We start from the raw sequence: 65,202 nt of genomic DNA, 5'->3' as shown, positions 1-65,202 counted from the left end.
GTCTACTACACCTGTTGTATTCAGCATTTCACTGTGAGGTCTACTACACCTGTTGTATTCAGCATTTCACTGTGAGGTCTACTACACCTGTTGTATTCAGCATTTCACTGTAAGGTCTACTACACCTGTTGTATTCAGCATTTCACTGTAAGGTCTACTACACCTGTTGTATTCAGCATTCCACTCTAAGGTCTACTACACCTGTTGTATTCAGCATTTCACTGTAAGGTCCACTACACCTGTTGTATTCAGCATTTCACTGTAAGGTCTACTACACCTGTTGTATTCAGCATTTCACTGTAAGGTCTACTACAACTGTTGTATTCAGCATTTCACTGTACGGTCTAGTACACCTGTTGTATTCAGCATTTCACTGTAAGGTCTACTACACCTGTTGTATTCAGCATTTCACTGTGAGGTCTACTACACCTGTTGTATTCAGCATTTCACTGTAAGGTCTACTACACCTGTTGTGTTCAGCATTTCACTGTAAGGTCTACTACACCTGTTGTATTCAGCATTTCACTGTAAGTTCTACTACACCTGTTGTATTCAGCATTTCACTGTAAGATCTACTACACCTGTTGTATTCAGCATTTCACTGTAAGGTCTACTACACCTGTTGTATTCAGCATTTCACTGTGAGGTCTACTACACCTGTTGTATTCAGCATTTCACTGTGAGGTCTACTACACCTGTTGTATTCAGCATTTCATTGTGAGGTCTACTACACCTGTTGTATTCAGCATTTCATTGTGAGGTCTACTACACCTGTTGTATTCAGCATTTCACTGTGAGGTCTACTACACCTGTTGTATTCAGCATTACACTGTAAGGTCTACTACACCTGTTGTATTCAGCATTTCACTGTGAGGTCTACTACACCTGTTGTATTCAGCATTTCACTGTAAGGTCTACTACACCTGTTGTATTCATCATTTCACTGTGAGGTCTACTACACCTGTTGTATTCAGCATTTCACTGTAAGGTCTACTACACCTGTTGTATTCAGCATTTCACTGTGAGGTCTACTACACCTGTTGTATTCAGCATTTCACTGTAAGGTCTACTACACCTGTTGTATTCAGCATTTCACTGTAAGGTCTACTACACCTGTTGTATTCAGCATTTCACTGTGAGGTCTACTACACCTGTTGTATTCAGCATTTCACTGTGAGGTCTACTACACCTGTTGTATTCAGCATTTCACTGTGAGGTCTACTACACCTGTTGTATTCAGCATTTCACTGTAAGGTCTACTACACCTGTTGTATTCAGCATTTCACTGTAAGGTCTACTACACCTGTTGTATTCAGCATTTCACTGTAAGGTCTACTACACCTGTTGTATTCAGCATTTCACTGTAAGGTCTACTACACCTGTTGTATTCAGCATTTCACTGTAAGGTCTACTACACCTGTTGTATTCAGCATTTCACTGTAAGGTCTACTACACCTGTTGTATTCAGCATTTCACTGTGAGGTCTACTACACCTGTTGTATTCAGCATTTCACTGTGAGGTCTACTACACCTGTTGTATTCAGCATTTCACTGTAAGGTCTACTACACCTGTTGTATTCAGCATTTCACTGTGAGGTCTACTACACCTGTTGTATTCAGCATTTCACTGTAAGGTCTACTACACCTGTTGTATTCAGCATTTCACTGTGAGGTCTACTACACCTGTTGTATTCAGCATTTCACTGTGAGGTCTACCTACACCTGTTGTATTCAGCATTTCACTGTGAGGTCTACCTACACCTGTTGTATTCAGCATTTCACTGTGAGGTCTACTACACCTGTTGTATTCAGCATTTCACTGTAAGGTCTACTATACCTGTTGTATTCAACATTTCACTGTAAGGTCTACTACACCTGTTGTATTCAGCATTTCACTGTAAGGTCTACTACACCTGTTGTATTCAGCATTTCACTGTAAGGTCTACTACACCTGTTGTATTCAGCATTTCACTGTAAGGTCTACTACACCTGTTGTATTCAGCATTTCACTGTAAGGTCTACTACACCTGTTGTATTCAGCATTTCACGGTAAGGTCTACTACACCTGTTGTATTCAGCATTTCACTGTGAGGTCTACTACACCTGTTGTATTCAGCATTTCACTGTAAGGTCTACTACACCTGTTGTATTCAGCATTTCACTGTAAGGTCTACTACACCTGTTGTATTCAGCATTTCACTGTAAGGTCTACTACACCTGTTGTATTCAGCATTTCACTGTAAGGTCTACTACACCTGTTGTATTCAGCATTTCACTGTAAGGTCTACTACACCTGTTGTATTCAGCATTTCACTGTGAGGTCTACTACACCTGTTGTATTCAGCATTTCACTGTGAGGTCTACTACACCTGTTGTATTCAGCATTTCACTGTAAGGTCTACTACACCTGTTGTATTCAGCATTTCACTGTAAGGTCTACTACACCTGTTGTATTCAGCATTTCACTGTAAGGTCTACTACACCTGTTGTATTCAGCATTTCACTGTAAGGTCTACTACACCTGTTGTATTCAGCATTTCACTGTAAGGTCTACTACACCTGTTGTATTCAGCATTTCACTGTAAGGTCTACTACACCTGTTGTATTCAGCATTTCACTGTAAGGTCTACTACACCTGTTGTATTCAGCATTTCACTGTGAGGTCTACTACACCTGTTGTATTCAGCATTTCACTGTAAGGTCTACTACACCTGTTGTATTCAGCATTTCACTGTAAGGTCTACTACACCTGTTGTATTCAGCATTTCACTGTAAGGTCTACTACACCTGTTGTATTCAGCATTTCACTGTGAGGTCTACTACACCTGTTGTATTCAGCATTTCACTGTGAGGTCTACTACACCTGTTGTATTCAGCATTTCACTGTGAGGTCTACTACACCTGTTGTATTCAGCATTTCACTGTGAGGTCTACTACACCTGTTGTATTCAGCATTTCACTGTGAGGTCTACTACACCTGTTGTATTCAGCATTTCACTGTGAGGTCTACTACACCTGTTGTATTCAGCATTTCACTGTGAGGTCTACTACACCTGTTGTATTCAGCATTTCACTGTGAGGTCTACTACACCTGTTGTATTCAGCATTTCACTGTAAGGTCTACTACACCTGTTGTATTCAGCATTTCACTGTGAGGTCTACTACACCTGTTGTATTCAGCATTTCACTGTAAGGTCTACTACACCTGTTGTATTCAGCATTTCACTGTAAGGTCTACTACACCTGTTGTATTCAGCATTTCACGGTAAGGTCTACTACACCTGTTGTATTCAGCATTTCACTGTGAGGTCTACTACACCTGTTGTATTCAGCATTTCACTGTAAGGTCTACTACACCTGTTGTATTCAGCATTTCACTGTAAGGTCTACTACACCTGTTGTATTCAGCATTTCACTGTAAGGTCTACTACACCTGTTGTATTCAGCATTTCACTGTAAGGTCTACTACACCTGTTTTATTCAGCATTTCACTGTAAGGTCTACTACACCTGTTGTATTCAGCATTTCACTGTGAGGTCTACTACACCTGTTGTATTCAGCATTTCACTGTGAGGTCTACTACACCTGTTGTATTCAGCATTTCACTGTAAGGTCTACTACACCTGTTGTATTCAGCATTTCACTGTAAGGTCTACTACACCTGTTGTATTCAGCATTTCACTGTAAGGTCTACTACACCTGTTGTATTCAGCATTTCACTGTGAGGTCTACTACACCTGTTGTATTCAGCATTTCACTGTGAGGTCTACTACACCTGTTGTATTCAGCATTTCACTGTGAGGTCTACTACACCTGTTGTATTCAGCATTTCACTGTGAGGTCTACTACACCTGTTGTATTCAGCATTTCACTGTAAGGTCTACTACACCTGTTGTATTCAGCATTTCACTGTGAGGTCTACTACACCTGTTGTATTCAGCATTTCACTGTGAGGTCTACTACACCTGTTGTATTCAGCATTTCACTGTGAGGTCTACTACACCTGTTGTATTCAGCATTTCACTGTAAGGTCTACTACACCTGTTGTATTCAGCATTTCACTGTGAGGTCTACTACACCTGTTGTATTCAGCATTTCACTGTGAGGTCTACTACACCTGTTGTATTCAGCATTTCACTGTAAGGTCTACTACACCTGTTGTATTCAGCATTTCACTGTAAGGTCTACTACACCTGTTGTATTCAGCATTTCACTGTGAGGTCTACTACACCTGTTGTATTCAGCATTTCACTGTAAGGTCTACTACACCTGTTGTATTCAGCATTTCACTGTGAGGTCTACTACACCTGTTGTATTCAGCATTTCACTGTGAGGTCTACTACACCTGTTGTATTCAGCATTTCACTGTAAGGTCTACTACACCTGTTGTATTCAGCATTTCACTGTAAGGTCTACTACACCTGTTGTATTCAGCATTTCACTGTGAGGTCTACTACACCTGTTGTATTCAGCATTTCACTGTAAGGTCTACTACACCTGTTGTATTCAGCATTTCACTGTGAGGTCTACTACACCTGTTGTATTCAGCATTTCACTGTGAGGTCTACTACACCTGTTGTATTCAGCATTTCACTGTGAGGTCTACTACACCTGTTGTATTCAGCATTTCACTGTGAGGTCTACTACACCTGTTGTATTCAGCATTTCACTGTAAGGTCTACTACAACTGTTGTATTCAGCATTTCACTGTAAGGTCTACTACACCTGTTGTATTCAGCATTTCACTGTGAGGTCTACTACACCTGTTGTATTCAGCATTTCACTGTGAGGTCTACTACACCTGTTGTATTCAGCATTTCACTGTAAGGTCTACTACACCTGTTGTATTCAGCATTTCACTGTAAGGTCTACTACACCTGTTGTATTCAGCATTTCACTGTGAGGTCTACTACACCTGTTGTATTCAGCATTTCACTGTGAGGTCTACTACACCTGTTGTATTCAGCATTTCACTGTAAGGTCTACTACACCTGTTGTATTCAGCATTTCACTGTAAGGTCTACTACACCTGTTGTATTCAGCATTTCACTGTAAGGTCTACTACACCTGTTGTATTCAGCATTTCACTGTGAGGTCTACTACACCTGTTGTATTCAGCATTTCACTGTAAGGTCTACTACACCTGTTGTATTCAGCATTTCACTGTGAGGTCTACTACACCTGTTGTATTCGATGTATGTGACTAATAAAATGTGATTTGATTTGATTCGATTTGATCAATGTCATATGGGGCGTTATAAGTTATTAATGATATCAATGTCATATCAACGACACAGAGACAGAGGGACAGAGAGACAGAGAGACAGAGGGACACAGAGGGACACAGAGACAGAGGGACAGAGAGAGACAGAGGGACACAGAGGGACACAGAGACAGAGGGACACAGAGACAGAGGGACACAGAGGGACACAGAGACAGAGGGACAGAGGGACACAGAGACAGAGGGACACAGAGACAGAGGGACACAGAGGGACACAGAGACAGAGGGACACAGAGACAGAGGGACACAGACACAGAGACACAGAGACAGAGGGACACAGAGATAGAGGGACACAGAGACAGAGGGACAGAGACAGAGGGACAGAGACAGAGGGACACAGAGGGACACAGAGACAGAGGGACACAGAGACAGAGGGACACAGAGACAGAGGGACACAGAGGGACACAGAGACAGAGGGACAGAGAGGGACACAGAGACAGAGGGACACAGAGACAGAGGGACACAGAGGGACACAGAGACAGAGGGACAGAGGGACACAGAGACAGAGGGACACAGAGACAGAGCGACACAGAGGGACACAGAGACAGAGGGACACAGAGACAGAGGGACACAGAGACAGAGGGACACAGAGACAGAGAGACACAGAGACACAGAGACAGAGGGACAGAGGGACACAGAGACAGAGGGACACAGAGACAGAGGGACAGAGGGACACAGAGGGACACAGAGGGACACAGAGACAGAGGGACAGAGGGACACAGAGACAGAGCGACACAGAGGGACACAGAGACAGAGGGACACAGAGACAGAGGGACACAGAGACAGAGGGACACAGACACAGAGACAGAGGGACAGAGGGACACAGAGGGACACAGAGGGACATGACATTGGTGCACCTCACCTCATTCAAACAGACAGATGTGAGGGACTCTATTTATTTATATGTCTATCAGACGGGGCCTTTGGAGCCTGAAGCAATCCACTCAATGTTTCACCTAATATCCACAGACCAAACTGTGTGTTCTTTCACCGTTGTTGATTCTATTGAGCACAATTTGTGAACCATTACACAATACAGGTGAAAATCAATGTACATTCTATTGGTTTTGGGATGGTCTAGGTGATCTACGGGCCATTGAACCCGATGAGTATTCACGTAGGTGCATACAGTTTAAATATTTATCACACACTCTCAGAGCTTAGTTCATTGCAGGTCATATTGCTTCATGTAAACTCTGTAGGGGTTTGTCTTTCTGCTGAATGATAAGCTATGTAATGTTCAATCTGCAGGTAGAGGAGTGGATGAAGAGCAGAGCTGTGTTGAACAATGTACCAGGTCTACATCCTGATATAACAGAGCTGTGTTGTTGAACAATGTACCAGGTCTACATCCTGATTCAACAGAGCTGTGTTGAACAATGTACCAGGTCTACATCCTGATATAACAGAGCTGTGTTGGACAATGTACCAGGTCTACATCCTGATATAACAGAGCTGTGTTGAACAATGTACCAGGTCTACATCCTGATACAACAGAGCTGTGTTGAACAATGTACCAGGTCTACATCCTGATACAACAGAGCTGTGTTGAACAATGTACCAGGTCTACATCCTGATATAACAGAGCTGTGTTGGACAATGTACCAGGTCTACATCCTGATATAACAGAGCTGTGTTGGACAATGTACCAGGTCTACATCCTGATACAACAGAGCTGTGTTGGACAATGTACCAGGTCTACACCCTGATATAACAGAGCTGTGTTGTTGGACAATGTACCAGGTCTACATCCTGATATAACAGAGCTGTGTTGTTGGACAATGTACCAGGTCTACATCCTGATATAACAGAGCTGTGTTGTTGGACAATGTACCAGGTCTACATCCTGATACAACAGAGCTGTGTTGAACAATGTACCAGGTCTACATCCTGATACAACAGAGCTGTGTTGGACAATGTACCAGGTCTACATCCTGATACAACAGAGCTGTGTTGGACAATGTACCAGGTCTACATCCTGATACAACAGAGCTGTGTTGGACAATGTACCAGGTCTACATCCTGATATAACAGAGCTGTGTTGGACAATGTACCAGGTCTACATCCTGATACAACAGAGCTGTGTTGTTGGACAATGTACCAGGTCTACATCCTGATACAACAGAGCTGTGTTGTTGGACAATGTACCAGGTCTACATCCTGATTCAACAGAGCTGTGTTGTTGGACAATGTACCAGGTCTACATCCTGATTCAACAGAGCTGTGTTGAACAATGTACCAGGTCTACATCCTGATACAACAGAGCTGTGTTGTTGGACAATGTACCAGGTCTACATCCTGATACAACAGAGCTGTGTTGTTGGACAATGTACCAGGTCTACATCCTGATTCAACAGAGCTGTGTTGAACAATGTACCAGGTCTACATCCTGATACAACAGAGCTGTGTTGTTGGACAATGTACCAGGTCTACATCCTGATACAACAGAGCTGTGTTGTTGGACAATGTACCAGGTCTACATCCTGATTCAACAGAGCTGTGTTGTTGGACAATGTACCAGGTCTACATCCTGATACAACAGAGCTGTGTTGTTGGACAATGTACCAGGTCTACATCCTGATACAACAGAGCTGTGTTGTTGGACAATGTACCAGGTCTACACCCTGATACAACAGAGCTGTGTTGTTGAACAATGTACCAGGTCTACATCCTGATTCAACAGAGCTGTGTTGGACAATGTACCAGGTCTACATCCTGATACAACAGAGCTGTGTTGAACAATGTACCAGGTCTACATCCTGATACAACAGAGCTGTGTTGAACAATGTACCAGGTCTACATCCTGATACAACAGAGCTGTGTTGGACAATGTACCAGGTCTACATCCTGATACAACAGAGCTGTGTTGGACAATGTACCAGGTCTACATCCTGATACAACAGAGCTGTGTTGGACAATGTACCAGGTCTACACCCTGATTCAACAGAGCTGTGTTGTTGGACAATGTACCAGGTCTACATCCTGATTCAACAGAGCTGTGTTGGACAATGTACCAGGTCTACATCCTGATTCAACAGAGCTGTGTTGGACAATGTACCAGGTCTACATCCTGATACAACAGAGCTGTGTTGGACAATGTACCAGGTCTACATCCTGATACAACAGAGCTGTGTTGAACAATGTACCAGGTCTACATCCTGATACAACAGAGCTGTGTTGAACAATGTACCAGGTCTACATCCTGATACAACAGAGCTGTGTTGGACAATGTACCAGGTCTACATCCTGATACAACAGAGCTGTGTTGGACAATGTACCAGGTCTACATCCTGATACAACAGAGCTGTGTTGAACAATGTACCAGGTCTACATCCTGATACAACAGAGCTGTGTTGAACAATGTACCAGGTCTACATCCTGATACAACAGAGCTGTGTTGGACAATGTACCAGGTCTACATCCTGATACAACAGAGCTGTGTTGGACAATGTACCAGGTCTACATCCTGATACAACAGAGCTGTGTTGGACAATGTACCAGGTCTACACCCTGATTCAACAGAGCTGTGTTGTTGGACAATGTACCAGGTCTACATCCTGATTCAACAGAGCTGTGTTGGACAATGTACCAGGTCTACATCCTGATTCAACAGAGCTGTGTTGGACAATGTACCAGGTCTACATCCTGATACAACAGAGCTGTGTTGGACAATGTACCAGGTCTACATCCTGATTCAACAGAGCTGTGTTGAACAATGTACCAGGTCTACATCCTGATGATTCAACAGAGCTGTGTTGTTGGACAATGTACCAGGTCTACATCCTGATTCAACAGAGCTGTGTTGAACAATGTACCAGGTCTACACCCTGATACAACAGAGCTGTGTTGGACAATGTACCAGGTCTACATCCTGATATAACAGAGCTGTGTTGGACAATGTACCAGGTCTACATCCTGATATAACAGAGCTGTGTTGGACAATGTACCAGGTCTACATCCTGATTCAACAGAGCTGTGTTGTTGGACAATGTACCAGGTCTACATCCTGATGATTCAACAGAGCTGTGTTGAACAATGTACCAGGTCTACACCCTGATACAACAGAGCTGTGTTGGACAATGTACCAGGTCTACATCCTGATTCAACAGAGCTGTGTTGTTGAACAATGTACCAGGTCTACATCCTGATACAACAGAGCTGTGTTGGACAATGTACCAGGTCTACATCCTGATTCAACAGAGCTGTGTTGAACAATGTACCAGGTCTACATCCTGATTCAACAGAGCTGTGTTGTTGAACAATGTACCAGGTCTACATCCTGATATAACAGAGCTGTGTTGGACAATGTACCAGGTCTACATCCTGATACAACAGAGCTGTGTTGAACAATGTACCAGGTCTACATCCTGATACAACAGAGCTGTGTTGTTGGACAATGTACCAGGTCTACATCCTGATGATTCAACAGAGCTGTGTTGGACAATGTACCAGGTCTACATCCTGATGATTCAACAGAGCTGTGTTGAACAATGTACCAGGTCTACATCCTGATACAACAGAGCTGTGTTGTTGGACAATGTACCAGGTCTACATCCTGATATAACAGAGCTGTGTTGAACAATGTACCAGGTCTACATCCTGATTCAACAGAGCTGTGTTGTTGGACAATGTACCAGGTCTACATCCTGATACAACAGAGCTGTGTTGTTGGACAATGTACCAGGTCTACATCCTGATGATTCAACAGAGCTGTGTTGAACAATGTACCAGGTCTACATCCTGATTCAACAGAGCTGTGTTGAACAATGTACCAGGTCTACATCCTGATACAACAGAGCTGTGTTGAACAATGTACCAGGTCTACATCCTGATACAACAGAGCTGTGTTGAACAATGTACCAGGTCTACATCCTGATACAACAGAGCTGTGTTGGACAATGTACCAGGTCTACATCCTGATTCAACAGAGCTGTGTTGTTGGACAATGTACCAGGTCTACACCCTGATACAACAGAGCTGTGTTGTTGGACAATGTACCAGGTCTACATCCTGATACAACAGAGCTGTGTTGTTGGACAATGTACCAGGTCTACATCCTGATTCAACAGAGCTGTGTTGTTGGACAATGTACCAGGTCTACATCCTGATACAACAGAGCTGTGTTGTTGGACAATGTACCAGGTCTACATCCTGATACAACAGAGCTGTGTTGTTGGACAATGTACCAGGTCTACATCCTGATACAACAGAGCTGTGTTGGACAATGTACCAGGTCTACACCCTGATTCAACAGAGCTGTGTTGTTGGACAATGTACCAGGTCTACATCCTGATTCAACAGAGCTGTGTTGGACAATGTACCAGGTCTACATCCTGATTCAACAGAGCTGTGTTGGACAATGTACCAGGTCTACATCCTGATACAACAGAGCTGTGTTGGACAATGTACCAGGTCTACATCCTGATACAACAGAGCTGTGTTGAACAATGTACCAGGTCTACATCCTGATACAACAGAGCTGTGTTGAACAATGTACCAGGTCTACATCCTGATACAACAGAGCTGTGTTGGACAATGTACCAGGTCTACATCCTGATACAACAGAGCTGTGTTGGACAATGTACCAGGTCTACATCCTGATACAACAGAGCTGTGTTGAACAATGTACCAGGTCTACATCCTGATACAACAGAGCTGTGTTGAACAATGTACCAGGTCTACATCCTGATACAACAGAGCTGTGTTGGACAATGTACCAGGTCTACATCCTGATACAACAGAGCTGTGTTGGACAATGTACCAGGTCTACATCCTGATACAACAGAGCTGTGTTGGACAATGTACCAGGTCTACACCCTGATTCAACAGAGCTGTGTTGTTGGACAATGTACCAGGTCTACATCCTGATTCAACAGAGCTGTGTTGGACAATGTACCAGGTCTACATCCTGATTCAACAGAGCTGTGTTGGACAATGTACCAGGTCTACATCCTGATACAACAGAGCTGTGTTGGACAATGTACCAGGTCTACATCCTGATTCAACAGAGCTGTGTTGAACAATGTACCAGGTCTACATCCTGATGATTCAACAGAGCTGTGTTGTTGGACAATGTACCAGGTCTACATCCTGATTCAACAGAGCTGTGTTGAACAATGTACCAGGTCTACACCCTGATACAACAGAGCTGTGTTGGACAATGTACCAGGTCTACATCCTGATATAACAGAGCTGTGTTGGACAATGTACCAGGTCTACATCCTGATATAACAGAGCTGTGTTGGACAATGTACCAGGTCTACATCCTGATTCAACAGAGCTGTGTTGTTGGACAATGTACCAGGTCTACATCCTGATGATTCAACAGAGCTGTGTTGAACAATGTACCAGGTCTACACCCTGATACAACAGAGCTGTGTTGGACAATGTACCAGGTCTACATCCTGATTCAACAGAGCTGTGTTGTTGAACAATGTACCAGGTCTACATCCTGATACAACAGAGCTGTGTTGGACAATGTACCAGGTCTACATCCTGATTCAACAGAGCTGTGTTGAACAATGTACCAGGTCTACATCCTGATTCAACAGAGCTGTGTTGTTGAACAATGTACCAGGTCTACATCCTGATATAACAGAGCTGTGTTGGACAATGTACCAGGTCTACATCCTGATACAACAGAGCTGTGTTGAACAATGTACCAGGTCTACATCCTGATACAACAGAGCTGTGTTGTTGGACAATGTACCAGGTCTACATCCTGATGATTCAACAGAGCTGTGTTGGACAATGTACCAGGTCTACATCCTGATGATTCAACAGAGCTGTGTTGAACAATGTACCAGGTCTACATCCTGATACAACAGAGCTGTGTTGTTGGACAATGTACCAGGTCTACATCCTGATATAACAGAGCTGTGTTGAACAATGTACCAGGTCTACATCCTGATTCAACAGAGCTGTGTTGTTGGACAATGTACCAGGTCTACATCCTGATACAACAGAGCTGTGTTGTTGGACAATGTACCAGGTCTACATCCTGATGATTCAACAGAGCTGTGTTGAACAATGTACCAGGTCTACATCCTGATTCAACAGAGCTGTGTTGAACAATGTACCAGGTCTACATCCTGATACAACAGAGCTGTGTTGAACAATGTACCAGGTCTACATCCTGATACAACAGAGCTGTGTTGAACAATGTACCAGGTCTACATCCTGATACAACAGAGCTGTGTTGGACAATGTACCAGGTCTACATCCTGATTCAACAGAGCTGTGTTGTTGGACAATGTACCAGGTCTACACCCTGATACAACAGAGCTGTGTTGTTGGACAATGTACCAGGTCTACATCCTGATACAACAGAGCTGTGTTGTTGAACAATGTACCAGGTCTACATCCTGATATAACAGAGCTGTGTTGGACAATGTACCAGGTCTACATCCTGATATAACAGAGCTGTGTTGAACAATGTACCAGGTCTACATCCTGATGATTCAACAGAGCTGTGTTGAACAATGTACCAGGTCTACACCCTGATACAACAGAGCTGTGTTGGACAATGTCCCAGGTCTACATCCTGATATAACAGAGCTGTGTTGAACAATGTACCAGGTCTATACCCTGATACAACAGAGCTGTGTTGGACAATGTACCAGGTCTACATCCTGATTCAACAGAGCTGTGTTGAACAATGTACCAGGTCTACATCCTGATACAACAGAGCTGTGTTGAACAATGTACCAGGTCTACATCCTGATTCAACAGAGCTGTGTTGTTGAACAATGTACCAGGTCTACATCCTGATTCAACAGAGCTGTGTTGTTGGACAATGTACCAGATCTACATCCTGATGATTCAACAGGAAATAGGCTTCCTGGAAATGGAATGCATGTCCTGTATTGACACTCATAACATGGATTTAGTCAATAACCAATAGGAATAGAGTAGAAACCATTGAGCACATTTACAAGGAAATTAATTTTTAACTTAAAAGAAAGACACACTCTTAGACAAGAAAAAGGTGCTATCTAGAACCTTTAAGGGGTCTTCAGCTGTCCCCATAGGAGAACCCTTCGGTTGCAGGTAGAACCCTTATGGGTTCCATGTAGAACCCTTTCTACAGAGGGTTCTACATGGAACAAAAAAGGGTTCTACCTGGAACCAAAAGGGTTCTACCTGGAACCAAAAAGGTTCTACCTTGAACCAAAAAGGGTTCTACCTGGAACCCAAAGGCGTTCTACCTGGAAGCAAAAAGGGTTCTACCTGGAACCCAAAAAGGGTTCTACCTGGAACCCAACAGGGTAATGGTACGGGGACAGCTGAAGAACTGTTTTGGAAGCCTTGTTTCTACCAGTATTTCTATTGGTAACTAAGGGGATCCAGGAAGCTATATTGAACTGAAGACGTGATAAAGACACTTGACACATCCCTCGTCTTTTCTCAGCAACCAAGTGATGACGCACAGAAGCTGTTAAAATGTCCAAGTGAATATCTGACGACAACACGTCTTTATCACTGAAGTGTCATTACACACTGACATTGACTTTTCTCCCCTCCAATGAGTCACCAGTTGGTCGGGCATGGTCCCTTATCGTGACGATAAGAGTGTTCAATAATCATCAAGATTAATGAAGATTTCTTATCACTAAATACTGTTTATTAATAATCAATTAAAAATACCCTGAGTTTAGAATACATTTCTAAATGCTTTCCATTCGACGGAGAAAACCCAACAAACAACCACAACCACAAGGACATTCTGAGATGTGGCTAGAGATGGTCAGACAGTCAGTACTGAGTTCCCTTCAGACAGTCAGTACTGAGTTACCTTCAGACAGTCAGTACTGAGTTACCTTCAGACAGTCAGGTCTGAGTTACCTTCAGACAGTCAGGTCTGAGTTACCTTCAGACAGTCAGGTCTGGGTTACCTTCAGACAGTCAGTACTGAGTTACCTTCAGACAGTCAGGTCTGGGTTCCCTTCAGACAGTCAGTACTGGGTTACCTTCAGACAGTCAGTACTGGGTTACCTTCAGACAGTCAGTACTGAGTTACCTTCAGACAGTCAGTACTGAGTTACCTTCAGACAGTCAGTACTGGGTTCCCTTCAGACAGTCAGTACTGAGTTACCTTCAGACAGTCAGTACTGAGTTACCTTCAGACAGTCAGGTCTGGGTTCCCTTCAGACAGTCAGGTCTGGGTTCCCTTCAGACAGTCAGGTCTGGGTTCCCTTCAGACAGTCAGGTCTGGGCTCCCTTCAGACAGTCAGTACTGAGTTACCTTCAGACAGTCAGGTCTGGGTTCCCTTCAGAAAGTCAGTACTGGGTTCCCTTCAGAGAGTCAGTACTGGGTTACCTTCAGACAGTCAGTACTGAGTTACCTTCAGACAGTCAGGTCTGGGTTCCCTTCAGACAGTCAGGTCTGGGTTCCCTTCAGACAGTCAGTACTGGGTTACCTTCAGACAGTCAGTACTGAGTTACCTTCAGACAGTCAGTACTGGGTTCCCTTCAGACAGTCAGTACTGAGTTACCTTCAGACAGTCAGTACTGAGTTACCTTCAGACAGTCAGGTCTGGGTTCCCTTCAGACAGTCAGGTCTGGGTTCCCTTCAGACAGTCAGGTCTGGGTTCCCTTCAGACAGTCAGTACTGGGTTACCTTCAGACAGTCAGTACTGGGTTACCTTCAGACAGTCAGTACTGGGTTCCCTTCAGACAGTCAGTACTGAGTTACCTTCAGACAGTCAGGTCTGGGTTCCCTTCAGACAGTCAGTACTGGGTTCCCTTCAGACAGTCAGGTCTGGGTTCCCTTCAGACAGTCAGGTCTGAGTTACCTTCAGACAGTCAGTACTGGGTTACCTTCAGACAGTCAGTACTGGGTTACCTTCAGACAGTCAGTACTGGGTTCCCTTCAGACAGTCAGTACTGAGTTACCTTCAGACAGTCAGGTCTGGGTTCCCTTCAGACAGTCAGGTCTGGGTTCCCTTCAGACAGTCAGGTCTGGGTTCCCTTCAGACAGTCAGTACTGGGTTCCCTTCAGACAGTCAGTACTGGGTTCCCTTCAGACAGTCAGTACTGAGTTACCTTCAGACAGTCAGTACTGAGTTACCTTCAGACAGTCAGGTCTGGGTTCCCTTCAGACAGTCAGGTCTGGTTCCCTTCAGACAGTCAGGTCTGGGTTCCCTTCAGACAGTCAGTACTGAGTTACCTTCAGACAGTCAGTACTGAGTTACCTTCAGACAGTCAGGTCTGGGTTCCCTTCAGACAGTCAGTATTGGATTCCCTTCAGACAGTCAGGTCTGGGTTCCCTTCAGACAGTCAGTACTGGGTCCCCTTCAGACAGTCAGGTCTGGGTTCCCTTCAGACAGTCAGGTCTGGGTTCCCTTCAGACAGTCAGGTCTGGGTTCCCTTCAGACAGTCAGGTCTGGGTTCCCTTCAGACAGTCTTGTGGGCGTGGTAGATCAAAACAAAACTGTTTAGACTCTGGAGAAATTTTCCTGAGAAGACAGATTTTCGGGAGGTCACATAATGGTCTGACAAACACACCTGCTACGCAAAAGTCAATTATGGTAAATTCTGACATAAACTGCATCCCATCTACAAAACCCAAAATCAGCGCCAAAACTAGCGCCTAAATCAGCGCCAGAATCAGCGGATGTGGTATATTGAGACGCAGCCCAGATATCGTTAGTTTAATTAAGAGTGTATTTCAAAAGGGTTCTACTAAACTAACACGTGGAATTGTTTTAAGATGATCATACCAAGAAACATTTAGCTTTTTGATTTAGTCGACAACAAAAAATGCATGAAAAGGAAGTTTGTTTTAAAGTGTCTGTCCTATATCTGAGAGGTATAAGAAAGATCAGGATTGTATTTTAATATTTGTACCAATATTTTAAAAAAAAATAAATGCCACTAAACTACTTCCACATACGTCCTTTCGTGTTTTTAACCGGTACGAGGGGACCTTCAAATGAAATTGTATATGTCGCATGAGTACCGTGAAATGCTCACGTTCACGTCCAGTGAGGTTTGTGGGCGTCCTAGAGTAAAACATGTCGTTTGTAGGCCTAACCGTTCCGACGCTCATTTTTTGCTCAATTAATTTTTATTTTTAAAAAACTCATAATGACAATAAAACAACATCACAAAATATACAGGTATTTATATACAAAAACAAATCTATTTTCCAGAAAGATGCTACAACAATGTTTACTGACGGGCTATTGGTCCTCTTCCCGGGCCGTCAGTCACCCAGTGGGACAACGTCCAGATTGACATGTAAACACTGATCTGATGACTTCATATCGGTGGATTCAGTGGGAACTCCATGTCATCCTCTATGTCCAGTTCTTGGTCTGTATCGTCTGAAATGTCTGACTCTATTTGTCCTTGTGATAGAGGCGACGTGGAACACTGCAACCGACTGTGAGTGTGCGTCATCTCTGTAGCCCTACATCTCTGGTCCCGGGCCGGACTGAGGCTCACACCGGACTCCGGTCCCTCCTCGCAGTTTCTCCCGGTGCTATCGTCCTCCAGATCTGTCTTACTGCCGGTAGGGTTCTCCTGGGGGGAAATAACAACAACGGTGACCAATCAGCCACAACGTACATTTCACATTGGCATTGTGCATGAATTTTACGCACAGGCTACTCAAGCACGAAATCTATATTAAATGTTTGTTTGTTTTTAGCTTGAAATTAGATATAAATAGCCTTTTCTCTATTCATAATTGACAACTTTAATCGAAAAGTACATTAAACCCTTCCTAATTTATTAATACCTGCTTCAGTCGCCTCCACTTGGCTCTTCGATTTTGGAACCACGTCTTCACCTGGAAAACAATGTCAACGAGAAATGTTTTAAAATGTTAGTCTACTAGATTCTGTGTCAGATCATTTACCTAAGACTATAGGCCTATGCGGAAATCAGTTGAACGAAATGTCTTTTAAAAAAAATAATGTAATTGATGATACGGGTGAAACGGATAAAACCCAACTGACATGAATAGATACTGGATGTGGGCCCCTAATAAAACATACTGCTGACCTGTCGTTCACTCAGTTGCAACATTTTAGCCAGTCGTTTTCGTTCGGGGGGTGAAAGGTATTTCTGTGTCTCAAACTTCTTTTCCAGCTCTATTGTCTGGTCGTTGGAGAATCGGACTTGTCCACCTTTTCTCTTGTGCAGTGGACGCTGAATGAACGGGCTCCATAGAAGTTGTTTACCTTTGAAGACAAAAAAAAATAAAAATAATGATTTAATATTGAAAAACATGTTTAGACAAATGGGGCAGAATTATATGCTTAATGTTAGACCTTTAAAGTAGCCCCTCCAAAAAAGTGAAAATAAATCAAAATTGTTTTCGTTAAACTTGATTCGTTTCTCCTCCAGCAGAGGCCTAAATGATTCTATGCAAATATTTACAGTTTTAATCATCTTTCTTGTCCGTGTTTTGCAGGCATCCGTTTAACCTCAGTTTTTAAGGAAGGCCGTGAGTTGAAACTTGAAGCAGAGTGGAGAGAGTAGAACTATGGCAAAATATCCGTCCTGTGTTTCCTGTTGCTTTGCCTCACCAGTTTCTCTCATTACTAACGACCTTTCCATCAACATACTGCAATTGATGCTATTTAAAATCGACATGTGTTTTAATCAGCTTATCTCATTAAACTATAAGCATAACCTCATAAGAATACAATAATAATCACCATTACAATAGTTAAATCCTTTAAAAAAAACGATATATATATATATATATATATATATATATATATATATATATATATATATATATATATATATATATAAATATATATATATACACATACACATACATATATATCTTCCAAAAGGCTAAAAATAAATAATCGCTTTTTTAAAAATTATATGATTCATTATACCCCAAAATATTTTGTTTTTGTGGCACAATGATCAAACCCATATTTTTCTTATAGGCATGTATTGAATTATTAAATAAATTAAATAAATTGGATGAAATAGTGAAATTCAAATAAATTCAAAAGTCACCCTAAAGATTTTAAATTGCGTCAGTTCATAGGCCTATTTCATGTTTTGCAGTTTGATTATTTTAGCAACCATAAAGTCACAATCCACCGCAGAGGAAATGAACAATATCAGACAAACGGATCCCGGCTATCAGAAGTCGAGTGTTTCCTGAATGTGTCTGTATTGAGGATGTCGATAAAATAATCAGCATCATGCACGACTCCCGGGGAAGAGGCTGCTCGAGGCCGCCAGGAAAACATTCAACAGCTTCTGAAAGCAGATTTACTCCTATCGAGAGCTCAAGACTTCCTGTATGAACGGAAAGGGTCAGGCTTGCTGAACAGAGAGGCAGTTCACCCCAGGGCGACACTTTAATGCTGAAATAACAAGTGATTTAGAGCATGTTGTAGTCGCAGGATGCATCGGATGTTAGAAACAATAACGGATTTTGCACAAAAAAAAAATTCAAGGTGGTGGATTTAAGTGGCCCTAACACTTTAACAATTAGCAAACTAAACAGATAACTTAATGTATTTAGGTAAATTATGCCTGAAGTAAATCAACTATGTTCAAGCATGATATACACATTTTTACCTCTAAAACATACTACCACTTTAGGATGGAAACCTGCAGCACGCAGGGAATGAGAATCTAGTTTAAAAATCAAGTACACGCACAAACTTTTAATCTCCTTTCGCCTACACATTGTACATAGGTTATTACAGACGTAGAGTAGTTGTCAACATTAAAGTATCTTTAACGAATTTCAGCAGAAAAATCATCCAAACAAATAAGAGATTGATATGAGTTGAACTCACCAAGCGGGTCGTGCCTGATCAGAGTATAGTCCCCCATAGACCGGTGGAATGGGTACAGTGAATTAGCGAAAGCCCCGGAGGCATACGTGGCGGTGAGCGCAGCGTGGTGAGAGAACGCAGGGTGGATCGGTGTCGGTTCATAGATGGGGGTCCGGTACGGAGAGACCAAACTGGTGAAGGATGAATTCGGTGACGGTAGATTTGGCGTGGAGACCACCGCTGAAGACTGGGTCAGGGTCTCATTTCTCCCCAGGATGTCTTCGATGTAGAAAGGAGTTGGGTGGACGGGCTGGATAGGGGTCGGCGCGTAAAGAGGAACACCCATGGCTGAAGGCGCACTGTGTTGGTACTGCATGATCACACTATGTTGGTACTAAATAATATCTCTATTCAACTATATTATCTTCTGCTGTCAAAGTAAGAAGTGTAGGAAACCTATAGGCGCCTCTCTCTCTCTCTCTCCACGAGTTGGCTGGTGAGTGTGACCTCAGTTAAAGCTACTTCATATCTCAACATTAGAGGGAGGAGATAACGGAGCAGGCCACTTCCTGCAGGTACACACACACACACTGCGATTGGTCCCCTCGGCAAATACACTTAAAATTCAATAATATCCAATCAGGCTATCCTTTATCTTACCTTTAAGCGCCTATGTTCATTAATAAAATAGGCCTTTACGTGTTATCTGTTAAAAATAAAGAAAGATGGTATGAACGTCTCCTGACGCGTGGCACATGTTAAAAAGACATTTCTTTATAAGTGATTCAATAGGCACGTGGTTTTACAGATTAAATAGAACAGGCTATTCATGTGGTTTTCCAGATTCAATAGAACAGGCTATTCACGTGGTTTTCCAGATTCAATAGAACAGGCTATTCACGTGGTTTTCCAGATAAAATAGAACAGGCTATTCACGTGGTTTTCCAGATTCAATAGAACAGGCTATTCACGTGGTTTTCCAGATGAAATAGAACAGGCTATTCACGTGGTTTTCCAGATTCAATAGAACAGGCTATTCACGTGGTTTTCCAGATGAAATAGAACAGGCTATTCACGTGGTTTTCCAGATTCAATAGAACAGGCTATTCACGTGGTTTTCCAGATTCAATAGAACAGGCTATTCACGTGGTTTTCCATGTGCATAAAACGTAGAAAAAACCCTATAATCTGTAAAAAGTAAATTATAATGGCCTGAATCATTCGGATAGTTGGAGCACATTATCACAGAATATTACTTCAGATTTAAACGGCAACAACAGATTGTAAAATACAACTGTGTCTGTGACAGGTGATTAACTCATGATTTGGATGATTGAAATGATCCCGAGACTGATTCCTGTATCAGTGAGCCAATAGAGAGACACTATAGTAGCCCGTCAGTATAACAGTGCTGTGTGTTGTGGGTCTATTATGAATGTTAGTGGTTTTAAATAGCTAACCGAGTAGGGGCTCTATCGGATTATTCCCGCATCGTTTCCTCTTCTCTGTTAAACAGTAATGAACAAATTCCGTTATAACTTCTCTAATGTTTCAGTTTGATCAATAACAAGTCATCTGTGCTCTCTCCAGTTTAAAACAGAGCCCGTGACTACGAGCAGGCCCTAGCCTACACGTTGAACATTTGTGTAATATTTCGCAGCCTATTTGGGTGCGTTCTATATTCACTGAAGCTGTAATTTTGTACCTCGGCTCTTTTCAGCTCTTCTAACAGTTATTGTTCTTTGTCTTGATGCAAAATTGTGCCGCAAAGCTGAAATCCCATTGACAATAGTTCCACTGATTAGCCGATTCGATTTTTCTACAAGCGAGTCACTCCAATAAAGGGAACTTTCTAACGTCGTAATTTAGATAAAAGAGACCCGAAGAATAAACACTGATATGAGGGAAGCTGAGACATATAGCCTCACATGAAAGTCAAATTAGTAGATGGCTAATATTTGGACTTTGACAATGATTGCAGTGAATTGATCGGAGTGGCGTCCGGACTTCTGTTCGGACAACAGCTGATAGTTACAGAGAGCAGGGTGGGTGGTCATCGCTGTCTAATGTCGTCGAGCGGCACCGACGTTGTTGGCGACACATGGCCCATTTTAGAGACGTTTGGAATTTAATGGAGTCAATTAATAGAAACGGTTGTTAATAAAAATCAATTATCATCAAACACCCAACTGTATCTATTATAAATATGTGGTATATTATTAAAGCTAATCCCATGAATATCCATAAGGCCGTCTAGGCTGCTTTATCCAGTCTACTGAGAGAGAAAGTAAGAGGGTGTAGGCACGGGCTTTAGGACTATAATCTGTTGTCTCACAGATGGATATTCGTTTTCAACAAATTATACAAACTGGGTCTTCAGCGCTGTTATCACCTGATTAGGTCCATAGTGTTAAAATGAAGGACTCATTATGATGATTAGGCCACCTACATGTAATTACAGTTTATCTGCCCCCAGATTACCAAGTAACATCATAGATTCTTGGACAACAATTAAAATGCTTATGGTTTGCGACCTGATTGCTGCCTAGTGGTTAGAGCGTTGGACTAGTAACCGAAAGGTTGCTAGATTTAATCCCCGAGTTGACAAGGTAAAAATCTGTCGTTTTGCCCCTGAACAAGGCAGTTAACCCACTGTTCCCCGGTAGGCCATCATTGTAAAAAATATTTTTTCTTAACTGACTAGCCTGGTTAAATAAAGGTTAGATAAAGGTTAGATAAAAAAAAACCCACATAGGGTGGCCTATCATGGTTTCACTTTTCCCCATTGAGTGCCGCCTGCCTGTGTGATTTATTGGACCAACTAAACAGAAGGAGCATCATTGCTGCCATCTACAGGAAGATAGATATACAGAGCAGACTAGTTTTTTTTATTTCAGAAGGGTAAAAACTGTGCATCTCTTATTGAATGACAAACAACAACCATGTCATGTTCCCACTCCTACTAGGAGTAGTACTGTTGACCAATCACAGACGAAAGGGGCGTGGACTTCGGATCCAGAATTTTCACAAAATGTCACGTGAACAAACAACCTCAAATCAGGACAAACCAAAACCAGATCCAAAAGGGGCTGATATAGTGGCCGTGATAAGGGATTTTAGAAAAGGCCCCCCATCTCGGTGGTGTTGAGAAATGTATGTAGTTTTAAAAGCTAATTTCCTGCAATTCTACACACATTTTTTTGCCATGCAAATGAGAGAAAAAGTTGAAGTTTTAAAACTGATCTCTCCCTTAAACTCCTCTCTCATTCAAGGAGTCAATTGGGCGCTAGAACAAAAATCCAACCTGAGCACCAATTATGTGAACAAGAAGCTCAACATATTAAATATTTTCCAGGATTTGAGATAATAATAATGATACATTTAATTTGTTTGGCGCTTTATATTACAGTTATCTAAAACTTAACTTGTCCTCTGTAATATCGTAAAGCGTGGAAATCATGACATTAAGTACTTTCGAGGAAAATAGGGACGTTTCTGGAGTCATACCCAGACCTTTAGAAGGGATTGCTTGACGATTAGCTTAGCAACCGCTGATAACGGGAACGTGATTGGTCGACAGTCTGCTGGGCGGAGCGTTATATGTTCCTCTATTCATTTCCTGTTGGGATTCTTATCTCCTCCTTTTCTAATATGGCTCAGCCAACCAAAATCTCACCAGGGGGAGCGGCTGAAAGCGGATGTTTCCGGTTTTCAAGATACAGTATTTTCCATAGAATTAGGAATTAGAATACTAGAATCAGTGGCGATATTAGCATGTAAATCTTGGTATGGCAAACTCAAAAAAGATTTTATGCATGCCAGCAAAGCCACTACACAACACAACACTAAACAATACATTAATTGCACTATATAATGGTGACAAACTGTTAGGGCCGACATAAAGCTGTCCCAACAGCAGAGCTTTCTTTTCAGCACCATGGAGTGAATCCTTACCACTGTTACACCTGGTTATCAGCAGAGCCTTGTCTAGCAGAGAAACAGTTCATTCAGCCTCATTTACTGCCTTTTAAAAAACATACAGTACCAGTCAAAAGTTTGGACATGCCTTCTCATTCAAGGTTTTTATTTTGTATTTTTTTTAAACAATTTTCTACATTGTAGAATAATAGTGAAGACATCAAAACTATAAAATAACACATATGGAATCATGTAGTAACCAAGAAAGTGTTACACAAATCCAAATATACTTTATATTTGAGATTCTTCAAAGTAGCCACCCTTTGCCTTGATGACAGCTTTGCACACTCTTGGCATTCTCTTAACCAGCTTCATGATGTAGTCACCTGGAATGCATTTCAATTAACAGGTGTGCCTTGGTAAAAGTTAATTTGTGGAATTTCTTTCCTTCTTAATGAGTTTGAGGCAATCAGTTGTGTTGTGACAAGGTAGGGGTGGTATACAGAAGATAGCCTTATTTGGTAAAGACAAAGTCCATATTATGGCAAGAACAGATCAAAGAAGCAAAGAGAAACAACACCCATCATGATTTTAAGACATGAAAGTCAGTCAATCTGGAAGATTTCAAGAACTTTTAAAGTTTCTTCAAGTGCAGTCGCAAAAACCATCAAGCGCTATGATGAAACTGGCTCTCATGAGGACCACCACAGGAAAGGAAGACCCAGAGTTACCTCTGCTGCAGAGGATAAGTTCATTAGAGATTAACTGCACCTAAGATTACAGCCCAAATGAATGCTTCACAGAGTTCAAGTAACAGACGCATCTCAACATCAACTGTTCAGAGGAGACTGCGTGGATCAGACCTTCATCGTTGAATTGCTGCAAAGAAACCACTACTAAAGGACACCGATAATAAGAAGAGACTTGCTTGGGCCAAGAAACACGAGCAATGGACATTAGACCGGTGGAAATCTGTCCTTTGGTCTGATGAGTTCAAATGTGTGATTTTTGCGTCCAACTGCAGTGTCTTTGTGAGAAACAGAGTAGGTGAAGGGATGATCTCTGCATGTGTGGTTCCCACCGTGAAGCATGGAGGAGGAGGTGTGATGGTGCTTCGCTGGTGATACTGAAGAGGCTATATTGTAGAGGCTGTTTATACAGAAAATTGGTATTAAACCCATATGAACTGTATCTATAATTAAAAATCGAATAAAATCTAATTGTATTGGTCACATACACATATTTAGGAGATGTTATTGCGGATGTAGCGAAATGCTTGTGTTCCTAGCTCCAACATTGTAGTAATATCTAACAATTCACAACAATACACACATCTAAAAGTAAAACAATGTAATTAAGAAATATTTAAATATTAGGACGAGCAATGTCGGAGTGGCATTAACTAAAACACAGTAGAAAACAGTATATACATTTGAAATTAGTAACAGCCTTCTTACATAGATATTCCTCTTGTCCAGATGGGATAGGGCAATGTGCAGTGTGATGGCGATTGGATCGTCTGTGGATCTATTGGGGCAGTAAGCAAATTGAAGTGGGTCTAGGGTGACAGGTAAAGTAGAGGTGATATGATCCTTAACGAGCCTCTCAAAACACTTAATGATGACAGAAGTGAGTGCTACTTTTACTGACAATATTTTAAGTTGTCTATAATTCCATTGCACAACTTCTAATGGATCACATGCCTTACTTTTATGTTCCTGCTCAAGTAAAAGCAGGACTGGTGGCAACTCTGAAAAACTGATCTGGGGACTCCTCTCAGGCGTCAATGTAATAACGTTTCAATCGGTGACGTAACTTGCTCTGAGACCTTGAAGTGGTAGTTCGCCTTGCTCTGCAAGAGCCGCGGCTTTTGTGGAGCGATGGGTAACGATGCTTCGAGGGTGACTGTTGTTGATGTGTGCAGAGGGTCCCTGGTTCGCGCCCGGGTATGGGCGAGGGGACGGTCTAAAATTAGTAGTGCTACATCAACAAACAACATAAACATAAATTCAAGTTCACCTATCCCTCTGTGCCTGTCAGTTTAGGAGTCAACATTGCATGATTTCTAGCCTAGAAAGCCGCTTGTGTCCGCTGTTTAAAAGTCTTTTTGACGTGGAGATCCGTCAAAAAGACATGTAAATAGCGCCCACTAGCGGCTATACAGGATACATGATCGCTTACACATTTGCATTTTCCCAACACTAGTTTAGACAAACCAAATGGCCTAAAAATGTCATGACAAATACAGTAATATCAAACAACGTCACTTGTTTCAACGGCATGAAGACAGTCAAATGTAGTATAACATTTTTATATCGCTTTTGATTCGGTGTGCTGCTTTAAATGATACCCCCCCCTCACGTGCACAAGAAATGTTGCAAATATATGTTTCCGCCCCCCTAACACAGACGTGTAGTTGGCTCATTTTTAGTTCCGCCCTGGTCTGAAGGGACAGCTGGGTTAATAACGCAATGTATCTCTCTTTGAGAAACGTCCTGCGATTTAACTGCAACCTCCAGGCGTTGCAGAGGAGCCGTTCCAACACAAAGCACAGTCCTGCAGTCATCTCCTCCAGAATGGTACGTTTTGGGGTCTTATCGGGGTTTACAGTCAGTTGTTAGTCCATCGCAGGCCCTGCAAATGACCTTAATAGTTAGCCAAGCTAACTGGTTAGTTAGTGGTACTTGCTCAAATGAAATAGTTAGCCATCTTGCTATCTAGCTTTACATGAATGTAGTAATGCTGTTTTTAGGACAACCGCAGTCTGCCAAACAAGAGAAACACAAGTATTCACAGCAATATTCTGGTAGCAAGCTTGTCATTTGGCTAATGTTATCTTGTCAGGCTGGCAGAAGGTCAAAGTCAGTTTACAACTGTCTGCTAACTGGCTAACTTTCACTGCATAACTTACCAAGTAAACACGGAGTACAAATTGTATTTGTCGCTTGCGCCGAATACAACAGGTGTAGATTTGACCGTGGAATAATTATTTACGAGCTATTCACCAACAATACCGATTGAAAACGTAAGAACAATGTCTTAAAAAAAAAAAAAAAAAGCAAATAGTTAACGTGACTCAATAAAATAGCAATAACGAGGTTATACAAGGAGTGACTTAGCGAGTCAGTGTGTAGAGGGGTACGAGGTAGTTGGTGAAAGTAGCCCCTAGGAATCTAACATAAAGGCTCACTTTTGGTGAACAGTCCCATCACAAGTCAGACTGTACAAGGCAGCCGCTACTCTTCCTGTGGTCCAGCACAAATGAAGGCAGTAATATACATAATAATACCATTTTTAAAACATGAAAATACATTTTACAACAGATTTCACAATACATTGTGTGCCCTCCGGCCACTACTCTACTACAACACAATCCGTGTGTGTGTGTGTGTGTGTGTGTGTGTGTGTGTGTGTGTGTGTGTGTGTCAAGTCCTCAATGTTCAATAAGGTGTTTTTTTATCTGTTTCTTAAATCAGATTTTACTGCTTTTGTTTAGTTACTTGATGTGGAATAGAGTTCCATGTAGTCATGGCTCTATGTAGTACTGTGGAATAGAGTTCCATGTAGTCATGGCTCTATGTAGTACTGTGGAATAGAGTTCCATGTAGTCATGGCTCTATGTAGTACTGTGGAATAGAGTTCCATGTAGTCATGGCTCTATGTAGTACTGTGGAATAGAGTTCCATGTAGTCATGGCTCTATGTAGTACTGTGGAATAGAGTTCCATGTAGTCATGGCTCTATGTAGTACTGTGGAATAGAGTTCCATGTAGTCATGGCTCTATGTAGTACTGTGGAATAGAGTTCCATGTAGTCATGGCTCTATGTAGTACTGTGGAATAGAGTTCCATGTAGTCATGGCTCTATGTAGTACTGTGGAATAGAGTTCCATGTAGTCATGGCTCTATGTAGTACTGTGGAACATAGTTCCATGTAGTCATGGCTCTATGTAGTACTGTGGAATAGAGTTCCATGTAGTCATGGCTCTATGTAGTACTGTGGAATAGAGTTCCATGTAGTCATGGCTCTATGTAGTACTGTGGAATAGAGTTCCATGTAGTCATGGCTCTGTGGAATAGAGTTCCATGTAGTCATGGCTCTGTGGAATAGAGTTCCATGTAGTCATGGCTCTATGTAGTACTGTGGAATAGAGTTCCATGTAGTCATGGCTCTATGTAGTACTGTGGAATAGAGTTCCATGTAGTCATGGCTCTATGTAGTACTGTGGAATAGAGTTCCATGTAGTCATGTCTCTATGTAGTACTGTGGAATAGAGTTCCATGTAGTCATGGCTCTATGTAGTACTGTGGAATAGAGTTCCATGTAGTCATGGCTCTATGTAGTACTGTGGAATAGAGTTCCATGTAGTCATGACTCTATGTAGTACTGTGGAATAGAGTTCCATGTAGTCATGGCTCTATGTAGTACTGTGGAATAGAGTTCCATGTAGTCATGGCTCTGTGGAATAGAGTTCCATGTAGTCATGGCTCTGTGGAATAGAGTTCCATGTAGTCATGGCTCTATGTAGTACTGTGGAATAGAGTTCCATGTAGTCATGGCTCTATGTAGTACTGTGGAATAGAGTTCCATGTAGTCATGGCTCTATGTAGTACTGTGGAATAGAGTTCCATGTAGTCATGTCTCTATGTAGTACTGTGGAATAGAGTTCCATGTAGTCATGGCTCTATGTAGTACTGTGGAATAGAGTTCCATGTAGTCATGGCTCTATGTAGTACTGTGGAATAGAGTTCCATGTAGTCATGACTCTATGTAGTACTGTGGAATAGAGTTCCATGTAGTCATGGCTCTATGTAGTACTGTGGAATAGAGTTCCATGTAGTCATGGCTCTATGTAGTACTGTGGAATAGAGTTCCATGTAGTCATGGCTCTGTGGAATAGAGTTCCATGTAATCATGGCTCTATGTAGTACTGTGGAATAGAGTTCCATGTAGTCATGGCTCTGTGGAATAGAGTTCCATGTAGTCATGGCTCTGTGGAGTACTGTGGAATAGAGTTCCATGTAGTCATGGCTCTATGTAGTACTGTGGAATAGAGTTCCATGTAGTCATGGCTCTATGTAGTACTGTGGAATAGAGTTCCATGTAGTCATGGCTCTATGTAGTACTGTGGAATAGAGTTCCATGTAGTCATGGCTCTATGTAGTACTGTGGAATAGAGTTCCATGTAATCATGGCTCTGTGGAATAGAGTTCCATGAAATCATGGCTCTGTGGAATAGAGTTCCATGTAGTCATGGCTCTGTGGAGTACTGTGGAATAGAGTTCCATGTAGTCATGGCTCTATGTAGTACTGTGGAATAGAGTTCCATGTAGTCATGGCTCTATGTAGTACTGTGGAATAGAGTTCCATGTAGTCATGGCTCTATGTAGTACTGTGGAATAGAGTTCCATGTAGTCATGGCTCTATGTAGTACTGTGGAATAGAGTTCCATGTAATCATGGCTCTATGTAGTACTGTGGAATAGAGTTCCATGTAGTCATGGCTCTATGTAGTACTGTGGAATAGAGTTCCATGTAGTCATGGCTCTATGTAGTACTGTGGAATAGAGTTCCATGTAGTCATGGCTCTATGTAGTACTGTGGAATAGAGTTCCATGTAATCATGGCTCTATGTAGTACTGTGGAATAGAGTTCCATGTAGTCATGGCTCTATGTAGTACTGTGGAATAGAGTTCCATGTAGTCATGGCTCTGTGGAATAGAGTTCCATGTAGTCATGGCTCTGTGGAATAGAGTTCCATGTAGTCATGGCTCTATGTAGTACTGTGGAATAGAGTTCCATGTAGTCATGGCTCTATGTAGTACTGTGGAATAGAGTTCCATGTAGTCATGGCTCTATGTAGTACTGTGGAATAGAGTTCCATGTAGTCATGGCTCTATGTAGTACTGTGGAATAGAGTTCCATGTAGTCATGGCTCTGTGGAATAGAGTTCCATGTAGTCATGGCTCTATGTAGTACTGTGGAATAGAGTTCCATGTAGTCATGGCTCTGTGGAATAGAGTTCCATGTAGTCATGGCTCTATGTAGTACTGTGGAATAGAGTTCCATGTAATCATGGCTCTGTGGAATAGAGTTCCATGTAATCATGGCTCTGTGGAATAGAGTTCCATGTAATCATGGCTCTGTGGAATAGAGTTCCATGTAGTCATGGCTCTGTGGAATAGAGTTCCACGTAGTCATGGCTCTGTGGAATAGAGTTCCATGTAGTCATGGCTCTGTGGAATAGAGTTCCATGTAGTCATGGCTCTGTGGAATAGAGTTCCATGTAGTCATGGCTCTGTGGAATAGAGTTCCACGTAGTCATGGCTCTGTGGAATAGAGTTCCATGTAGTCATGGCTCTGTGGAATAGAGTTCCATGTAGTCATGGCTCTGTGGAATAGAGTTCCATGTAGTCATGGCTCTGTGGAATAGAGTTCCATGTAGTCATGGCTCTATGTAGTACTGTGGAATAGAGTTCCATGTAGTCATGTCTCTATGTAGTACTGTAGAATAGAGTTCCATGTAGTCATGGCTCTATGTAGTACTGTGGAATAGAGTTCCATGTAGTCATGGCTCTATGTAGTACTGTGGAATAGAGTTCCATGTAGTCATGGCTCTGTGGAATAGAGCATAAAACATCAAACCAAACTGATTTACGATGTCTTTGGTACATTGGTATGGCCTATACTCCAAAACTAAACACATTCGCTCAATCGCCTTTGAGTATGGTCTTTTATTATGCATAGTGGACTGGCTATGCTCAGTGGTGTAAAGTACTTAAAGTAAAAATAGTCTAAACTCTGTGAAGGAGTCGAGGTACTTGGCAAACTGCATCCCAACACTACCGCTGGCACAGTGCACTGTACAAATGGCTGCGTAGGGATTTGTTTACCTACAATTAGCTAGGAGATCTGTATCTAAACACCTGATAGGTCAGCCTGAGACACAACTGTTCTGTTGTTCAGAGGTTGGCTTTCAAATGTCAACAAAGCAAGTCTATAGCTAGCTACTAGTTTATTGTTGTTGTTGAGATTATGCCTCTCTAACCAAATAACCATGTCGTAACCCAGACTAACTTTTCATCTTTGCTATTTGACTGTCTCGATGTTGTTGTTCAGTCTTCAGAGTACAGAATTGAGGCAGACACCTTCGGAGAGCTGAAGGTGCCCGTTGACAAGTATTATGGGGCTCAGACAGTCAGATCCACCATGAACTTCAAGATCGGAGGACCGTCGGAGAGAATGCCAGTAAGTTCAGACTAGATGCTACTTCATCTATCAAGGTGTAGCTTGAGCCCTGAGACACGGCTGTGGATCCCTGTGGCTGTAGGTCACCCGTCCCACCATGTCTCGGGGGGATCATTGTAGCTAGCTCTCGCTACAAATTGGACACACATCCTTGCAACAATTTCCTGTCCTATTTCCCCCAGATTCAGATCAGACTAAAGGTTACTTCCTGTAATCAGCGTATCGTTGTGTATCAGTGAAATCATCGTAGCGCCACACGTCCTCACTACTGTCTTTGGTGTCCAACAGATCCAGGTGATCAAAGCCTTTGGGATTCTGAAGAGGGCTGCTGCAGAGGTCAACAAGGACTACGGACTGGACCCGAGGCTGGCTGATGCCATCGTGCAGGCTGCTGATGAGGTGCCTGATACAGGGGGAACAGCCACACCACTACAGGAGAGGGTCGCATGACTGTCAACGTTGTGACAGATTAGACTGGGTACCTGTCTACTAACACAGATTAGACAGATCAGCCTGGGTACCTGTCTACTAACACAGATTAGACAGATCAGCCTGGGTACCTGTCTACTAACACAGATTAGACAGATCAGCCTGGGTACCTGTCTGGTTCTAACACAGATTAGACAGATCAGCCTGGGTACCTGTCTACTAACACAGATTAGACAGATCAGCCTGGGTACCTGTCTACTAACACAGATTAGACAGATCAGCCTGGGTACCTATCTAGTTCTAACACAGATTAGACAGATCAGCCTGGGTACCTGTCTACTAACACAGATTAGGCAGATCAGCCTGGGTACCTGTCTACTAACACAGATTAGACAGATCAGCCTGGGTACCTGTCTACTAACACAGATTAGACAGATCAGCCTGGGTACCTATCTAGTTCTAACACAGATTAGACAGATCAGCCTGGGTACCTGTCTACTAACACAGATTAGGCAGATCAGCCTGGGTACCTGTCTACTAACACAGATTAGACAGATCAGCCTGGGTACCTGTCTACTAACACAGATTAGACAGATCAGCCTGGGTACCTGTCTAGTTCTGTCACAGATTAGACAGATCAGCCTGGGTACCTGTCTAGTTCTAACACAGATTTGACAAATCAGCCTGGGTACCTGTCTAGTTCTAACACAGATTAGACAGATCAGCCTGGGTACCTGTCTAGTTCTAACACAGATTAGACAGATCAGCCTGGGTACCTGTCTAGTTCTAACACAGATTAGACAGATCAGCCTGGGTACCTGTCTAGTTCTAACACCGATTAGACAGATCAGCCTGGGTACCTGTCTAGTTCTAACACCGATTAGACAGATCAGCCTGGGTACCTGTCTACTAACACAGATTAGACAGATCAGCCTGGGTACCTGTCTAGTTCTAACACAGATTAGACAGATCAGCCTGGGTACCTATCTAGTTCTAACTCAGATTAGACAGATCAGCCTGGGTACCTATCTAGTTCTAACTCAGATTAGACAGATCAGCCTGGGTACCTGTCTAGTTCTAACACAGATTAGACAGCTCAGCCTGGGTACCTGTCTAGTTCTAACACAGATTAGACAGATCAGCCTGGGTACCTGTCTTGTTCTAACATTAGGCAACACTGCTGTAGAGAATAGCTATAGCTTTTGATACAGTACAGAGCAAAACGCAGAGCACTAGACCTTGCTACCTAGCCTGGTCCCAGACCTGTTTGTGTTGTTGGCAAGACGGCACAAACAGATCTGGGATCAAGCTATTCGCTAGCTACATTAGTCCTACTAGTTACATTTAGCCATGGTGCCTCATTCTACTGATGAATGCCTTGGTACCGGTCTTGGCCTTGGTACTGGCCTTGGTACCGGTCTTGGCCTTGGTACTGGCCTTGATACCGGTCTTGGCCTTGGTACTGACCTTGGTACCGGTCTTGGTACTGGCCTTGGTACCCGTCTTGGCCTTGGTACCGGTCTTGGTACGGGCCTTGGTACCGGTCTTGGCCTTGGTACCGGTCTTGGCCTTGGTACCGGTCTTGGCCTTGGTACCGGCCTTGGCCTTCTGTACCGGCCTTGGCCTTGGTACCGGTCTTGGCCTTGGCACCCGCCTTGGTACCGGCCTTGGCCTTCTGTACCGGCCTTGGTACTGGTCTTGGCCTCGGTACCCGTCTTGGCCTTGGTACCGGCCTTGGTACAATACTGAACAATTTAATTACCCAAATGTTACATTACCTAAATGTTAATTACCTAAATGTAACATTGGGCCAGACTAAGGCATGTTGGCCTCCCTGGTCTGATGTCCATGTTGGCCTCCCTGGTCTGATGTCCATATTCCTTGGACCAGACTAAGGCATGTTGACCTCCCTGGTCTGATGTCCATGTTGGCCTCCCTGGTCTGATGTCCATATTCCTTGGACCAGACTAAGGCATGTTGACCTCCCTGGTCTGATGTCCATGTTGGCCTCCCTGGTCTGATGTCCATGTTGGCCTCCCTGGTCTGATGTCCATATTCCTTGGACCAGACTAAGGCATGTTGGCCTCCCTGGTCTGATGTCCATATTCCTTGGACCAGACTAAGGCATGTTGGCCTCTCTGTTCTGATGTCCATATTCCTTGGACCAGACTAAGGCATATTGGCCTCCCTGGTCTGATGTCCATATTCCTTGGACCAGACTAAGGCATGTTGGCCTCCCTGGTCTGATGTCCATGTTGGCCTCTCTGGTCTGATGTCCATATTCCTTGGACCAGGCTAAGGCATGTTGGCCTCCTCAGGTTTGATGTCCATATTCCTTGGACCAGACTAAGGCATGTTGACCTCTCTGGTCTGATGTCCATGTTGACCTCTCTGGTCTGATGTCTCTCTGGTCTGATGTCCATGTTGACCTCTCTGGTCTGATGTCCATGTTGACCTCTCTGGTCTGATGTCCATGTTGACCTCTCTGGTCTGATGTCCATGTTCCTTCACCAGGTGGCAGCTGGTAAGCTGGATGACCATTTTCCTCTGGTGGTGTGGCAGACCGGGTCAGGAACTCAGTCCAACATGAACGTCAACGAGGTGATCAGCAACAGGGCCATCGAGATCCTCGGAGGGAAGCTGGGGAGCAAGGACCCTGTTCACCCCAACGACCACGTCAACAAAAGCCAGGTAGGCTAACCATTCAGAAACGCTTTCTCATTTCATACTAAATGTTGAAGAAGGAAATAAACAGTTTTTCACCCAGATAGAAGTAGCTAGTTTTATTTGGACCCTCACAAGGGTAACAGACTGTAGCGTTTGCCCTCAGGAGGGTAATAGACTGTAGCGTTTGCCCTCAGGAGGGTAACAGACTGTAGCGTTTGCCCTCAGGAGGGTAACAGACAGCAGCGTTTGCCCTCAGGAGGGTAACAGACTGTAGCGTTTGCCCTCAGGAGGGTAACAGACTGTAGCGTTTGCCCTCAGGAGGGTAACAGACTGTAGCGTTTGCCCTCAGGAGGGTAACAGACTGTAGCGTTTGCCCTCAGGAGGGTAACAGACTGTAGCGTTTGCCCTCAGGAGGGTAACAGACTGTAGCGTTTGCCCTCAGGAGGGTAACAGACTGTAGCATTTGCCCTCAGGAGGGTATTTGTATTTATAGGTATCTGATAAGCTCAGGTAAAGAGTTTTTAAATATCTATTAATCTGTATTTAATGTAAATAGTTGGGTCTTTCAGAGTATTTGAATGGACCTGTAGTTGACCTCTTGTCTGCTCTTGCAGAGCTCCAACGATACGTTCCCCACAGCCATGCACATCGCAGCAGCCAAAGAGGTCCACGAGGTTCTGCTGCCCGGTCTACAACACCTCCACGACGCCCTGCACGCCAAGGCTGTGGAGTTTAAAGACATCATCAAGATCGGACGCACACACACACAGGACGCTGTGCCGTTGTCTCTGGGACAGGTACAGTACACACACACACAGGACGTTGTGCCGTTTTCTCTAGGACAGGTACAGTACGCTGTGCTGTTGTCTCTGGGACAGGGGCAGGACGCTGTGCTGTTGTCTCTGGGACAGGTACAGGACGCTGTGCCGTTGTCTCTGGGACAGGTACAGGACTCTGTGCCGTTGTCTCTGGGACAGGTACAGGACGCTGTGCCGTTGTCTCTGGGACAGGAGCAGGACGCTGTGCCGTTGTCTCTGGGACAGGAGCAGGACGCTGTGCCGTTGTCTCTGGGACAGGGGCAGGACGCTGTGCCGTTGTCTCTGGGACAGGGGCAGGACGCTGTGCCGTTGTCTCTGGGACAGGGGCAGGACGCTGTGCCGTTGTCTCTGGGACAGGGGCAGGACGCTGTGCTCTTGTCTCTGGGACAGGTACAGGATGCTGTGCCGTTGTCTCTGGGACAGGAGCAGGACGCTGTGCCGTTGTCTCTGGGACAGGTACAGGACGCTGTGCCGTTGTCTCTGGGACAGGTACAGGACGCTGTGCCGTTGTCTCTGGGACAGGTACAGGACTCTGTGCCGTTGTCTCTGGGACAGGTACAGGACGCTGTGCTGTTGTCTCTGGGACAGGTGCAGGACGCTGTGCTGTTGTCTCTGGGACAGGTGCAGGACGCTGTGCCGTTGTCTCTGGGACAGGAGCAGGACGCTGTGCCGTTGTCTCTGGGACAGGTACAGGACGCTGTGCTGTTGTCTCTGGGACAGGTACAGGACGCTGTGCCGTTGTCTCTGGGACAGGAGCAGGACGCTGTGCCGTTGTCTCTGGGACAGGTACAGGACGCTGTGCCGTTGTCTCTGGGACAGGTACAGGACGCTGTGCCGTTGTCTCTGGGACAGGAGCAGGACGCTGTGCCGTTGTCTCTGGGACAGGTACAGGACGCTGTGCTGTTGTCTCTGGGACAGGGGCAGGACGCTGTGCCGTTGTCTCTGGGACAGGAGCAGGACGCTGTGCCGTTGTCTCTGGGACAGGTACAGGACGCTGTGCCGTTGTCTCTGGGACAGGGGCAGGACGCTGTGCCGTTGTCTCTGGGACAGGAGCAGGACGCTGTGCCGTTGTCTCTGGGACAGGTACAGGACGCTGTGCCGTTGTCTCTGGGACAGGTACAGGACGCTGTGCCGTTGTCTCTGGGACAGGTACAGGACGCTGTGCCGTTGTCTCTGGGACAGGAGCAGGACGCTGTGCCGTTGTCTCTGGGACAGGTACAGGACGCTGTGCTCTTGTCTCTGGGACAGGTACAGGATGCTGTGCCGTTGTCTCTGGGACAGGGGCAGGACGCTGTGCTCTTGTCTCTGGGACAGGTACAGGACGCTGTGCTCTTGTCTCTGGGACAGGAGCAGGACGCTGTGCCGTTGTCTCTGGGACAGGTACAGGACGCTGTGCTCTTGTCTCTGGGACAGGTACAGGACGCTGTGCCGTTGTCTCTGGGACAGGTACAGGACGCTGTGCCGTTGTCTCTGGGACAGGAGCAGGATGCTGTGCCGTTGTCTCTGGGACAGGAGCAGGACGCTGTGCCGTTGTCTCTGGGACAGGTACAGGACGCTGTGCCGTTGTCTCTGGGACAGGAGCAGGACGCTGTGCCGTTGTCTCTGGGACAGGGGCAGGACGCTGTGCCGTTGTCTCTGGGACAGGAGCAGGACGCTGTGCCGTTGTCTCTGGGACAGGAGCAGGACACTGTGCCGTTGTCTCTGGGACAGGTACAGGACGCTGTGCTCTTGTCTCTGGGACAGGGGCAGGACGCTGTGCCGTTGTCTCTGGGACAGGAGCAGGACGCTGTGCCGTTGTCTCTGGGACAGGAGCAGGACACTGTGCCGTTGTCTCTGGGACAGGGGCAGGACGCTGTGCCGTTGTCTCTGGGACAGGAGCAGGACGCTGTGCCGTTGTCTCTGGGACAGGGGCAGGACGCTGTGCCGTTGTCTCTGGGACAGGGGCAGGACGCTGTGCCGTTGTCTCTGGGACAGGGGCAGGACGCTGTGCCGTTGTCTCTGGGACAGGGGCAGGACGCTGTGCCGTTGTCTCTGGGACAGGAGCAGGACGCTGTGCCGTTGTCTCTGGGACAGGGGCAGGACGCTGTGCCGTTGTCTCTGGGACAGGAGCAGGACGCTGTGCCGTTGTCTCTGGGACAGGGGCAGGACGCTGTGCCGTTGTCTCTGGGACAGGAGCAGGACGCTGTGCCGTTGTCTCTGGGACAGGGGCAGGACGCTGTGCCGTTGTCTCTGGGACAGGGGCAGGACGCTGTGCCGTTGTCTCTGGGACAGGGGCAGGACGCTGTGCCGTTGTCTCTGGGACAGGAGCAGGACGCTGTGCCGTTGTCTCTGGGACAGGGGCAGGACGCTGTGCCGTTGTCTCTGGGACAGGGGCAGGACGCTGTGCCGTTGTCTCTGGGACAGGAGCAGGACGCTGTGCCGTTGTCTCTGGGACAGGTACAGGACGCTGTGCCGTTGTCTCTGGGACAGGTACAGGACGCTGTGCCGTTGTCTCTGGGACAGGAGCAGGACGCTGTGCCGTTGTCTCTGGGACAGGAGCAGGACGCTGTGCCGTTGTCTCTGGGACAGGAGCAGGACGCTGTGCCGTTGTCTCTGGGACAGGGGCAGGACGCTGTGCCGTTGTCTCTGGGACAGGAGCAGGACGCTGTGCCGTTGTCTCTGGGACAGGAGCAGGACGCTGTGCCGTTGTCTCTGGGACAGGAGCAGGACGCTGTGCCGTTGTCTCTGGGACAGGAGCAGGACGCTGTGCCGTTGTCTCTGGGACAGGAGCAGGACGCTGTGCCGTTGTCTCTGGGACAGGTACAGGACGCTGTGCCGTTGTCTCTGGGACAGGAGCAGGATGCTGTGCCGTTGTCTCTGGGACAGGGGCAGGACGCTGTGCCGTTGTCTCTGGGACAGGAGCAGGACGCTGTGCCGTTGTCTCTGGGACAGGGGCAGGACGCTGTGCCGTTGTCTCTGGGACAGGGGCAGGACATAGACACACCTCATAAGGTGTTCATGTTGTAGGATGCTGTTTAAAGCTCCGTGCTGTTGTCTCGGGGGATTACTGAAGACAGCGTCTCTAATGATCATGATCACGTTGCTAATTGATTCATTCAGCTGTGGCCAGTGTCATGTCGTGATAATCTTTGTGCCCGTCTCTGTGATATGTTGTTGTCACGATACCAGTTTTAGAATCACGATACTCGACACCGTAAATGATAACATGGCAGAGAAAGAAGCGTTTCGCTCTCAGTCCCACTGTATTTAGTTTTACTGAACAAATGGCCACTGGATTGATGTAAATAATCATGATGCCATTCTGCCAGGTAGGCATGGGCTACTTTGTAGTAAACTTTTAATTGAGAAGGTTTTTGGGAAAGCCTTTCCAGCTACCAGCAGACGATTGTCATTAGCATTATCGCCTCATTAGCCTTTCCAACTACCAGAAGACGGTTGTCATTAGCATTATCGCCTCATTAGCCTTTCCAGATACCAGCAGACGGTTGTCATTAGCATTATCGCCTCATTAGCCTTTCCAGCTACCAGCAGACGGTTGTCATTAATTAGCATTATCGCCTCATTAGCCTTTCCAGACACCAGCAGACGGTTGTCATTAGCATTATCGCCTTTCCAGCTACCAGCAGACGGTTGTCATTAATTAGCATTATCGCCTCATTAGCCTTTCCAGACACCAGCAGACGGTTGTCATTAGCATTATCGCCTCATTAGCCTTTCCAGATACCAGAAGACGGTTGTCATTAGCATTATCGCCTCATTAGCCTTTCCAGATACCAGCAGACGGTTGTCATTAGCATTATCGCCTCATTAGCCTTTCCAGATACCAGCAGACGGTTGTCATTAGCATTATCGCCTCATTAGCCTTTCCAGCTACCAGCAGACGGTTGTCATTAATTAGCATTATCGCCTCATTAGCCTTTCCAGACACCAGCAGACGGTTGTCATTAGCATTATCGCCTCATTAGCCTTTCCAGATACCAGAAGACGGTTGTCATTAGCATTATCGCCTCATTAGCCTTTCCAGATACCAGCAGACGGTTGTCATTAGCATTATCGCCTCATTAGCCTTTCCAGATACCAGCAGACGGTTGTCATTAGCATTATCGCCTCATTAGCCTTTCCAGATACCAGCAGACGGTTGTCATTAGCATTATCGCCTCATTAGCCTTTCCAGCTACCAGCAGACGGTTGTCATTAGCATTATCGCCTCATTAGCCTTTCCAGATACCAGCAGACGGTTGTCATTAGCATTATCGCCTCATTAGCCTTTCCAGATACCAGCAGACGGTTGTCATTAGCATTATCGCCTCATTAGCCTTTCCAGATACCAGCAGACGGTTGTCATTAATTAGCATTATCGCCTCATTAGCCTTTCCAGACACCAGCAGACGGTTGTCATTAGCATTATCGCCTCATTAGCCTTTCCAGACACCAGCAGACGGTTGTCATTAGCATTAGCACACAGACGGGCATTCCCTTGCCGTTGTCTTCTGAGGAAGTTGCAGGGAATATGAAAAACTGTTGATGGTTTATGATAAACTTGGACAAATTTAATTCATTTCAAAGCATTTACTTTTTTTTCCAAACGTGACACTTTTTTGATAGAAGAAACGAAAGTTCCAAACATTTTGTACCGACCCGTTTTTCGTGTTGTATTGGAAAAGTGCAGATGTCTCGGTGTACTGTACGTGCAACACTAGTGTGGTAACATACTAGTCTGCTAGATATCAAACTGTCCTAATGAGCCATTTAAAATGTATTTCTACCAGTCGACCAACTGTCCTAATGAGCCATTTAAAATGTATTTCTACCAGTCGACCAACTGTCCTAATGAGCCATTTAAAATGTATTTCTACCAGTTAACCTACTGTCCTAATGAGCCATTTAAAATGTATTTCTACCAGTCGACCAACTGTCCTAATGAGCCATTTAAAATGTATTTCTACCAGTCGACCAACTGTCCTAATGAGCCATTTAAAATGTATTTCTACCAGTCGACCAACTGTCCTAATGAGCCATTTAAAATGTATTTCTACCAGTCGACCTACTGTCCCAATGAGCCATTTAAAATGTATTTCTACCAGTCGACCAACTGTCCCAATGAGCCATTTAAAATGTATTTCTACCAGTCGACCAACTGTCCCAATGAGCCATTTAAAATGTATTTCTACCAGTCGACCAACTGTCCTAATGAGCCATTTAAAATGTATTTCTACCAGTCGACCAACTGTCCTAATGAGCCATTTAAAATGTATTTCTACCAGTCGACCAACTGTCCTAATGAGCCATTTAAAATGTATTTCTACCAGTTAACCTACTGTCCTAATGAGCCATTTAAAATGTATTTCTACCAGTCGACCAACTGTCCTAATGAGCCATTTAAAATGTATTTCTACCAGTCGACCAACTGTCCTAATGAGCCATTTAAAATGTATTTCTACCAGTCGACCAACTGTCCCAATGAGCCATTTAAAATGTATTTCTACCAGTCGACCAACTGTCCTAATGAGCCATTTAAAATGTATTTCTACCAGTCGACCGACTGTCCTAATGAGCCATTTAAAATGTATTTCTACCAGTCGACCGACTGTCCTAATGAGCCATTTAAAATGTATTTCTACCAGTCGACCAACTGTCCTAATGAGCCATTTAAAATGTATTTCTACCAGTCGACTGTCCTAATGAGCCATTTAAAATGTATTTCTACCAGTCGATCAACTGTCCTAATGAGCCATTTAAAATGTATTTCTACCAGTCGACCAACTGTCCTAATGAGCCATTTAAAATGTATTTCTACCAGTCGACCAACTGTCCTAATGAGCCATTTAAAATGTATTTCTACCAGTCGACCAACTGTCCCAATGAGCCATTTAAAATGTATTTCTACCAGTCGACCAACTGTCCTAATGAGCCATTTAAAATGTATTTCTACCAGTCGACCAACTGTCCCAATGAGCCATTTAAAATGTATTTCTACCAGTTGACCAACTGTCCCAATGAGCCATTTAAAATGTATTTCTACCAGCCGACCAACTGTCCTAATGAGCCATTTAAAATGTATTTCTACCAGTCGACCAACTGTCCCAATGAGCCATTTAAAATGTATTTCTACCAGTCGACCAACTGTCCTAATGAGCCATTTAAAATGTATTTCTACCAGTCGACTGTCCTAATGAGCCATTTAAAATGTTTTCTACCAGTCGACCAACTGTCCTAATGAGCCATTTAAAATGTATTTCTACTAGTCGACCAACTGTCCCAATGAGCCATTTAAAATGTATTTCTACCAGTCGACCAACTGTCCTAATGAGCCATTTAAAATGTATTTCTACCAGTCGACTGTCCTAATGAGCCATTTAAAATGTATTTCTACCAGTCGACCAACTGTCCTAATGAGCCATTTAAAATGTATTTCTACCAGTCGACCAACTGTCCCAATGAGCCATTTAAAATGTATTTCTACCAGTCGACCAACTGTCCTAATGAGCCATTTAAAATGTATTTCTACCAGTCGACTGTCCTAATGAGCCATTTAAAATGTATTTCTACCAGTCGACCAACTGTCCTAATGAGCCATTTAAAATGTATTTCTACTAGTCGACCAACTGTCCTAATGAGCCATTTAAAATGTATTTCTACCAGTCGACCAACTGTCCTAATGAGCCATTTAAAATGTATTTCTACCAGTCGACCAACTGTCCCAATGAGCCATTTAAAATGTATTTCTACCAGCCGACCAACTGTCCTAATGAGCCATTTAAAATGTATTTCTACCAGTCGACCAACTGTCCCAATGAGCCATTTAAAATGTATTTCTACCAGTCGACCAACTGTCCTAATGAGCCATTTAAAATGTATTTCTACCAGTCGACCAACTGTCCTAATGAGCCATTTAAAATGTATTTCTACCAGTCGACCAACTGTCCTAATGAGCCATTTAAAATGTATTTCTACCAGTCGACCAACTGTCCTAATGAGCCATTTAAAATGTATTTCTACCAGTCGACTGTCCTAATGAGCCATTTAAAATGTATTTCTACCAGTCGACCAACTGTCCTAATGAGCCATTTAAAATGTATTTCTACCAGTCGACCAACTGTCCTAATGAGCCATTTAAAATGTATTTCTACCAGTCGACCAACTGTCCTAATGAGCCATTTAAAATGTATTTCTACCAGTCGACCAACTGTCCTAATGAGCCATTTAAAATGTATTTCTACCAGTCGTCCAACTGTCCTAATGAGCCATTTAAAATGTATTTCTACCAGTCGACCAACTGTCCTAATGAGCCATTTAAAATGTATTTCTACCAGCCGACCAACTGTCCTGTTTCTCTTGGTTTTACAGGAGTTCGGTGGGTATGTGCAGCAGGTAAAGTACAGTATAGAGCGAGTGAAGACGGCCATGCCCAGAATATATGAGCTGGCAGCAGGAGGTACTGCCGTGGGCACGGGCCTCAACACGCGCATCGGCTTCGCTGAGAAAGTAGCAGCTACTGTCGCCTCTCTCACAGGTACAGGAGGGTACACACACACACACACACATACATACAGTACATACACACACACACACACATGCATTTCATAATGGTTATCATAGTCATGTCTGGTCCACGTTTTCTCACTACTGGTGTCCCCCAGGGCTCTGCACTAGGTTCTCTTTAATGTCTCACTACTGGTGTCCCCCAGGGCTCTGCACTAGGTCCTCTTTAATGTCTCACTACTGGTGTCCCCCAGGGCTCTGTACTAGGTCCTCTTTAATGTCTCACTACTGGTGTCCCCCAGGGCTCTGCACTAGGTCCTCTCCTGTTTTCTCTGTACACCAAGTCACGTGGTTCTGTCAGAGGGTTTGCATTGTGGTGTTATGGCTACATTTTACCCTCCCAGCTGTTATCATAAGTCAGACATTATATACTCTGTCAACCTTGAATTGTTTCTGTTTTTATCAAAACCTGTCTACATGATGTCACATCCTGTCTCCAGGTCTGCCTTTCGTGACTGCTCCCAACAAATTTGAGGCTCTGGCGGCCCACGATGCTCTGGTGGAGCTGAGCGGCGCGTTGAACACGGTGGCCGTCAGTATGATGAAGATCGCCAATGATATCCGCTTCCTGGGGTCCGGGCCCCGCTCTGGCCTGGGAGAACTCTGTCTGCCTGAGAACGAGCCTGGTAGCAGCATCATGCCTGGTGAGTTTCCCTAGTCTGGTTTTCACCATTGTTGTCAAGCATAACACGATATAGTTCACTGTCAAATCAAATTTGATTGGTTACATACACGTGTTTAGCAGATGTTAATGCGAGTGTAGCGAAATGCTTGTTACATCAGAGCTACATGACCCCACCTAACTCCCAGCTGTCTGAACAGAGCTACATGACCCCACCTAACTCCCAGCTGTCTGAACAGAGCTACATGACCCCACCTAACTCCCAGCTGTTATAACAGAGCTACATGACCCCACCTAACTCCCAGCTGTCTGAACAGAGCTACATGACCCCACCTAACTCCCAGCTGTCTGAACAGAGCTACATGACCCCACCTAACTCCCAGCTGTTATAACAGAGCTACATGACCCCACCTAACTCCCAGCTGTCTGAACAGAGCTACATGACCCCACCTAACTCCCAGCTGTCTGAACAGAGCTACATGACCCCACCTAACTCTCAGCTGTTATAACAGAGCTACATGACCCCACCTAACTCCCAGCTGTCTGAACAGAGCTACATGACCCCACCTAACTCCCAGCTGTCTGAACAGAGCTACATGACCCCACCTAACTTCCAGCTGTCTGAACAGAGCTACATGACCCCACCTAACTCCCAGCTGTCTGAACAGAGCTACATGACCCCACCTAACTCCCAGCTGTCTGAACAGAGCTACATGACCCCACCTAACTCCCAGCTGTCTGAACAGAGCTACATGACCCCACCTAACTCCCAGCTGTCTGAACAGAGCTACATGACCCCACCTAACTCCCAGCTGTCTGAACAGAGCTACATGACCCCACCTAACTCCCAGCTGTCTGAACAGAGCTACATGACCCCACCTAACTCCCAGCTGTTATAACAGAGCTACATGACCCCACCTAACTCCCAGCTGTCTGAACAGAGCTACATGACCCCACCTAACTCCCAGCTGTCTGAACAGAGCTACATGACCCCACCTAACTCTCAGCTGTTATAACAGAGCTACATGACCCCACCTAACTCCCAGCTGTCTGAACAGAGCTACATGACCCCACCTAACTCCCAGCTGTCTGAACAGAGCTACATGACCCCACCTAACTCCCAGCTGTCTGAACAGAGCTACATGACCCCACCTAACTCCCAGCTGTCTGAACAGAGCTACATGACCCCACCTAACTCCCAGCTGTCTGAACAGAGCTACATGACCCCACCTAACTCCCAGCTGTCTGAACAGAGCTACATGACCCCACCTAACTCCCAGCTGTCTGAACAGAGCTACATGACCCCACCTAACTCCCAGCTGTTATAACAGAGCTACATGACCCCACCTAACTCCCAGCTGTCTGAACAGAGCTACATGACCCCACCTAACTCCCAGCTGTTATAACAGAGCTACATGACCCCACCTAACTCCCAGCTGTCTGAACAGAGCTACATGACCCCACCTAACTCCCAGCTGTTATAACAGAGCTACATGACCCCACCTAACTCCCAGCTGTTATAACAGAGCTACATGACCCCACCTAACTCCCAGCTGTTATAACAGAGCTACATGACCCCACCTAACTCCCAGCTGTTATAACAGAGCTACATGACCCCACCTAACTCCCAGCTGTTATAACAGAGCTACATGACCCCACCTAACTCCCAGCTGTTATAACAGAGCTACATGACCCCACCTAACTCCCAGCTGTTATAACAGAGCTACATGACCCCACCTAACTCCAAGCTGTCTGAACAGAGCTACATGACCCCACCTAACTCCCAGCTGTCTGAACAGAGCTACATGACCCCACCTAACTCCCAGCTGTCTGAACAGAGCTACATGACCCCACCTAACTCCCAGCTGTTATAACAGAGCTACATGACCCCACCTAACTCCCAGCTGTCTGAACAGAGCTACATGACCCCACCTAACTCCCAGCTGTCTGAACAGAGCTACATGACCCCACCTAACTCCCAGCTGTTATAACAGAGCTACATGACCCCACCTAACTCCCAGCTGTCTGAACAGAGCTACATGACCCCACCTAACTCCCAGCTGTTATAACAGAGCTACATGACCCCACCTAACTCCCAGCTGTTATAACAGAGCTACATGACCCCACCTAACTCCCAGCTGTTATAACAGAGCTACATGACCCCACCTAACTCCCAGCTGTTATAACAGAGCTACATGACCCCACCTAACTCCCAGCTGTCTGAACAGAGCTACATGACCCCACCTAACTCCCAGCTGTCTGAACAGAGCTACATGACCCCACCTAACTCCCAGCTGTCTGAACAGAGCTACATGACCCCACCTAACTCCCAGCTGTTATAACAGAGCTACATGACCCCACCTAACTCCCAGCTGTCTGAACAGAGCTACATGACCCCACCTAACTCCCAGCTGTCTGAACAGAGCTACATGACCCCACCTAACTCCCAGCTGTTATAACAGAGCTACATGACCCCACCTAACTCCCAGCTGTCTGAACAGAGCTACATGACCCCACCTAACTCCCAGCTGTTATAACAGAGCTACATGACCCCACCTAACTCCCAGCTGTTATAACAGAGCTACATGACCCCACCTAACTCCCAGCTGTTATAACAGAGCTACATGACCCCACCTAACTCCCAGCTGTTATAACAGAGCTACATGACCCCACCTAACTCCCAGCTGTTATAACAGAGCTACATGACCCCACCTAACTCCCAGCTGTCTGAACAGAGCTACATGACCCCACCTAACTCCCAGCTGTTATAACAGAGCTACATGACCCCACCTAACTCCCAGCTGTTATAACAGAGCTACATGACCCCACCTAACTCCCAGCTGTTATAACAGAGCTACATGACCCCACCTAACTCCCAGCTGTTATAACAGAGCTACATGACCCCACCTAACTCCCAGCTGTTATAACAGAGCTACATGACCCCACCTAACTCCCAGCTGTCTGAACAGAGCTACATGACCCCACCTAACTCCCAGCTGTTATAACAGAGCTACATGACCCCACCTAACTCCCAGCTGTCTGAACAGAGCTACATGACCCCACCTAACTCCCAGCTGTTATAACAGAGCTACATGACCCCACCTAACTCCCAGCTGTTATAACAGAGCTACATGACCCCACCTAACTCCCAGCTGTTATAACAGAGCTACATGACCCCACCTAACTCCCAGCTGTCTGAACAGAGCTACATGACCCCACCTAACTCCCAGCTGTTATAACGAGCTACATGACCCCACCTAACTCCCAGCTGTCTGAACAGAGCTACATGACCCCACCTAACTCCCAGCTGTCTGAACAGAGCTACATGACCCCACCTAACTCCCAGCTGTTATAACAGAGCTACATGACCCCCCTAACTCCCAGCTGTTATAACAGAGCTACATGACCCCACCTAACTCCCAGCTGTTATAACAGAGCTACATGACCCCACCTAACTCCCAGCTGTTATAACAGAGCTACATGACCCCACCTAACTCCCAGCTGTTATAACAGAGCTACATGACCCCACCTAACTCCCAGCTGTTATAACAGAGCTACATGACCCCACCTAACTCCCAGCTGTCTGAACAGAGCTACATGACCCCACCTAACTCCCAGCTGTTATAACAGAGCTACATGACCCCACCTAACTCCCAGCTGTCTGAACAGAGCTACATGACCCCACCTAACTCCCAGCTGTTATAACAGAGCGACATGACCCCACCTAACTCCCAGCTGTTATAACAGAGCTACATGACCCCACCTAACTCCCAGCTGTTATAACAGAGCTACATGACCCCACCTAACTCCCAGCTGTCTGAACAGAGCTACATGACCCCACCTAACTCCCAGCTGTTATAACGAGCTACATGACCCCACCTAACTCCCAGCTGTCTGAACAGAGCTACATGACCCCACCTAACTCCCAGCTGTCTGAACAGAGCTACATGACCCCACCTAACTCCCAGCTGTTATAACAGAGCTACATGACCCCACCTAACTCCCAGCTGTCTGAACAGAGCTACATGACCCCACCTAACTCCCAGCTGTCTGAACAGAGCTACATGACCCCACCTAACTCCCAGCTGTTATAACAGAGCTACATGACCCCACCTAACTCCCAGCTGTCTGAACAGAGCTACATGACCCCACCTAACTCCCAGCTGTTATAACAGAGCTACATGACCCCACCTAACTCCCAGCTGTCTGAACAGAGCTACATGACCCCACCTAACTCCCAGCTGTTATAACAGAGCTACATGACCCCACCTAACTCCCAGCTGTTATAACAGAGCTACATGACCCCACCTAACTCCCAGCTGTTATAACAGAGCTACATGACCCCACCTAACTCCCAGCTGTTATAACAGAGCTACATGACCCCACCTAACTCCCAGCTGTTATAACAGAGCTACATGACCCCACCTAACTCCCAGCTGTTATAACAGAGCTACATGACCCCACCTAACTCCCAGCTGTTATAACAGAGCTACATGACCCCACCTAACTCCCAGCTGTCTGAACAGAGCTACATGACCCCACCTAACTCCCAGCTGTCTGAACAGAGCTACATGACCCCACCTAACTCCCAGCTGTCTGAACAGAGCTACATGACCCCACCTAACTCCCAGCTGTTATAACAGAGCTACATGACCCCACCTAACTCCCAGCTGTCTGAACAGAGCTACATGACCCCACCTAACTCCCAGCTGTTATAACAGAGCTACATGACCCCACCTAACTCCCAGCTGTTATAACAGAGCTACATGACCCCACCTAACTCCCAGCTGTTATAACAGACCTAAATGACCCCACCTAACTCCCAGCTGTTATAACAGAGCTACATGACCCCACCTAACTCCCAGCTGTTATAACAGAGCTACATGACCCCACCTAACTCCCAGCTGTTATAACAGAGCTACATGACCCCACCTAACTCCCAGCTGTTATAACAGAGCTACATGACCCCACCTAACTCCCAGCTGTTATAACAGAGCTACATGACCCCACCTAACTCCCAGCTGTCTGAACAGAGCTACATGACCCCACCTAACTCCCAGCTGTCTGAACAGAGCTACATGACCCCACCTAACTCCCAGCTGTCTGAACAGAGCTACATGACCCCACCTAACTCCCAGCTGTTATAACAGAGCTACATGACCCCACCTAACTCCCAGCTGTCTGAACAGAGCTACATGACCCCACCTAACTCCCAGCTGTCTGAACAGAGCTACATGACCCCACCTAACTCCCAGCTGTTATAACAGAGCTACATGACCCCACCTAACTCCCAGCTGTCTGAACAGAGCTACATGACCCCACCTAACTCCCAGCTGTTATAACAGAGCTACATGACCCCACCTAACTCCCAGCTGTTATAACAGAGCTACATGACCCCACCTAACTCCCAGCTGTTATAACAGAGCTACATGACCCCACCTAACTCCCAGCTGTTATAACAGAGCTACATGACCCCACCTAACTCCCAGCTGTCTGAACAGAGCTACATGACCCCACCTAACTCCCAGCTGTTATAACAGAGCTACATGACCCCACCTAACTCCCAGCTGTTATAACAGAGCTACATGACCCCACCTAACTCCCAGCTGTTATAACAGAGCTACATGACCCCACCTAACTCCCAGCTGTTATAACAGAGCTACATGACCCCACCTAACTCCCAGCTGTTATAACAGAGCTACATGACCCCACCTAACTCCCAGCTGTCTGAACAGAGCTACATGACCCCACCTAACTCCCAGCTGTTATAACAGAGCTACATGACCCCACCTAACTCCCAGCTGTCTGAACAGAGCTACATGACCCCACCTAACTCCCAGCTGTTATAACAGAGCTACATGACCCCACCTAACTCCCAGCTGTTATAACAGAGCTACATGACCCCACCTAACTCCCAGCTGTTATAACAGAGCTACATGACCCCACCTAACTCCCAGCTGTCTGAACAGAGCTACATGACCCCACCTAACTCCCAGCTGTTATAACGAGCTACATGACCCCACCTAACTCCCAGCTGTCTGAACAGAGCTACATGACCCCACCTAACTCCCAGCTGTCTGAACAGAGCTACATGACCCCACCTAACTCCCAGCTGTTATAACAGAGCTACATGACCCCCCTAACTCCCAGCTGTTATAACAGAGCTACATGACCCCACCTAACTCCCAGCTGTTATAACAGAGCTACATGACCCCACCTAACTCCCAGCTGTTATAACAGAGCTACATGACCCCACCTAACTCCCAGCTGTTATAACAGAGCTACATGACCCCACCTAACTCCCAGCTGTTATAACAGGGTTATAACTCCAGGGTGGGTCTGGTTTCAAGATGTATTTTTGGCCTTTACTTCCCCCTCTTGACCTCTACTTCAGCAGGAGATGTTATAAATACTATCTAGCTACCCGCAACCTGTCTTTAGTCAGACAGCCTCTCTAGCTACCCGCAACCTGTCTTTAGTCAGACAGCCTCTCTAGCTACCCACAACCTGTCTTTAGTCAGACTACCTCTCTAGCTACCCACAACCTGTCTTTAGTCAGACTACCTCTCTAGCTACCCGCAACCTGTCTTTAGTCAGACAGCCTCTCTAGCTACCCACAACCTGTCTTTATCCTACGCTGATGGACTGATTACAGAACAGTTTCTACTAAAGGCCTTGGCATGACATGAAGGGATCCTACGCTGATGGACTGATTACAGAACAGTTTCCTCAGAAGGCCTTGACATGACATGAAGGGATCGTGCTGATGGACTGATTACAGAACAGTTTCCTCTGAAGGCCTTGACATTTAGGAGAGCCTTGTTAACCACTATGGGGTTTTAACCACTATGGGGTTTTAACCACTATGGGGTTTTAATCACTATGGGGTTTTAACCACTATGGGGTTTTAACCACTATGGGGTTTTAACCATGGGGTTTTAACCATGGGGTTTTAACCATGGGGTTTTAACCACTATGGGGGTTTAACCATGGGGTTTTAACCATGGGGTTTTAACCACTATGGGGTTTTAACCACTATGGGGTTTAACCACTATGGGGTTTTAACCATGGGGTTTTAACCACTATGGGGTTTTAACCACTATGGGGTTTTAACCACTATGGGGTTTTAACCACTATGGGGTTTTAACCACTATGGGGTTTTAACCACTATGGGGTTTTAACCATGGGGTTTTAACCATGGGGTTTTAACCACTATGGGGTTTAACCACTATGGGGTTTTAACCACTATGGGGTTTAACCACTATGGGGTTTTAACCACTATGGGGTTTAACCACTATGGGGTTTTAACCACTATGGAGTTTTAACCACTATGGGGTTTAACCACTATGGGGTTTTAACCATGGGGTTTTAACCACTATGGGGTTTTAACCACTATGGGGTTTTAACCACTATGGGGTTTTAACCACTATGGGGTTTTAACCACTATGGGGTTTTAACCATGGGGTTTTAACCACTATGGGGTTTTAACCACTATGGGGTTTTAACCACTATGGGGTTTTAACCACTATGGGGTTTTAACCACTATGGAGTTTTAACCACTATGGGGTTTTAACCACTATGGGGTTTTAACCACTATGGGGTTTTAACCACTATGGGGTTTTAACCACTATGGGGTTTTAACCACTATGGGGTTTTAACCACTATGGGGTTTTAACCACTATGGGGTTTTAACCACTATGGGGTTTTAACCATGGGGTTTTAACCACTATGGGGTTTTAACCATGGGGTTTTAACCACTATGGGGTTTTAACCACTATGGAGTTTTAACCACTATGGAGTTTTAACCATGGGGTTTTAACCACTATGGGGTTTTAACCATGGGGTTTTAACCACTATGGGGTTTTAACCACTATGGGGTTTTAACCACTATGGAGTTTTAACCACTATGGAGTTTTAACCATGGGGTTTTAACCACTATGGGGTATTAACCATGGGGTTTTAACCACTATGGGGTTTTAACCACTGTGGGGTTTTAACCACTATGGAGTTTTAACCACTATGGGGTTTTAACCACTATGGAGTTTTAACCATGGGGTTTTAACCACTATGGGGTATTAACCATGGGGTTTTAACCACTATGGGGTTTTAACCACTATGGAGTTTTAACCACTATGGGGTTTTACCACTATGGGGTATTAACCATGGGGTTTTAACCACTATGGGGTTTTAACCATGGGGTTTTAACCACTATGGGGTTTTAACCACTATGGGGTTTTAACCACTATGGGGTTTTAACCACTATGGGGTATTAACCACTATGGGGTATTAACCATGGGGTTTTAACCACTATGGGGTTTTAACCATGGGGTTTTAACCACTATGGGGTTTTAACCACTATGGGGTTTTAACCACTATGGGGTTTTAACCACTATGGGGGTTTAACCACTATGGAGTTTTAACCACTATGGAGTTTTAACCACTATGGGGTTTTAACCACTATGGGGTTTTAACCACTATGGGGTATTAACCACTATGGGGTATTAACCACTATGGGGTTTTAACCACTATGGGGTTTTAACCACTATGGGGTTTTAACCATGGGGTTTTAACCACTATGGGGTTTTAACCACTATGGGGTTTTAACCACTATGGAGTTTTAACCACTATGGGGTTTTAACCACTATGGGGTTTTAACCACTATGGGGTTTTAACCACTATGGAGTTTTAACCACTATGGGGTTTTAACCACTGTGGGGTTTTAACCACTATGGGGGTTTAACCACTATGGGGTTTTAACCACTATGGAGTTTTAACCATGGGGTTTTAACCACTATGGGGTATTAACCATGGGGTTTTAACCACTATGGGGTTTTAACCACTGTGGGGTTTTAACCACTATGGAGTTTTAACCATGGGGTTTTAACCATGGGGTATTAACCATGGGGTTTTAACCACTATGGGGTTTTAACCACTATGGAGTTTTAACCACTATGGGGTTTTAACCACTATGGGGTTTTAACCATGGGGTTTTAACCACTATGGGGTTTTAACCACTATGGGGTTTTAACCACTATGGGGTTTTAACCACTATGCGGTTTTAACCACTATGGGGTTTTAACCACTATGGGGTTTTAACCACTATGGGGTTTTAACCACTATGGGGTTTTAACCATGGGGTTTTAACCACTATGGGGTTTTAACCACTATGGGGTTTTAACCACTATGGGGTTTTAACCACTATGCGGTTTTAACCACTATGGGGTTTTAACCACTGTGGGGTTTTAACCACTATGGAGTTTTAACCATGGGGTTTTAACCATGGGGTATTAACCATGGGGTTTTAACCACTATGGGGTTTTAACCACTATGGAGTTTTAACCACTATGGGGTTTTAACCACTATGGGGTTTTAACCACTATGGGGTTTTAACCATGGGGTTTTAACCACTATGGGGTTTTAACCACTATGGGGTTTTAACCACTATGGGGTTTTAACCACTATGCGGTTTTAACCACTATGGGGTTTTAACCACTATGGGGTTTTAACCACTATGGGGTTTTAACCACTATGGGGTTTTAACCATGGGGTTTTAACCACTATGGGGTTTTAACCACTATGGGGTTTTAACCACTATGGGGTTTTAACCATGGGGTTTTAACCACTATGGGGTTTTAACCATGGGGTTTTAACCACTATGGGGTTTTAACCATGGGGTTTTAACCATGGGGTTTTAACCATGGGGTTTTAACCATGGGGTTTTAACCACTATGGGGTTTTAACCACTATGGGGTTTTAACCACTATGGGGTTTAACCACTATGGGGTTTTAACCATGGGGTTTTAACCACTATGGGGTTTTAACCATGGGGTTTTAACCATGGGATTTTAACCATGGGGTTTTAACCACTATGGGGTTTTAACCACTATGGGGTTTTAACCACTATGGGGTTTTAACCACTATGGGGTTTTAACCACTATGGGGTTTTAACCACTATGGGGTTTTAACCACTATGGGGTTTTAACCACTATGGGGTTTTAACCACTATGGGGTTTTAACCACTATGGGGTTTAACCATGGGGTTTTAACCACTATGGGGTTTAACCATGGGGTTTTAACCACTATGGGGTTTTAACCACTATGGGGTTTTAACCACTATGGGGTTTTAACCACTATGGGGTTTTAACCACTATGGGGTATTAACCATGGGGTTTTAACCACTATGGGGTATTAACCATGGGGTTTTAACCACTATGGGGTATTAACCATGGGGTTTTAACCACTATGGGGTATTAACCATGGGGTTTTAACCACTATGGGGTTTTAACCACTATGGAGTTTTAACCATGGGGTTTTAACCATGGGGTTTTAACCATGGGGTTTTAACCATGGGGTTTTAACCACTATGGAGTTTTAACCATGGGGTTTTAACCACTATGGGGTATTAACCATGGGGTTTTAACCACTATGGGGTTTTAACCACTATGGAGTTTTAACCACTATGGAGTTTTAACCACTATGGGGTTTTAACCACTATGGGGTTTTAACCACTATGGGGTTTTAACCACTATGGGGTTTTAACCACTATGGGGTTTTAACCACTATGGAGTTTTAACCACTATGGGGTTTTAACCACTGTGGGGTTTTAACCACTATGGGGTTTTAACCACTATGGGGTTTTAACCACTATGGAGTTTTAACCACTATGGGGTATTAACCACTATGGGGTATTAACCACTATGGGGTTTTAACCACTATGGAGTTTTAACCACTATGGGGTTTTAACCACTGTGGGGTTTTAACCACTATGGGGTTTTAACCACTGTGGGGTTTTAACCACTATGGGGTTTTAACCACTATGGAGTTTTAACCACTATGGAGTTTTAACCACTATGGGGTATTAACCACTATGGGGTTTTAACCATGGGGTTTTAACCATGGGGTTTTAACCATGGGGTTTTAACCACTATGGGGTTTTAACCACTATGGGGTTTTAACCACTATGGGGTTTTAACCACTATGGAGTTTTAACCATGGGGTTTTAACCACTATGGGGTTTTAACCATGGGGTTTTAACCATGGGGTTTTAACCACTATGGGGTTTTAACCACTATGGGGTTTTAACCACTATGGGGTTTTAACCACTATGGAGTTTTAACCATGGGGTTTTAACCACTATGGAGTTTTAACCATGGGGTTTTAACCACTATGGGGTTTTAACCATGGGGTTTTAACCACTATGGGGTTTTAACCACTATGGGGTTTTAACCACTATGGGGTTTTAACCACTGTGGGGTTTTAACCACTATGGAGTTTTAACCACTATGGGGTTTTAACCACTATGGAGTTTTAACCATGGGGTTTTAACCACTATGGGGTATTAACCATGGGGTTTTAACCACTATGGGGTTTTAACCACTATGGAGTTTTAACCACTATGGGGTTTTAACCACTATGGGGTTTTAACCACTATGGGGTTTTAACCACTATGGGGTTTTAACCATGGGGTTTTAACCACTATGGGGTTTTAACCACTATGGGGTTTTAACCACTATGCGGTTTTAACCACTATGGGGTTTTAACCACTATGGGGTTTTAACCACTATGGGGTTTTAACCACTATGGGGTTTTAACCATGGGGTTTTAACCACTATGGGGTTTTAACCACTATGGGGTTTTAACCACTATGGGGTTTTAACCATGGGGTTTTAACCACTATGGGGTTTTAACCATGGGGTTTTAACCACTATGGGGTTTTAACCATGGGGTTTTAACCATGGGGTTTTAACCACTATGGGGTTTTAACCACTATGGGGTTTAACCACTATGGGGTTTTAACCATGGGATTTTAACCATGGGGTTTTAACCACTATGGGGTTTTAACCACTATGGGGTTTTAACCATGGGGTTTTAACCACTATGGGGTTTTAACCACTATGGGGTTTTAACCACTATGGGGTTTTAACCACTATGGGGTTTTAACCACTATGGGGTTTTAACCACTATGGGGTTTCAACCACTATGGGGTTTAACCATGGGGTTTTAACCACTATGGGGTTTAACCATGGGGTTTTAACCACTATGGGGTTTTAACCACTATGGGGTTTTAACCACTATGGGGTTTTAACCACTATGGGGTTTTAACCACTATGGGGTTTTAACCATGGGGTTTTAACCACTATGGGGTTTTAACCACTATGGGGTTTTAACCACTATGGGGTTTTAACCACTATGGGGTTTTAACCACTATGGGGTTTTAACCACTATGGGGTATTAACCATGGGGTTTTAACCACTATGGGGTATTAACCATGGGGTTTTAACCACGGGGTTAACCACTATGGGGTTTTAACCATGGGGTTTTAACCACTATGGGGTATTAACCATGGGGTTTTAACCACTATGGGGTATTAACCATGGGGTTTTAACCACGGGGTTTTAACCACTATGGGGTTTTAATAATGGGGTTTTAACCACTATGGGGTATTAACCATGGGGTTTTAACCACTATGGGGTATTAACCATGGGGTTTTAACCACTATGGGGTTTTAACCACTATGGGGTTTTAACCGTGGGGTTTTAACCACTATGGGGTATTAACCATGGGGTTTTAACCACTATGGGGTATTAACCATGGGGTTTTAACCACTATGGGGTTTTAACCACTATGGGGTTTTAACCACTATGGGGTTTTAACCACTATGGGGTTTTAACCACTATGGGGTTTTAACCATGGGGTTTTAACCATGGGGTTTTAACCACTATGGGGTTTTAACCACTATGGGGTTTTAACCACTATGGGGTTTTAACCATGGGGTTTTAACCACTATGGGGTTTTAACCACTATGGGGTTTTAACCACTATGGGGTTTTAACCATGGGGTTTTAACCACTATGGGGTTTTAACCATGGGGTTTTAACCACTATGGGGTTTTAACCACTATGGGGTTTTAACCATGGGGTTTTAACCATGGGGTTTTAACCATGGGGTTTTAACCACTATGGGGTTTTAACCACTATGGGGTTTAACCACTATGGGGTTTTAACCATGGGATTTTAACCATGGGGTTTTAACCACTATGGGGTTTTAACCACTATGGGGTTTTAACCACTATGGGGTTTTAACCATGGGGTTTTAACCATGGGGTTTTAACCACTATGGGGTTTTAACCACTATGGGGTTTTAACCACTATGGGGTTTTAACCACTATGGGGTTTTAACCACTATGGGGTTTTAACCACTATGGGGTTTTAACCACTATGGGGTTTAACCACTATGGGGTTTTAACCATGGGATTTTAACCATGGGGTTTTAACCACTATGGGGTTTTAACCACTATGGGGTTTTAACCACTATGGGGTTTTAACCATGGGGTTTTAACCATGGGGTTTTAACCACTATGGGGTTTTAACCACTATGGGGTTTTAACCACTATGGGGTTTTAACCACTATGGGGTTTTAACCACTATGGGGTTTTAACCACTATGGGGTTTTAACCACTATGGGGTTTTAACCACTATGGGGTTTTAACCACTATGGGGTTTTAACCACTATGGGGTTTTAACCACTATGGGGTTTAACCATGGGGTTTTAACCACTATGGGGTTTTAACCACTATGGGGTTTTAACCACTATGGGGTTTTAACCACTATGGAGTTTTAACCACTATGGGGTATTAACCACTATGGGGTTTTAACCATGGGGTTTTAACCACTATGGGGTTTTAACCACTATGGGGTATTAACCATGGGGTTTTAACCACTATGGGGTATTAACCATGGGGTTTTAACCACTATGGGGTATTAACCATGGGGTTTTAACCACTATGGGGTATTAACCATGGGGTTTTAACCACTATGGGGTTTTAACCACTATGGGGTTTTAACCACTATGGGGTTTTAACCACTATGGAGTTTTAACCATGGGGTTTTAACCACTATGGGGTATTAACCATGGGGTTTTAACCACTATGGGGTTTTAACCACTATGGAGTTTTAACCACTATGGAGTTTTAACCACTATGGGGTTTTAACCATGGGGTTTTAACCACTATGGGGTTTTAACCACTATGGGGTTTTAACAACTATGGGGTTTTAACCACTATGGGGTTTTAACCACTATGGGGTTTTAACCACTATGGGGTTTTAACCACTGTGGGGTTTTAACCACTGTGGGGTTTTAACCACTATGGGGGTTTAACCACTATGGAGTTTTAACCACTATGGAGTTTTAACCACTATGGGGTATTAACCACTATGGGGTTTTAACCATGGGGTTTTAACCATGGGGTTTTAACCACTATGGGGTTTTAACCACTATGGAGTTTTAACCACTATGGGGGTTTAACCACTATGGGGTTTTAACCACTATGGAGTTTTAACCATGGGGTTTTAACCACTATGGAGTTTTAACCATGGGGTTTTAACCACTATGGGGTTTTAACCACTATGGGGTTTTAACCACTATGGGGTTTTAACCACTATGGGGTTTTAACCACTATGGGGTTTTAACCACTATGGGGGTTTAACCACTATGGGGTTTTAACCACTATGGGGTTTTAACCACTATGGGGGTTTAACCACTATGGGGTTTTAACCACTGTGGGGTTTTAACCACTATGGAGTTTTAACCACTATGGGGTTTTAACCACTATGGGGTTTTAACCACTATGGGGTTTTAACCATGGGGTTTTAACCACTATGGGGTTTTAACCACTATGGGGTTTTAACCACTATGGAGTTTTAACCACTATGGGGTTTTAACCACTATGGGGTTTTAACCACTATGGAGTTTTAACCACTATGGGGGTTTAACCATGGGGTTTTAACCACTATGGGGTTTTAACCACTATGGGGTTTTAACCACTATGGGGTTTTAACCACTATGGGGTTTTAACCACTATGCGGTTTTAACCACTATGGGGTTTTAACCACTATGGGGTTTTAACCACTATGGGGTTTTAACCATGGGGTTTTAACCACTATGGGGTTTTAACCACTATGGGGTTTTAACCACTATGGGGTTTTAACCATGGGGTTTTAACCACTATGGGGTTTTAACCATGGGGTTTTAACCACTATGGGGTTTTAACCATGGGGTTTTAACCATGGGGTTTTAACCACTATGGGGTTTAACCACTATGGGGTTTTAACCATGGGATTTTAACCATGGGGTTTTAACCACTATGGGGTTTTAACCACTATGGGGTTTTAACCATGGGGTTTTAACCACTATGGGGTTTTAACCACTATGGGGTTTTAACCACTATGGGGTTTTAACCACTATGGGGTATTAACCATGGGGTTTTAACCACTATGGGGTATTAACCATGGGGTTTTAACCACGGGGTTAACCACTATGGGGTTTTAACCATGGGGTTTTAACCACTATGGGGTATTAACCATGGGGTTTTAACCACTATGGGGTTTTAACCACTATGGGGTTTTAACCATGGGGTTTTAACCACTATGGGGTTTTAACCATGGGGTTTTAACCACTATGGGGTTTTAACCACTATGGGGTTTTAACCATGGGGTTTTAACCATGGGGTTTTAACCACTATGGGGTTTTAACCACTATGGGGTTTTAACCACTATGGGGTTTTAACCACTATGAGGTTTTAACCATGGGGTTTTAACCACTATGGGGTTTTAACCATGGGGTTTTAACCACTATGGGGTTTTAACCACTATGGGGTTTTAACCACAATGGGGTTTTAACCATGGGGTTTTAACCACTATGGGGTTTTAACCATGGGGTTTTAACCATGGGGTTTTAACCACTATGGGGTTTTAACCACTATGGGGTTTTAACCACTATGGGGTTTTAATCACTATGGAGTTTTAACCACTATGGGGTTTTAACCACTATGGGGTATTAACCACTATGGGGTTTTAACCACTATGGGGTTTTAACCACTATGGAGTTTTAACCATGGGGTTTTAACCATGGGGTTTTAACCACTATGGGGTTTAACCACTATGGGTTTAACCACTATGGGGTTTTAACCATGGGGTTTCAACCATGGGGTTTTAACCATGGGGTTTTAACCACTATGGGGTTTTAACCACTATGGGGTTTTAACCACTATGGGGTTTTAACCATGGGGTTTTAACCACTATGGGGTTTTAACCACTATGGGGTTTTAACCACTATGGGGTTTAACCACTATGGGGTTTTAACCACTATGGGGTTTTAACCACTATGGGGTTTTAACCACTATGGAGTTTTAACCACTATGGAGTTTTAACCACTATGGGGTTTAACCATGGGGTTTTAACCACTATGGGGTTTAACCATGGGGTTTTAACCACTATGGGGTTTAACCATGGGGTTTTAACCACTATGGGGTTTAACCATGGGATTTTAACCACTATGGAGTTTTAACCACTATGGGGTTTTAACCACTATGGGGTTTTAACCACTATGGGGTTTTAACCACTATGGGGTTTTAACCACTATGGGGTTTTAACCACTATGGAGTTTTAACCACTATGGGGTTTTAACCACTATGGGGTTTTAACCATGGGGTTTTAACCACTATGGGGTTTTAACCACTATGGGGTTTTAACCACTATGGGGTTTTAACCACTATGGGGTTTTAACCACTATGGGGTTTTAACCACTATGGGGTTTTAACCACTATGGGGTTTTAACCATGGGGTTTTAACCACTATGGGGTTTTAACCACTATGGGGTTTTAACCACTATGGGGTTTAACCACTATGGAGTTTTAACCATGGGGTTTTAACCATGGGGTTTTAACCACTATGGGGTTTAACCACTATTGGTTTAACCACTATGGGGTTTTAACCATGGGGTTTCAACCATGGGGTTTTAACCATGGGGTTTTAACCACTATGGGGTTTTAACCACTATGGGGTTTTAACCATGGGGTTTTAACCATGGGGTTTTAACCACTATGGGGTTTTAACCACTATGGGGTTTTAACCATGGGGTTTTAACCATGGGGTTTTAACCACTATGGGGTTTTAACCACTATGGGGTTTTAACCACTATGGGGTTTAACCACTATGGGGTTTTAACCATGGGGTTTTAACCACTATGGGGTTTTAACCACTATGGGGTTTTAACCACTATGGGGTTTTAACCACTATGGGGTTTTAACCACTATGGGGTTTTAACCACTATGGGGTTTTAACCATGGGGTTTTAACCATGGGGTTTTAACCACTATGGGGTTTTAACCACTATGGGGTTTTAACCACTATGGGGTTTTAACCACTATGGGGTTTTAACCATTATGGGGTTTTAACCACTATGGGGTATTAACCACTATGGGGTTTTAACCACTATGAGTTTTAACCACTATGGGGTTTTAACCACTATGGGGTTTTAACCACTATGGGGTTTTAACCACTATGGGGTTTTAACCATGGGGTTTTAACCATGGGGTTTTAACCATGGGGTTTGACCCACAGGGTTTTAACTAATATGGGTTTGACCCACAGGGTTTTAACTAATATATGGGTTTGACCCACAGGGTTTTAACTAATATGGGTTTGACCCACAGGGTTTTATCTAATATGGGTTTGACCCACAGGGTTTTAACTAATATATGGGTTTGACCCACAGGGTTTTAACTAATATGGGTTTGACCCACAGGGTTTTAACTAATATGGGTTTGACCCACAGGGTTTTAACTAATATGGGTTTGACCCACAGGGTTTTAACTAATATATGGGTTTGACCCACAGGGTTTTAACTAATATGGGTTTGACCCACAGGGTTTTAACTAATATGGGTTTGACCCACAGGGTTTTAACTAATATATGGGTTTGACCCACAGGGTTTTAACTAATATGGGTTTGACCCACAGGGTTTTAACTGTGTGTATGTATATCTTCCAGGGAAAGTTAACCCCACCCAGTGTGAGGCCATGACCATGGTAGCAGCCCAGGTTATGGGAAACAACGTGGCTGTGACCATCGGAGGCAGCAACGGACACTTTGAGCTTAACGTCTTCAAGCCAATGATGGTAAGAACTGATATTACCGTGGACTGAGACAATGCTAATAGGCCAGTTTCACCGTGGACTAAGGCGATGCTAATAGGCCAGTTTCACCGTGGACTGAGACAATGCTAATAGGCCAGTTTCACCGTGGACTAAGGCGATGCTAATAGGCCAGTTTCACTGTGGACAGAGACAATGCTAATAGGCCAGTTTCACCGTGGACTGAGACAATGCTAATAGGCCAGTTTCACCGTGGACTGAGACAATACTTTGTATTTATTATGGATCCCCATTAGTTCCTGTCAAGGCAGCAGCTACTCTTCCTGGGGTTTATTATGGATCCCCATTAGTTCCTGCCAAGGCAGCAGCTACTCTTCCTGGGGTTTATTATGGATCCCCATTAGTTCCTGCCAAGGCAGCAGCTACTCTTCCTGGGGTTTATTATGGATCCCCATTAGTTCCTGCCAAGGCAGCAGCTACTCTTCCTGGGGTTTATTATGGATCCCCATTAGTTCCTGCCAAGGCAGCAGCTACTCTTCCTGGGGTTTATTATGGATCCCCATTAGTTCCTGCCAAGGCAGCAGCTACTCTTCCTGGAGTTTATTATGGATCCCCATTAGTTCCTGCCAAGGCAGCAGCTACTCTTCCTGGGGTTTATTATGGATCCCCATTAGTTCCTGCCAAGGCAGCAGCTACTCTTCCTGGAGTTTATTATGGATCCCCATTAGTTCCTGTCAAGGCAGCAGCTACTCTTCCTGGGGTCCGTCATGATTAAGGCAGTTTATACAATTTTAAAAACATTACGTTCACAGATTTCACAGCACACTGTGCCCTCAGGCCCCTCCTCCACCACCACCACCACATATCTACAGTACTAAATCCATGTGTACATATAGTGCTTATGTTATCGTGTGTGTGTGTGTCAGTGCCTATGTGTGTGTGTGTCTCTCCTCCTCCCAGATTAAGTGTTGACATCAGCTAGAGTGCTGGGGGATGCCTCAGTCATAATGTAACTCCTCCTCTCTCCTCCTCCCAGATTAAGTGTTGACCTCAGCCAGGCTGCTGGGGGATGCCTCAGTCATAATGTAACTCCTCCTCCTCCTCCTCCTCCCAGATTAAGAACGTGTTGAACTCAGCCAGGCTGCTGGGGGATGCCTCAGTCATAATGTAACTCCTCCTCTCTCCTCCTCCCAGATTAAGTGTTGACCTCAGCCAGGCTGCTGGGGGATGCCTCAGTCATAATGTAACTCCTCCTCTCTTCCTCCTCCTCCCAGATTAAGTGTTGACCTCAGCCAGGCTGCTGGGGGATGCCTCAGTCATAATGTAACTCCTCCTCTCTCCTCCTCCCAGATTAAGTGTTGAACTCAGCCAGGCTGCTGGGGGATGCCTCAGTCATAATGTAACTCCTCCTCCTCCCAGATTAAGTGTTGACCTCAGCCAGGCTGCTGGGGGATGCCTCAGTCATAATGTAACTCCTCCTCTCTTCCTCCTCCCAGATTAAGAACGTGTTGAACTCAGCCAGGCTGCTGGGGGATGCCTCAGTCTCCTTCACTGATAACTGTGTGGTGGGCATTGAAGCGAACATCGACAGGATCAACAAACTCATGAACGAGTCCTTGATGCTGGTCACCGCCCTCAACCCACACATAGGTATGTGTCGTAGTACCGTACGTGCTTCCAAGTAGTGTACGTACATACAGCAGGGGACCAAAAGTCATGAACGAGATCTAGATACCTGCTCTCTAGAGACAGCAGGAGCGGTAGAGATACTCTGAATGATCGGCTATGAAAAGCCAACTGACATTTACTCCTGAGGTGCTGACTTGCTGCACCCTCGACAACTACTGTGATTATTATTATTCGACCATGCTGGTCATTTATGAACATTTGAACATCTTGGCCATGTTCTGTTATAATCTCCACCCGGCACAGCCAGAAGAGCCACCCCACATAGCCTGGTTCCTCTCTAGGTTTCTTCCTAGGTTCTGGCCTTTCTTGGGAGTTTTTCCTAGCCACTGTGCTTCTACACCTGCACTGCTTGCTGTTTGGGGTTTCTGTACAGCACTTTGAGATATCAGCTGATGTAAGAAGTCCTTTATAAATACATTGATTTGATTTACTGTGCAGAATACAACTGCAGGAGAAATCAACAGGTTATCCATCAGTCTTTCACTTGTAACCACTAGAGGGCAGTAACTCAGTCCCACGTTTCAACAGTGCTGAGATCCACCAGACTGTAATGTGAGTATTGTCAATGAGATGTTTCGCTCTACAGCACAGTGAGTCTGTCTACTGCAGTAGATGGAGTCCTACTGAGACAGTCCACTCTGTCTGGTGGCTTAGTGTGTCGGGAGTCCACCCTCTGTCTGGTGGCTTAGTGTGTAGGGAGTCCACCCTCTGTCTGGTGGCTTAGTGTGTAGGGAGTCCACCCTCTGTCTGGTGGCTTAGTGTGTAGGGAGTCCACCCTCTGTCTGGTGGCTTAGTGTGTAGGGAGTCCACCCTCTGTCTGGTGGCTTAGTGTGTAGGGAGTCCACCCTCTGTCTGGTGGCTTAGTGTGTAGGGAGTCCACCCTCTGTCTGGTGGCTTAGTGTGTAGGGAGTCCACCCTCTGTCTGGTGGCTTAGTGTGTAGGGAGTCCACTCTCTGTCTGGTGGCTTAGTGTGTAGGGAGTCCACCCTCTGTCTGGTGGCTCAGTGTGTAGGGAGTCCACCCTCTGTCTGGTGGCTCAGTGTGTAGGGAGTCCACTCTCTGTCTGGTGGCTCAGTGTGTAGGGAGTCCACCCTCTGTCTGATGGCTTAGTGTGTAGGGAGTCCACTCTGTCTGGTGGCTTAGTGTGTAGGGAGTCCACCCTCTGTCTGGTGGCTTAGTGTGTAGGGAGTCCACCCTCTGTCTGGTGGCTTAGTGTGTAGGGAGTCCACTCTGTCTGGTGGCTTAGTGTGTAGGGAGTCCACCCTCTGTCTGGTGGCTTAGTGTGTAGGGAGTCCACCCTCTGTCTGGTGGCTCAGTGTGTAGGGAGTCCACCCTCTGTCTGGTGGCTCAGTGTGTAGGGAGTCCACCCTCTGTCTGGTGGCTTAGTGTGTAGGGAGTCCACCCTCTGTCTGGTGGCTCAGTGTGTAGGGAGTCCATTCTGTCTGGTGGCTCAGTGTGTAGGGAGTCCACTCTCTGTCTGGTGGCTTAGTGTGTAGGGAGTCCACCCTCTGTCTGGTGGCTCAGTGTGTAGGGAGTCCACCCTCTGTCTGGTGGCTCAGTGTGTAGGGAGTCCACCCTCTGTCTGGTGGCTCAGTGTGTAGGGAGTCCACCCTCTGTCTGGTGGCTTAGTGTGTAGGGAGTCCACCCTCTGTCTGGTGGCTTAGTGTGTAGGGAGTCCACCCTCTGTCTGGTGGCTTAGTGTGTAGGGAGTCCACCCTCTGTCTGGTGGCTTAGTGTGTAGGGAGTCCACCCTCTGTCTGGTGGCTTAGTGTGTTTTGCACTACGTATTGAATAGGGACATTACAGAACCCAGGAGTTCTCTGTTGGGACACTACAGAACCCAGGAGTTCTCTGTTGGGACATTACAGAACCCAGGAGTTCTCTGTTGGGACATTACAGAACCCCGGAGTTCTCTGTTGGGACATTACAGAACCCCGGAGTTCTCTGTTGGGACATTACAGAACCCAGGAGTTCTCTGTTGGGACATTACGGAACCCGGGAGTTCTCTGTTGGGACATTACAGAACCCGGGAGTTCTCGGTTGGGACATTACAGAACCCGGGAGTTCTCGGTTGGGACATTCTCTGTTGGGACATTACAGAACCCAGGAGTTCTCTGTAGGGACATTACAGAACCCAGGAGTTATCTGTTGGGACATTACAGAACCCAGGAGTTCTCGGTTGGGACATTACAGAACCCAGGAGTTCTCTGTTGGGACATTACAGAACCCAGGAGTTCTCGGTTGGGACATTACAGAACCCAGGAGATCTCTATGGGGACATTACAGAACCCAGGAGTTCTCTGGGACATTACAGAACCCAGGAGTTCTCTGTTGGGACATTACAGAACCCAGGAGTTCTCTGTTGGGACATTACAGAACCCAGGAGTTCTCGGGGACATTACAGAACCCAGGAGTTCTCTGTTGGGACATTACAGAACCCAGGAGTTCTCGGGGACATTACAGAACCCAGGAGTTCTCGGGGACCGCCAACTGTCACGACCACATACAATACTTATTTTCCACCATAATTAGAAAATAAATTCATTAAAAATCCTACAATGTGATTTTCTGTTTTTTTCTTCTCATTTTGTCTCTCATAGTTGAAGTGTACCTATGATGAAAATTACAGGCCCATCTTTAAGTGGGAGAACTTGCACAATTGGTGGCTGACTAAATACTTTTTTACCCCACTGTATATTGTCTTCGAGGGTCTGCTATTGGTTCCTTAATTGTGTTCTCTGAGGTTCAGGTCTTCAGTGTTTAGACGTTGAGGAAGTAGAAGGTCATGGTTTGTCATCAGTCTCAGTCTTAATGATGCTTCAGTATTTTAACGTCTGAATTCATCCCTTCTCCATCTTCAACAGGTTATGACAAAGCTGCTAAGATTGCCAAGACGGCTCACAAAGAGGGAGGAAATCTCAAGGAAACTGCTATCAAGCTAGGATACCTGACAGCAGAAGAGTTTGACGCGTGGGTCAAGCCACACGAGATGCTGGGACCCAAGTAGAACACAACACGCTGCAGAATGTCCATGGTTATAAATGTCTTGTCTGTACAAATAAAACAATAAAACATGTTTGTTGGAACACATTGTTGTATATTATTTAAACCTTATTTTACCAGGTCAGTTGACTGAGAACACATGGTTGTATATTATTTAAACCTTATTTTACCAGGTCAGTTGACTGAGAACACATGGTTGTAGATTATTTAAACCTTATTTTACCAGGTCAGTTGACTGAGAACACATGGTTGTATATTATGTAAACCTTATTTTACCAGGTCAGTTGACTGAGAA

General features: G+C 44.8%; 2 protein-coding genes across 4 annotated transcripts; one reads left to right on the top strand and one right to left on the bottom strand.

The window, feature by feature from the left end:
- Positions 1 to 16,336: 16,336 nt before the first annotated feature.
- Positions 16,337 to 19,529, bottom strand: hhex (hematopoietically expressed homeobox). The gene is given in 4 exon segments (NM_001165094.1): positions 16,337 to 16,807; positions 17,025 to 17,075; positions 17,291 to 17,469; positions 19,066 to 19,529. Coding segments are annotated over 4 exon segments (849 nt in total). The 5' UTR covers positions 19,421 to 19,529; the 3' UTR covers positions 16,337 to 16,543.
- A 5,842-nt stretch (positions 19,530 to 25,371) lies between these two features.
- Positions 25,372 to 64,994, top strand: LOC110515109 (fumarate hydratase, mitochondrial). 3 transcript variants are annotated; one of them, XM_036960022.1, is made up of 11 exons: positions 25,372 to 25,541; positions 30,080 to 30,208; positions 30,497 to 30,607; positions 33,152 to 33,328; positions 33,919 to 34,074; positions 34,684 to 34,710; positions 41,470 to 41,635; positions 42,105 to 42,308; positions 60,113 to 60,240; positions 61,713 to 61,866; positions 64,769 to 64,994. In XM_036960022.1, exons 1-11 carry the CDS (start codon positions 25,434 to 25,436, stop codon positions 64,909 to 64,911), a joined length of 1,503 nt encoding a protein of 500 aa, XP_036815917.1. In that variant the 5' UTR covers positions 25,372 to 25,433; the 3' UTR covers positions 64,912 to 64,994. The 3 variants fall into 3 exon arrangements, with proteins under 3 accessions (XP_036815917.1, XP_036815916.1, XP_036815918.1); XM_036960021.1 differs by lacking the exon at positions 34,684 to 34,710 and having other exon boundaries at positions 33,919 to 34,101; XM_036960023.1 differs by lacking the exons at positions 34,684 to 34,710; positions 61,713 to 61,866; positions 64,769 to 64,994 and adding an exon at positions 61,331 to 61,402 and having other exon boundaries at positions 33,919 to 34,101.
- Positions 64,995 to 65,202: the final 208 nt, after the last annotated feature.

The sequence above is a fragment of the Oncorhynchus mykiss genome, chromosome 23 (genome assembly GCF_013265735.2).
Source record: "Oncorhynchus mykiss isolate Arlee chromosome 23, USDA_OmykA_1.1, whole genome shotgun sequence".
NCBI lineage: Eukaryota > Metazoa > Chordata > Actinopteri > Salmoniformes > Salmonidae > Oncorhynchus > Oncorhynchus mykiss.
Note: the sequence above shows the minus strand (reverse complement) of the source record. Positions and strands in the feature narration are given on the sequence as shown.

Coding starts and splice junctions, on each gene's coding strand:
- LOC110515109 (XM_036960022.1), top strand. CDS start 25,434: ATGTATCTCTCTTTGAGAAACGTCCTGCGATTTAACTGCAACCTCCAG. Junction 42,309..60,112: donor TGGTAGCAGCATCATGCCTG/GTGAGTTTCCCT, acceptor TATATCTTCCAG/GGAAAGTTAACCCCACCCAG. Junction 60,241..61,712: donor ACGTCTTCAAGCCAATGATG/GTAAGAACTGAT, acceptor TCCTCCTCCCAG/ATTAAGAACGTGTTGAACTC.